This window comes from Salarias fasciatus, chromosome 23, assembly GCF_902148845.1.
Source record: "Salarias fasciatus chromosome 23, fSalaFa1.1, whole genome shotgun sequence".
In the NCBI taxonomy this organism is placed as follows: Eukaryota; Metazoa; Chordata; class Actinopteri; order Blenniiformes; family Blenniidae; genus Salarias; species Salarias fasciatus.
Window position 1 is genome coordinate 24,570,554 of NC_043766.1, and position 69,635 is coordinate 24,640,188.

General features: G+C 43.6%; 5 protein-coding genes and 1 long non-coding RNA gene across 12 annotated transcripts in view; 3 read left to right on the forward strand and 3 right to left on the reverse strand.

Annotated features, from left to right (window-relative positions):
• The window catches only part of LOC115382107 (dimethylaniline monooxygenase [N-oxide-forming] 5-like), a 6,395-nt gene extending 5,881 nt beyond the window's left edge, over positions 1 to 514 (forward strand). The window contains exon 10 of the mRNA XM_030083761.1: positions 1 to 514. This exon is cut by the window's left edge and continues 383 nt beyond it. Coding sequence (XP_029939621.1) covers positions 1 to 35 — 35 coding nt within the window. The 3' untranslated portion in view covers positions 36 to 514.
• A 4,456-nt stretch (positions 515 to 4,970) lies between these two features.
• Positions 4,971 to 40,609, forward strand: prrc2c (proline-rich coiled-coil 2C). 5 transcript variants are annotated; one of them, XM_030084077.1, is made up of 34 exons: positions 4,971 to 5,343; positions 18,643 to 18,812; positions 19,416 to 19,590; positions 21,060 to 21,169; positions 21,590 to 21,715; positions 21,810 to 22,108; positions 22,201 to 22,280; positions 22,614 to 22,750; positions 24,057 to 24,144; positions 24,777 to 24,963; positions 25,061 to 25,694; positions 25,805 to 25,977; positions 26,427 to 26,685; positions 26,777 to 26,987; positions 27,074 to 29,512; positions 31,160 to 31,323; positions 31,406 to 31,560; positions 31,931 to 32,384; positions 32,462 to 32,547; positions 32,632 to 32,826; positions 32,925 to 33,182; positions 33,322 to 33,414; positions 33,581 to 33,682; positions 33,770 to 33,941; positions 34,033 to 34,254; positions 34,587 to 34,708; positions 34,797 to 34,951; positions 36,398 to 36,629; positions 36,726 to 36,836; positions 36,913 to 37,107; positions 37,189 to 37,289; positions 38,204 to 38,306; positions 38,404 to 38,646; positions 38,737 to 40,609. In XM_030084077.1, the coding sequence occupies exons 2-34, from the start codon at positions 18,698 to 18,700 to the stop codon at positions 38,992 to 38,994; spliced, it is 8,454 nt and encodes a 2,817-aa protein (XP_029939937.1). In that variant the 5' UTR covers positions 4,971 to 5,343; positions 18,643 to 18,697; the 3' UTR covers positions 38,995 to 40,609. The 5 variants fall into 5 exon arrangements, with proteins under 5 accessions (XP_029939937.1, XP_029939932.1, XP_029939936.1 ...); XM_030084072.1 differs by having other exon boundaries at positions 38,180 to 38,306; positions 38,737 to 38,994; XM_030084076.1 differs by having other exon boundaries at positions 32,465 to 32,547; positions 38,180 to 38,306; positions 38,737 to 38,994.
• Positions 40,610 to 42,288: 1,679 nt separating this feature from the next.
• Positions 42,289 to 51,882, reverse strand: myoc (myocilin). The gene is made up of 5 exons (XM_030084078.1): positions 51,172 to 51,882; positions 47,634 to 47,699; positions 47,433 to 47,525; positions 43,543 to 43,754; positions 42,289 to 43,456 (listed from the first exon to the last, which is right to left on the reverse strand). The coding sequence occupies exons 1-5, from the start codon at positions 51,665 to 51,667 to the stop codon at positions 42,875 to 42,877; spliced, it is 1,449 nt and encodes a 482-aa protein (XP_029939938.1). The 5' UTR covers positions 51,668 to 51,882; the 3' UTR covers positions 42,289 to 42,874.
• On the reverse strand, positions 44,669 to 47,416 carry LOC115382341 (uncharacterized). The gene is made up of 2 exons (XR_003930526.1): positions 46,963 to 47,416; positions 44,669 to 46,616 (listed from the first exon to the last, which is right to left on the reverse strand). It is a non-coding gene; the product is annotated as an uncharacterized LOC115382341 (long non-coding RNA).
• A 3,575-nt stretch (positions 51,883 to 55,457) lies between the features above and the next one.
• Positions 55,458 to 65,364, reverse strand: vamp4 (vesicle-associated membrane protein 4). 3 transcript variants are annotated; one of them, XM_030083580.1, is made up of 9 exons: positions 65,137 to 65,364; positions 64,432 to 64,506; positions 63,360 to 63,461; positions 60,670 to 60,716; positions 59,946 to 59,996; positions 58,941 to 59,041; positions 57,252 to 57,331; positions 56,781 to 56,832; positions 55,458 to 56,693 (listed from the first exon to the last, which is right to left on the reverse strand). In XM_030083580.1, the coding sequence occupies exons 2-9, from the start codon at positions 64,432 to 64,434 to the stop codon at positions 56,668 to 56,670; spliced, it is 462 nt and encodes a 153-aa protein (XP_029939440.1). In that variant the 5' UTR covers positions 64,435 to 64,506; positions 65,137 to 65,364; the 3' UTR covers positions 55,458 to 56,667. The 3 variants fall into 3 exon arrangements, with proteins under 3 accessions (XP_029939440.1, XP_029939439.1, XP_029939441.1); XM_030083579.1 differs by having other exon boundaries at positions 64,432 to 64,582; positions 65,137 to 65,363; XM_030083581.1 differs by lacking the exon at positions 64,432 to 64,506.
• A 1,423-nt stretch (positions 65,365 to 66,787) lies between these two features.
• Positions 66,788 to 67,719, forward strand: rangrf (RAN guanine nucleotide release factor). The gene has a single exon (XM_030083178.1). The coding sequence runs from the start codon at positions 66,877 to 66,879 to the stop codon at positions 67,504 to 67,506; it is 630 nt and encodes a 209-aa protein (XP_029939038.1). The 5' UTR covers positions 66,788 to 66,876; the 3' UTR covers positions 67,507 to 67,719.
• Positions 67,720 to 69,635: the final 1,916 nt, after the last annotated feature.

The following is a 69,635-nucleotide window of genomic DNA, read 5'->3' on the forward strand; positions in this document are numbered from 1 at the left end:
TGGAAAACATTAAAGGGTATCTGCCTGCACAGTAAAGCCAGACCACCATCACCATAAACTTTAATGTTTAAATAAATGCACCTCTACATGAAAGAACATACTACAATGTTGTGATTGAAGTCAATTTGTGCTCATTCATTTGAGGAGGTACATTATCACTTTTTTTTTTTTTTTTTTTGCTGTTTCATTATATGATTGAGTCAAATGTTTTCAATGTTTAACAATGTTGTATTTTCTTCTATGCAAAAATATCGAGATGCATTTGTGATAATATTGCTTGATTTTTAAGTTTTTGAGTCATATGACATTTCAATAAAATCATGCTTTATTCAAGTTTTTTTTTTTTAATATTGTTGAAAATGTTTTCTATTTCAAGGTCTTTGTTATATTGGCAATATTCTTCTCAAACCATGTTTTTCTTTGAATGTGCTGGAAAAATGTAATTATGTTGTTGATAAATGTCACCTTTGTACCTGATTTTTGTTTCTTAATGTCTTACATCAATAAAAGTTTCTCTTTCATCCCACTCATGTTGTGGCATATTTTGATGCTTTTAGTATCGGAAGTGATCTGAAGTATGCCTCCATGCTGAAACGCAACAGATGAAATAAAACATTTAACTGAAACATTTTTTGAACCAGAAATGTGAAGAGAAACTAACATTGTTAGTTGCCAACAAAAAAAAATTTGTGAAAGCGGTGATCTCAGACAGTTGTTAAAAACACACTTTTACTGCAACTTTTTTAATACTGCACAAGTTCAAAACTTCGATTCAGCCTTCATTATGACCACAGCAGCACACAAAAGGTGAAAAAAGACATGGTCAATAACTGCCAGACGAGCACCACTCTGTTGACGTTTTGATAAATAACTTACAGAAAACATTGCCTCTTCTCATTTTCCTGTGGATTAGGAGGGAAGTTTTTTTTTTTTAAGTAAAACGGCACCCGTGATGAAAACTATGTGGGAAATTCACACAGACAACACTGCTGGCTTTTGCTCTGAACTGGTTATGATGAAGAACAGCTTTAAGTAGGTCACATAACTAGTGTTAACTGGCAACTGCTGTGTGTGTGTCTGTGTGTCTGTGAGGATTTCACTAGGTAATAGGTTAAAGTAGCGGGTTATTGGCCCGTGGGTGATCCAAGCATGACGCTGACTCTCTCCAAAAGGCTTAAGTGTTTGTCCTCGCAGTTTCTTGTTTAGCTGTCTACAACTCTATTGCAGTAAATCTCAGTTTTCTCATATGATAGAATAAAGACAGAAAATTTATAGATTGGTTTATTTGACTTTCATGGCTATAAGATTACTTCATGGCTTCACTTTTTTTTATTATAACAACCTTACAAAATCCGACTTGCCACCATAAAAGTGAAGCACATTATGATCAAAGTATGAAATGACCTATCTAAGGTTATCTCTGTTATCTTTTCTCATTATGAAACAGACTATGAGAGTTCCACTTTGTATAGTCAACAAGGATGACATTGTTGTTTCCCCCAGTGACCCAAATCAGCTGTTCCTGACCTTTGATCAGTTCATGTACACTACAGTCAAAAGTTTGGACACACCTTCTCATTCAATTTTTTTTTTTTTTTTTTTCAGGGCTGTTTGCATTTCACATTCCCGCCAAAGGCATAAACACTACGAATGGACACATATGTAATTATGTAGGAAACAAAAAAGTGTTAAATAAAGTCTGGTTAATATTTTAGACTGTTGTAAAATGTAAAATAGCTGCTGTTTTGGTTTGAGTGCTGCTTTACACAGCAGCATTCTCTACCGCAGTGAACTGGAGCAAAAAATGTGGACTGGCGCATTCAAGTATTGATTCTGTGATGAGATAGACACACAAATAACTTTGGGTTGATCTTTGTTTCTTTCAACTACCTATTACCTACCTACTACCTGTTAAAAGAGACTGGTTAAGGAAAAACTGGCTATAATTCTTACCATAATTACTTACAGGCGAAGACTAAGCAATATTGAAATTGTCTTTTAAGTATTCTAAGTAAAAATTATGAATTCCAAAGCACACAACTCACTAAGAAAACATGCATGTCAGGTTAATTGGTCACCCAAAATTGCCCCGAGGTGTGAATGTGAGTGTGAATGGTTGTCTGTCTGTAAGTGTCAGCCCTGCGACAGACTGGCGACCTGTCCAGGGTGTTCCCCGCCCTCGCCCACAGCAGTTGGGATTGGCTCCAGCCCCCCGCAACTCTGAAAAGGATGAAGTGGCTTAGAAAATGGATGGATGGATAGACAACTCACTAGAAGTCCCCAAATCTTTTTTTTTTTTTCACAACAAGGAACCAGGGTTTATTGTTAGGGCATTTAGCTCCAGCCATCTATCTTTACCAACCATATACAATTTAAAGTCGAGGGGCCTGAGGTCTATTGTTGCTGACACTGATGAGAGGTCACCAGTCCATCATCAGCCATCCGTTAAAATAAACAAAACAAAGGACAGATAGACACACTAGAAACATTTTCAAGAAGGGAAATTATACATATTTACAGTAATTCACAGTGGATTGTGTTGGACCGGCAGTGTTATACAATCTTATTGCAGAGGATAAGCCCTGTTGTTGCTCCTTCTTGGATGATTTTTGAAGCAGTCTGCAACTGAAGAAGCTGGTTAGAGCTCCACAGTGTGGTGGAGGGAGGGAAAGACATGGTCCATGATATATCTCAGCTTAGCTAAGATCCTCCTTTCATCCACACAGGTCTCCAGGGGTGTTGTGAGGACAGAGCTGCGCTTCCAGACCGGTCTGATCAGCCTGTCTCTTTGTATTCTGGAGAAGCACCACCAGCATGTAAGATAATAGATGCTACCGCTGTGTCAGAAAATGTCCTTAGTAGACTCCTGCAGACTTTGAAGGATCTCAGCTTCCTTGACAGTATGGAGTTGACTTTAACCCCTCTTATACAGGGCAGGTGAAGGTCTGTGGTGTCCTGTGGAAGTCTATCACCAGTTCCTTTGTCTTTCTACAATTGATCTGGAAATGGTCCTGGTTACATTAGTCGACAAATGAAGTGTTGGCTTCGCTATGCTCTCCATCGTTCCCCTCTGACACATGTCCAGCGATGGCTGCATCATCACAGAACTTCTCGAAGTGGTAGCAATCTGAGTTGTGGAGGAAGTCCACAAGAGGTGTGTAGAGGGAGAGCAGGAGAGGAAAGAGTACTGTGCCCTAAGGAACTTCTACAATGCAGACCACAACATCTGAGATGTAGCTGTGAGGCATCACATACCGAGGTCCGTTGGTGAGGCAGTCAATGCCCATTCATTCAAGGCACGGTCGACACCTGCTTTCTGTAGTTTCAGCTTAGCAGAGATGTCAGGATGGTGTTAAATGCACTGGAAAATTAAAAACAAACATAAAAAACCATGACCTTCAGTACATCCTGAGTTCTCTTGATGAGAGAATCTGTGGTACCCTGGGAAAACTGGGAAAAAAGAAGAGCATGTAAACTTCCTTTTGAGCAGTTTTCCCCAGACCCAAACTATAGTATTATTACTATGAGAAGAGAGTGTTAGCCACTCCACATAATGCCAGTTAAGCAGGTACATTGTAAGAACTTCTTTATATGAAGAAAATGATGTGAGATACTTCATATTTCATGAGGTTATGATTAAACATATAACTGATATATAATTCCCGTGTTAACTGATTCTGGCGAACGAAAAAGACACACTTTGCAGACAAGATTTGCAGTTCCTTTACACATCTGACTATGAAGTAATGTGCACTCAGTGGCTAATATCGCCATCTCGTGGAGGCTTCAGCCATTGTCTGGTGTTTATCTTGCAAACGCCACATGCAGTCGAGTATATATATATTTTTAAAATAATTTTTTTAACCTCAGTTTGGAACATTCTCTTACTGACGATTATTTGTCAGAACACATAAGTTCATATATCTAACATATGATTATTTCTTCGAGACAAACATTTTTGTCGCAATTTGATTGCCGCAAAACGTACATAATTTGGTATATACTTACTGGCGCACTACAGATTACGAGGTGCATACAGTTAAGAAATTAAGATATATATTATGTCAGAATCGGCAGGTAATACTCGCTCTAGGTATTAACATACTGCTCGGACGTGATTTCCCATAAATATGAGGAAATGAGACAACGATTACAGAATCAGAAAGAGGGAGAAAAAATAACTATTTAATTATTCTGATGTCGCTGACTGACATGTTGGAGACGCTTAGCGAGAAACGCCAAGGAGGGTGAAATGAATCGCACTTCAAAGTAGCCGCCTCTCACGAGCTACCGGTAGACCCCGGAACGAGATCGAGCCACGCGTGACACGGGAGCATTTGGGTTGCCAGGTTTAAATAGAGCGAGGTATGAATGTCATTCATGGGATGTCAAAGTATTCCCATCTGTATGCTGGGATTCCGTTTATGAGTGTTGGGAAATTCGCGAATTTGTTCAAAGAGTATTGTGAATATAACTTTGCACTTAGATGTCTGGAATTGTGATCCGTCATAGTCAAATGGATACTGCTGACTTTATTTCTGACAGGTTGTAATACACTCATTGATTAAAAAGATGTGCAGGTGTAATAACCCACAGAATGGTATGAGGAGCTGTGCCACACTCTGTAGACCACTGCTCCTCAGGCATTTATCATTTGTAAATGATACAAAAAAAGCCTCTTTGGGTCACATGTGGACTCTCAAAGTGAACCCACACTATTTAAAGTGACTATTTATCCATTAAAATGACACTGAATTCCTTTAGCCTGACACTTTTAAAAGTACATGTCATGTATTATTTTAGTCAAAACAGCAACATAAAGTCACCTGTATCAGATTAATTGAACATCATATTGAAGGGTTAAACCCCTGACCTAGCCAATTGGTTGTACCTGCACAGAGGTTTGAAAGGAGGATTGAATACTTAAATCTGGCAACCGTACTGTGCCATATTTAATTGTGAGACAGGCCGCGGCGCGAGCGGGGCCTCACTCCACTGGAGAACGGTCTGGTACGAGATAACGGGCGGGGAGCGTACGCGGAGCCACGAGACCACGGAGAACGGGTTCCCCCAAGTCACGACTCCAGAGGCGAGCAGAGACTAGCGGCCCGAGGCGACAGAGAGGACCTGAAGCTTGACGCCGTGCATGTGGAGAGCAGTTTGTTGGCAGCCAGCGAGTGAAGCAGCTAGCCGTCGTTAGCCGGACTGGGTTAGCAGGCTAGCTCGCTTTTGTAATCCGCCGGCCAGACACACGTCCGTGCACCGCGAAGCCAGGCCGACCCCGGACTTCCAGTGAGGCCGGACTACACCCGGGGAGGACAGAGCAGGCACCGGCGCTGGCAGGTGGGTCTGCTCGCCTTACGCGTAGAGAGTGAGAAGTTTTGACCGGTTGCTGTTGTGTTAGTGTTCACACCACGTTAGCTGGTTAGCACATTCTTGGTCACTGACGGGCTGGAAGTGGAGGCGATGGCGACTAAACGAAACTATGTTCCACGATGCACGCCGGCGGCCTGCTCCTCCGCGACACCACACTCCACGATGTGCATCACATGTCGCCTCACAGGCGACGCTACACCCGTGACATGTGTGTGCGTAACTTTTGCGGAGCAGGAGCGATATTTCAGCCCGGTCTGCTTGAGTTCCTGGCGGAGGCGGCCTCGACTCTCCTGCCGGTATGAGCCACCCAGCCCACCACTAGTTTGATTCATGAAGAAGGATTGCTTGCACACTCATCAGTGGCAGTGCTCTAACATTCCACTCGAAACTGCAGAAAGTCTTTTTTTTTTTACATTACTCTGCGATTTCTGTTCACCCCCACCCCCCCACCCCCGCCTCCCCAGCAAGCTTCCCCCCTCCCTCTTTGCGATCTGTTGCGTTTAGACGAGCACAGTGATCTAATTATTTTTTTTGCCACGGTTATCAATGCTCACAACAAAAGGGGGGTCCTGAAAAGCATTGTCAGTCTGGATGAGGACATTGAGGTTGTATGGAGAACTCAATATCATTCATTAAAAAGCATAAAAGATGGGTGGACATGGGTCGGAGGGGTAGTGTTTTCTGTCATGTGAAATTAGAGCCTTCATCACGTTAGTAAGGCGCCCCATTGATTCGAGTGGCTCCAGTTGATGGATAGGTTCTACTGTAGATGTCTGATCAGGCCTCAGCAATAGAGGGGAGTGTCCTCTGGATGGAGCAAACAGTGATTTTTGTGTGTGAATAGACAAAAAAAAAATCTGCTTTTAAAAATTCAGAATTGAGACAGAATTTTTTAGGAAATTGGCAAGCTAGCATCCTCTACATGTTTATGTATCCCACAAACAGTTATCCTTTGTGTGCAAACAGAAATAGAAGGACCCCGTTGCTCTTGAAGACCCTGCTCTAAACCACCATGCTTTCATCTATTTTTGCACATATGTTGTTCATTTTTATAAAAAAAAAAAAAAGAAAAAGAAAATCAGAGGCAACTCTCTGGACACAGACCCTAGTCAAAGTGGAGATTAGGCACTGTACTGCATAATATGTTATAACTGGGGCAGTGGTGAACTTGGGTTAAGGTTATGGTTGATTGGAAATCTGCAGGTTCAAATCTCACAGTGGACAGATCACCACCAACTGTCCCTGAGCAAGAGACTGACCCTCATAGATGGGCATGTGGAAAAGAGTACAGGAAAGGATTACTGGAATATGATTAGTTTTAGTTTTGTTATACACTCAAAGGAAGCTTATCTGTCTTATTTGACATAGAATTTTGTAGTCATGTATCTGGGGTAAAATTTTAAAGTGTGGGAAGCAGGATTGCCCAACTCTGGTCCTCAAGGGCCACTGTCCTGCATGTTTTAGATGTCCCGCTTGTGCACATCTCAGTCTATTGATAATGCTTAAATCAAGCTTGTGAGATTACCAGTAATAAGCCCTTTATTGCAATCAGGTCTGTTGCAACTAGGAGAGACCGAAAACATGCAGAACGCCGGCCCTCAAGGGCCGAGTTTGGACACCCCTGCTGATTAGTGACCACAATCCTTCCAAGCACAAACACTAAAAGCTAAAGACATGACAACCTCAGACTGCTTTTTGTACCTCGTAGTGGTACAGCCAAAGAGGACTGACATACTACATTACCCACAGTATAGGTTTTTTCGTTCCCCAAGGGTTTGCTGTGTAATTGTTCAAAGTAATGTAAGCCCGCTCTTTCAGCACCCATCATTCAGGCCATCGTCTCACTCTGGCTTCGCTGTAGTGTTGGAAAGGTTAGTCCCACATCTTGCTCTGAAGAAAATGCAGTGCATGAACTCTGAACTGGTTAAAAGTGGAGTTAAAATTGAACCAATACGAATAATTTTAATTTTGTATTGCTACAGCAGACTTCATTTTGACTTAAAAAAGACAAGTAACACCCCAACATGTACATCCCTGGCTCTATTGAACTTTAAAAATAACGGTTGTCATTTATTTAAAAATGATCAGTTTATGCAAAGTGGAAAGCTTTGTGCTCATTGTGGAAAGTGCCAAGTAAAAGTCTACCTTGTTCACCTCATGGTTAAATAAAGCAACTCCAATGAAGTTGAACATTTTATCAGTACTATGCAGTAGGGCTGCACGATTATGGCTAAAATGATAATCACTATTATTTTTGTCAATATAGTATTCACGATTATTCATTATGGTAGATAAAACATACCTTCTTTTTTTTACAAACAAGTCTTCAAATTGAAGACGTGCGTCTTCAGCACTTCAGCGAAGTCGGGCGTGCATGCGCACATAATCGAAGATGTTTTAATTCAAATCTGAACAACTATTTATGACCATTTCAATGTTGTCAACGATCGCTTTTCCTTAGTAACGAACATATAGAAGCACCAACTCTAAGTATTTACAAGTGTTTGACAAGACCTCTGTTCTGAAAAGAGCCGGATTATGACTTTGGAACCTGAACGCTTCACAGCTGAGTGACCGTCACCTGCTGCTTCCTGAGAGCAACACATGATCACTGAACACAAATATGAAGATAAAACAACAGAACAGTAAACAGCCACGCTAAACCCAGAAGTTAAACCTACCAGAACAATGATTCCCTCGTTCTCTCCAAGCTGCTACGCCGCTCAGATACTGAACTGTCCATCAATAACAACTTTACCCATTCTATCCGAGATGCTCAGCGTTTAAATCTTATTTCCACCATTACAGAAGTTGAGATTGCGTCCCATCGAGTGATGTTGAAGCACGAATGAATCGTTCAAAGCCAGCTAGTTCGTTGGTGGCTAACAGCTAAGCTAACAGCTGACTGAGACACTGCGGTGGCGTCCATCAGCAGGCTACTTTTACGGAGTGTCCCTGAAGGCAGCAGAAGCTACCCGGCTCAGGTTGTTCACTGACGCAGAGGGTTTCAAGGTGTTCCACAGGTAATGAAGGCAGTTCATTACCTGTGGAACACAGGTAGTTCTGCTGCTCGCCACATTGTACTGTCTCATAGTTTTTTCATTTGACACTGCCGCTGCTGCGGGGTTCGCTCGCTTGCTGTTTAGGCGGGGTAATGATGAGGCCCTAACCTCGGTCGCCCCCTGGTGATTGGCTGACTGTTGGATTTAGAAAGTGCTTGATTTGACACGCAACAGAGCCCGCTTTTTCAATTTTAAAATCGCGACGATCATCTAAATTTAATTGCAGCAGCCAAAATAGTGATCGTTATCAAAATTCGATTAATTGTGCAGCCCTACTATGCAGTAGAATCACATTGAATAACTAAGCTGACAGCCGTTATGTCATTAGGACAGCACGATCATCACAAAATGAACATATATTGCAAATGACTAAGCTGTAACAAATCATGTTCCTTTGGATTGTGCAGTCTTTACTCTACATACAAACATATTTTCAGTTAATTAGATGAAGCTTGAATGCCTGCCCACTGGGTGAGTGTGTAAGGTTTACAGAGCTCAGTGAGCATCATGACGAGCCGGCATCATACAGAAGAGACAGACGAGTAAGATAAATCTGGACAAAGATGAACTTCTGGCTACGTTTCAAAAGAATGCTCACCTTTGAACGAGTTCTTTACGCTATAGCAGCAGTAAAGCATTCTTATAGTTTGCAGTCACTGACAATAACTTCCAGAGAGTGACAAGTTCTATTGCAGTGCACAATAACATTATTGCACATCACCTGATATTATGCAGCTTTTTTAGGCAGACTGTTAAAATGATTAGACTGCCTCAGTGGATCATAAAAAGATCATAATTGCGCTTTTTTTTTGGGGGGGGGGGGGCTTGCAACTACAAGTTAAAGGGATGTTGAATGTATTTACAGACAGATAAGTCATTCTCATTTTTTTTAGAGCAGTGGTCGGTACATTGGCAGTAGTATAATAGTAATGACAGTGTTTCTTGTAAAGTTGTTGCATTAAAGGTTTCTGGGATGTATCACGATGAAATTCTGCATTGACAAAACAATAGAATATAACATAGTAATCTTATTTCTTCATTTTCCAGTAGTGGAACAATAAAGTTGTCAGGTTTGAAAAAAGAAAAAAGCTAGTTTTAAGTGACGTCACAGTGTTGGCAACGTCACAGCACTTTGTGATTCTATATCTATGAATGGTGCTATATAAGTAAAATTGACCTACTTATACAACTAATCAGATTAAATGCCAACCTGATTCAATTTGCACCATACAAACGGTTCAGTCTGATCACATTTGCACTTATCTGATTGAAATTTCAATGGGATTGGAGAGCATGGTGTAGTCTGAGTTTTGATCTGATCATAGGCCATGTTAACAGCCAGGCATTTCCTACAGTTGGAGCTTTGTGCACGTCTGTGAAGTCAGTTCACCTAAAGTCGCAAAAAAAAGTGCAAAAAAGCATCCTCTGCTCATTTCACCAAGAGAAGCTATCTTTGATGTTGCAGTTTCCAAAATGACGAAAAAAGACCACAGGCATAATGACCGGTTAATTCCATATTTGATATTACTGGCCTTCTTTTGTAAATCCAGTTGTGGGATTCTGTTCGCGTGTCATAGCGCAAAGCATTATGGTATTGATCCACCAAAGTTAATTGGGTCACTTCTTGGTACATAAACTGGCACAATATTCCAATAATTAAGTTTTCATGTAGGTGTCTGTAGTGGCTATGGCTCAGTTGGAAGGACAGTGGTTTTACAATCGTGGGGTTGTTGGTTCAATTCCCCATCTATATAATGAAGTGTCCTTGGGCAAGACACTGAACTGCTACTATTCGATGGATTGAGTACCTTACATGGCAGCTGCCTCCACTAGTGTGTTAACGTGAAAGTGACAATGCAGTGTAAAGCATTGTGGACTCTGTTGATGCAGTGTAAAAAAAAACGTTAACAGAGTTAACTAAATTTTAGACATTCTCAACAGTTACAAAATTGTATAACAGGTTACTTATATAATCGAAGTCAGCAGCATGCTGAATATGTAACTATGCACATTTTTTCCATGTTTAAATATGCTGTCAAAACATTTATAAACAGTACAATAGAGCGACCTATTTACTATCATATTTTCACATCCATTTGTTGCATGGTTTCTGTCAGTGAGAAGACTGGCACTGCATGGATTCAACCAGAGAACTGTAAGCAGGAGTGTATCTGAGGTTGACTCTGATGCTGTCATTTAAATGTTCATTGGTCAGTCTACTTCTGAACTTGGATTTCCTTACACTCATGTCTGAAAAGGCTGATTCACACAAATCTGTTGACCCAAATTAAGCTGCAATTTCTCAGTGCAGTCTGGTGAAGATTTTTGTAATTGTCTGGTTCAACTGAACTCCAGAAATGCTTTGCTCTGAAAAGGTTTACAGCACTGATCATATCAGTTACATTGTCTTTACCTTGCAAACTGCAGTTCAGTTGGTTTTCATTTTTTCAGTCACATCTACCAAGAAAGCCAGATCCAACTACCACTCAACATCACTTAGCTGTGTGGTATCCTCTCTGTTCATCAATCCTTGACATCATCAAGCAAGGAAAGAAAGCACTGGAGCAGGGCTGCACGATAAATCGTTCAAAAAAAACAAAACAAAAAACATTACGATCTCGATTCACATGTGCACGTGATTTCATTTCTACGCAGCGATTCTGAAGCATTTTATATTGTGAGCTGCACCACAAACAAATGTCAGATTTTTTTCAAGCGGCCCCAAACAGCACTGCCGCTGATTCCTCCCTCAACCAATGACAAAGTGTCTTCATGACACATGATTCTGTAGAGGAAGCCTGCCTGTTAAAAATGCGAATAAAGCCGGGGGAAGTCTACAGTATGGCGCGTTAAATTGATGGCAACGAAAAGCCAAGCAGTAGTGTCAAGAGTCATGCCCTCATCTGAACTGAACGTGTGCCCAAAAAAGGTTTACACCCAGCAGTGTGGAGTTATTTTGCCTTTAAACTAGGCGATGACAAACATCTGCTCTATATCCTCAAGATTGATACTCCACATCACATTTGGATGTTTTTAGTGTTGCTAAAGCTCATGAGAACAATAGACATTTGTGTGTGTGTGTGTGTGTGTGTGTGTGTGGGGGGGGGGGGGGGGGGGGTCATGCCAGACATTCCGATTTTTCCCAGAATCCTTCACCTCTAAGCTGTAGTATCTTACCTCTGCTCAGCCATCTGATTTAAGTGTGAAAGACGTCGGCACCGTATTCCTCCAGGAACAGCTTGAAGCTCTGGTGTTGCTTGGCCTTTGAAAGAATGTTGTTGATGATTTGAGCAACGGGTGGTATAACATGATCAAATCCCTGGAATTCTGTGCAAATAGCTTGTTGGTCTATGATACAGTGATAATTCAGGGTTTTAGGAAAGTCCGGTCTGCTTTACAGAAAGCGATAAATGACGTGAAATATTAATGCAAAATTACCAGATTGAGTTGTTTATGCGAAGATTGCTAAGACGGAACTACTTACTAAATATGGCGTCTGGGCGTATGATCTCAAAAGAAAATGTAGTTCCCAGTATTTGCTTCAGTGTCGTAACGCTACAATATTATTTGTTGGTGTTCCACAGCGTAGTGAATGTGCAGATTATAACGTGTCCACCAAAGTGTTTTGGCGTTGTTGGATTGTGTATTTGATGAGTTTAACGAGGGGAAGCAAAAATACCATTCACTTCCATTGTGTCCGTCCTGAAAACCTTCCCCGACTCGCCTCTGAATAAACAACAGCTCGCTCTCACAAAAAAGTAAGTATGCTGTTCGAAATGACTAAGGAATTGCTCTAAATGGGCCAATTTGCCAAAATGTTGAAGTATCCCTGTAAGGATTACGGGCCTCACCCACCAGCAATGCTACATGTTCACATGATTAAAGTGTTGGAGTATGATAAAAGTATTAACAGGGACCTGAAGCATATATGCAGATCACACAGTAATCTTGGTCCCTTGGTCTACAGGCTGCTTACAGTACATGCTAGGGCATTAACAGAAACGTCGACAAGTCGACTTTCGTTGCACAAGTCAGCGTAAATTTGGACGAGTCGAAAAGTCGTAGGCTGTTCTTTCTCTCACCTGATCACCCGACAGCGCGCAAGTCTCCATCCAGCGCGTGTGGATGCGTGCATCTTTCTCCATGAAAACATGCAGCGCAAACCCAAGAATGTGGGGGAAGATGACCCAGAGTAGGATTACAAAAACTGATTGTGATCTAAGGATATTACAACAATGATTATTTTTTATCCTTTACCTTTAGAGGCTGGTGAGTTCTATTTTCTTTATTTTTATGGCCAGCTGAAGTTAGTTTCTCATTGAGGCCTATTTGCGGTTCTGAAGTATTTAATTTCCATTTATTTCACGTTGAAAACTGTTTTCTAAGTAATGTTCTGTGAACCATGCAAGCAAGACCAGTATTGAATTATAATTCCGACAGCCACTGGGTTTTGATTACTTATTTATTTCATTGAGACAAGTTGCAGTTGAAGTTGGTTTCTGATTGGTGCCTATTTGCGGTTCTGAAGTATAATTTCCATTTATTTCACGTTAAAACTGTTGTCTAACCAATGTTCTGTGAACCATACAAGCAAGACCAATATTGAATTATAATTTTGGCAGCCATTGGTTTTTGATTATTTTGGTATTTATTTAATTAAGACAACACACTCTTTTTGTTTTTGTTTTTTTCAAAACATGATGCAGAGACTCACGGTGTGCGTCTTGGCTGCCGTGGCTTTAAATGTAAAAGAAAACTCACGGTGTTAGCCTTTGTTTTTTTCAGGTTAAAATGTACATGGCTACGTTGCAATGAACTTTAATACAAGTTGCTCATTGCTGGACAGCCGTGTGTCCATGTTGTCCCCCCTGTCAATGTGATGACGTCATCACGACTTGTCGACTCGACCTCGACTTTGACGGATAAGTCGACTTGAAAAAAACTGAAGTCGTTCATGTCCTAGTACATGCACTACACTACGCATACTGTAGCCTGTTGTAGGTATTGACGCAGAGGCTGTGCGGAGGTGGTTTATGGTAACACGTAGCCTTCACTCATTTCTGATTAGTGTATACGTGAGGATTTAAATACTTGTAGCGGTACTTGGTATTGGGAGCAACTGAAAGTACTTGTACTCATCCATTAAAGTGGTGTTGGTGCATCCCTTGTTTGAAATTTCATGAAATGTTTCGACTTTAATGTTAACGTTTCAATACTGTTCTCTCATTGAGTACACTGCACTGCATTGATGTAAAGCGTGTTACCTTTGAGAACCTTCCCCTTTTCACTTGATTTGAAAGGGGTTTTTGAGGAAGGTGTTGATTTTCAACGAAGTATCTTCTGATGATGCACATTTTATAAAAGCGGAAGGCATAACAGACAAATGTTAAAAGTGCAATAAATAGACATTTACTATCAAGTCATTAAAGTCATTCCCATTTTTCACTTGTCATTGAAAAAATATTCCTCTTAAACACTCTGTTGCCTCCATCAACAGTCTCAGTCATGTTTATTTTTTTTTTTTTCCAAAATGAGTAGTTCTGGGATGGAACAACTAGGTTACCAAACAAGCAACACAACATTCCCTATTTTATGACCGCAACGTTGGCCGTGTGCTGAGGGGGCTGTGTGAGTGTGGCGTTAGCCCCATGCGTGTGTCACTGGCCGTGTGTCGACTGTCTAAACAATGCTATGTGACGTACTATCACTTATTGCACCTTTAAAAATAAAGATGATGATCATGACTAATCAGAAAATCAGAAAAATGAGTAGTAACCAAAAAGATTGTTTACCAATTTGCTGTAAAGCATTCATGCCACACAAAACAAAGATGCTCTGCTGATATCTGAGATTCCACCTGCTATGTTCCCAAGTTTGGCATTCACTATCAATGTAGCTTTCTACTACAACTTTGCCTTTTTTAATCCACTGAACATGCGAGTCGGAGAGCATGTTGGGTTTGTTTTTTTGTCACATCATCTCACCCTGAAGATAACATTGTTCTCTTACTGATGGATGGACAACAGTCACACATTAGGTTAATGTTTAAGCTATTTTATAGAATGAGTATGTCCCACTGCGTTTGTTACTAAAAGAGGATACATGTCAGGTTGTTCTGAAAACAGTTTTTCTTTTCATGTGCTCCAGTGTCAAATTGCAGATGGATTAAAATCATCAGAACTGTCAGCTCCCCGACACACACACACACACTGAGGCACTGTTACACTGGTCCTTCGTTAATAATAAATGACCTCTGTGTGACTTAGGAAAGACACTGCAGCCCTGAACATGCTGCCTATCTTATCATTCGTGCTGCTCTCTTGTTCATTTTATGGCTTCCGTTTTTCTCTCTACTCATTCAACCGCCTTTGGTTTTCTCCAGGTTCCTGGAGCTCTGTTGCTTCTACCGTTCACTCTGCTTTCTGAAGCCGCTGTTTCACTACAATTGAAGTTTATATTTGTTGGCGCACATGGCCTCATCCCAATCAATTTTTTTCTCTACAGCTTACAGACATGGGAGATTTGTTAACAACTGAAGTGACTTGCTGCAATGTTTCCCACGTTTGTTTCAGGATTAAATGTTCAATAAAATATTTGAGTAGGAAGAGCTTGTGATTTTATCACTTTTTAAGCCTGTTTTTCTTCAATGATCAGTCTTAGCTATTTTCATGAAATGTTTGTCACATGCTTTGCACTAAAACACAAAAGGACAAATTTTAACCCCCTCAATGCCAAAAGTTTCAATGTGAGAGGCAACGTTGCTAAATAAGACAGGCCGTCACTCTAAATATCTCGCCTTCAATTCTGACAGTTTTGGATATATTTTCAGCTAAAGTTTTTTTAAAGGACCAAAAAAAACATCTTTAAAACTTGTTCTGTTTCAACAGGTCTGCAGCAAACTGAATGTGTGTGTGTGCTTGCATTTAAGATATCTGCACATCTCGCAGATACAGAATAAATAACTGAAAAATATTACATTATTACGTACACACAAATTTACTCTCAAAATTCAGGACACTGACAAAAAAAAAAACATTAATTTCTGTCTCTTTAAGCAAATATGTGGACTCCAAGTAGTCCTTGTATTCCATCGAAAAAAAAAATGCTAAAGTCAGTTTGCTTCCTTCAAAACTACATAACAAATAATTAATTCTACTCTATACTCAACATACCCCCTTCTTTATAATGTCGTCTTCCCATGGCACAGAAGCTTGAGGTGTTTGAAAGCATTTCCTGTGAAGCAGACTGTCCCACATGCTTTTACTCCTGGTAATTGAAATGCGTTAAATTTTAGGGGACAACAGAACTACTGAATCATTTTGGAGAGACTCCTGCAGGAGACTGTCACAGATTGCTGACTGGATGTGTAGGTGAGCATGACATACCTGCCAAGCAGGAGGAGCTCTCCTTCACTGCAGTGCTGAAATTAGATCAGCACGTGCTACACATGGATTGCAATTTATAGTTGTACATTCATTCATACAAATAGGCATGAGCTGTTAAATACACACTCCACCTCACAATCCTCATGCCAGTTACAAAATCGCAAATATTTGTATTTTGCACAGTTGGAGTTGAAGGAGGTTCTAAGTACAGTTTTAATGTGCGTTTTACTGAAGCAGGCTGTTCATCAACTGATCAAAAGTTTAAGATCACAACTCAAATAAAATAGAAAATCCCCTCAAAACTGAAATGTGTGAAAAAAGGACTCAAGAATGAGCAGCTCCACCATTCTTGTTGGTCACTTTAGACATTTGTTTTGACATGCTTGATTTGAGCATTTCCAAAATTCTGTTGGGTACATTGCTCAAGTGGTGAGGGAAAAAAATGGATCCTTTGCCATAAATCTATTTTTTCTTAGTTTAAACTGATTTATTGACAGTGCGACCACCAGCATTATAGCAAATGCTTCTAGTCACAACCTCCACCAGTGGATCTAACTTGATAGGTTTGTTGCCTCTATGTTAAGAGGAATATTGTATGTTTTTCACTGACAAATTGTTCCATTTAAAAAAATGCAGAGCATAAAGTAAAACTTCTAATATCTCCTGTGAAATTCTAGCTGACTGATTTGTTGGCTTTCATGACGAATGCTTATCAAGGTGAGATAATTACTTGGAATACATTCTACGGTAATAATATAGAGCTCTTGATCTGTAATATTGTTGCATAAAGCATTTAAATAAAGCATTAAAAAGATAAAGAAAAACATTTTACTCTTAATGAGGTTCCCAAAAGAATCATTTCATTGAACTAAACATTTTGTCGGACTCCATGCAGCAATTACTTGTTTTTCAAAGAAATATTATGCAAAGTAAACGTGTGTGTGTGTGTGTGTGTGTGTGTGTGTGTGTGTGTGTGTGTGTGTGTGTGTGTGTGTGTGTGTGTGTGTGTGTGTGTGTGTGTGTGTGTGTGTGTGTGTGTGTGTGTGTGTGTGTGTGTGTGTGTGTGTGTGTGTGTGTTATGTTTAAAGAATATTTTGTGCGATTTTCAATATCAGTAGTGGCTGTCCCATTGAGCTTTTTTCACTTGAAGTTTTATATATTACCTACCATGGAGTAGATGCATCAACAGAGTAGGTCCGTATGACCACGTCCTGCCTTCAGCTAGCCACTAGGCTAATGATAGCAGGCTACTATTTGTTACAGTGCATAACACACACTTTCATTCTTATTTGGATTAAAAGTTGTGAAGACACCAACATGTGCAGTGGTGGCACTGAAGGTGATGTTCGATTGTCTGCTGCTATTGAGGTGTTGGGTTTAGTGCTTCAGCCTCCAGCTTGTGGTCAGCAGACTCTAAGCTCTGCTCCAGGGTTCACAATGTCTTCACTTTCAGGTTTCAGCCCGGAAAGCAAACGAGACTCAGCTTGGTGCTTGAAGACAAAAAGTTGGATTTTCATTGATTCGTGTGCGGTCGTTCAAACAGCAAAAACACTTATAAAGTTTGAATCTTTTTCTTGAAATCTCAAAGTGACACAGTGTTCGGCAGTTAAAAAAATACACACTGAATCTTTCTCACCTTAGTGTGGAGTTATGCTGAGTGTGCAGGGCCTTGGTTTTTGGAACGCATGAAAAAATATTTCCAAAAATGTATTAGCACAAAATGCTGGTTCTGTTATGTTTTCTGAAGAGCTAGAAGCCAGGTATCAAGCCATATATGATTTTATATACCTATAATCTTTTGAAATGTTTTCTTTTCCTCCAAATATTACCTGTTTAACAACAAACTGTTTTGCAGTTTTATTCTTGATGAGGTCTTTTCATTAATATTCACATGTAATAGATCACATGTTTGCTCTCTTCTTAACACAAAATACTCATTTCATACCTCAATGACAGAGTTTGCTTGATTTACTATTGAGGTCAACTAAGGCCTGAATAATGGGTTGAAGAGTCAGCGAGACAGGACGTCACCTTGGATTAAAGCAGGGGTATTTTTTTCATGAATATGAACTTTGGAGTTACACAATACAAATGCTAGCTAACCCATTCATTTCTGTCTTGTCACTACGGACAGGAATTGGTTTGTGTACTTCTCATAACCATAATGTGTAGACTCTGGTTGTGGAGATCCCTGTTTCAGGTCTCTTGCTAGTGGAGTGTGTCTTATTCTTACTGCAATGAATGCCTCATTATTGGGCTTTCTCTGGAGGTGGTGGTGAAGTTGCCATCGGTTTCAGACATGTTGAAAAAGGATAAGATCTTTAACGTGTAGGACAAATAATGGAGACGCCTGCTTTATCGTTATGAGGAAATTTAAAGAATGCTTTTATTACCTATTTAAATAAATATATAATGGTGTTCTGGGAGAAATGTCAAATTACAGACAAATGTATCTCACATTTGTAACATGTACAATTAATTAATGTCACACACTGAAAATTGAAGGTTCCTCGGAAAAGAGAAAAGAAGCACGCATACTGCAGATCTACAGTTTAATAAAGAAATCTAAATTAATCCACTCAGTCTAGACATAAAGAGGGTTTAACAACAGTGATTGTCAGGAGTTCAATGCAGAGATGTTCAGATCTTTTTTTTTTCTTCTAAGTGCTTTGAGTAGAAAGAATCTGTGAACACCAGCGGTGGCCCGCTGGGTACATCACAGAGAGCTGGCATATCTGTTATAGTTCTGTATGAAAAGCCAATAATCTCTGCAGCTTTTGTGACGTTCTTGTTTTTCCCCTCTCACTGCTGTGCTACAGGAGGCTGGTTCTGGGGGCAAGGCCAAAGGACCAGACTCAATGAGTTTCCAGCGAAATGTCCGAGAAGTCAGGGCAGAGCACCAAGGCAAAGGATGGCAAAACAAAGTATGCGACCCTTAGCCTTTTCAACACCTACAAGGGCAAATCTCTGGAAACCCAGAAAACTGCAGGTAAGTCCCCACTGCTTCGAATGCAAAGGAAAATAACAGTGTTAAGTTTAAATTGCTCATTCATTCCATTGTCTGGAAGATATGAATTCTATATGAGTAGGTTACGACTCTCCATCCATTGTTTTTGTAGTCTTTCTGGATTTTCTTTGTATAGTCCTTTGTGATGTTCTCATGCCGTTTTTCATTGGCTGTGGGAAGCTTTTTGTCTTGAATTTTTGGAGTCTGCAACGTTAGCGGAACATGGATGCACAATGCACAGATACCTAACGGATCATGTTTTGGTCAGACTTTTCAACATTTTTAATTTTATTGTAATGCCAATAAGTCATCAAAAGAAGGTTTTAGCCAGAGTAAATATAAGAAGTAACATTTTGATTTGAAAGCTTAATTTTGAACATGTTTAAAAAAAAGTCAACAATCGAAGAAAAGAAATAAAACACATATTTATATAGATGATTTAAAACATGCATGTAGACAGAAATAGATTGACAGCTAAGAGTCTTCTACATACATCAAACAATAAATAGACCCTCAGAATACACAGATCTTCTGTTTAAAAGTAACAATAATTATGCTCTTGCACTGAAAATGTTTCCTCCACAGTTGCTGCTAGACATGGGCTCCAGAGTTTGGGAAAAGTTGCTGTTAGCCGGCGGATGCCCCCTCCGGCAAACCTGCCCAGCTTGAAAGCCGAGAACAAGGGAAACGACCCTAACGTCAATATCGTCCCCAAAGACGGTAGTGGATGGGCATCCCGAACTGAGGCGGGAGAAGAGAGGTAAATAAAACTATTAGGTTGCATCTCTTTCACTGTACAAGAGAAAGTAAGAAAACCATTTGAAATTCCCAACAAAAGATGGTCATGACATGTCATCTGTTCGAAGTCACAAGTACTGACTCCAAAGAAAAGCTAATGGGACAAACCTCTGGGGACGTCACTTTTTTTTTTTTTTCCCCAGAAGCAAAATGAATATTTAATGCTCGGGGGATTAATGGTACAAAAAAAATTGTGGCTCAGTTTGTAGGTTCTCCAGCAGTTTTAACCTGTAGCCTCTTCTCTTAGAAAACATTCCGGGAGGCCCGAGCTGTGAGCTTTACTAAATAGAAACTTCTTTAGCCTAGCCTTAACAATATAGACTGTGTAGAGACCCTCTCACTGCTTTACTTACGGTGCTCAAAAAAACAGTGGTAATCAATACTAAACAAATGTCTCGCCTCATTAACATGGTATCATAATGTGGGGATCTACTTTGTGTGCTAAAACTAACACTTGCAGTACTCACACATTGAAAGTACTGGCACCATTGTTGGTGGTGAAGAAGCTGAAATGAGTCATCACCTTCATCAGCTGACAGTCTTGCACCCTTCTGCCTTCCCGTGGCCAGCCAATCAGCAGTCTTCAGCTGGATCAGGCAACGCGTCCCACCTGCAATGCATCAATCAGTCAATTAACCAATCAGCCAGTCTCTCTCTCTCTCTCTCTCTCTCTCTCTCTCTCTCTCTCTCTCTCTCTCTCTCTCTCTCTCTCTCTCTCCCTCTCTCCCTCTCTCTCTCTCTCTCTCTCTCTCTCTCTCTCTCTCTCTCTCACACTCGAGAGGAGACAGCAGATCCTCATACTTATAACAAGGCAGAAAAAAAACATGCAGCTTCTTCCACCTCCTCTTCCTTCTTCAAAAAGTGGTTGACAACTAGGCTCCGTGGTGTTATGCTGCCACTGCCGGACTGGAGTGTGGAACAGGAATTGCAGCTTATGAGAGACGCCGAGGCATCTGTCTGAGAACCCAAGCATATCGGATACCTACACAGGGAGCTCACCTGTACACAGCCCTGTACTGATCCCAACGTCCTGTTCCAAAATGGCTCCGTACAAATTCACACCTATGTGATGCATGTGTTGAATAAAGACATGAATTACTGTATTGATGTGGATTGATATTAAGCACTTGTTTTGTCTGTACTTCTGAATTAGTCAAGTACAGAAGTAGATCAGATCACACTTGTTGGCCAGTTAAAAAAAAGAAAGAATAAATACTCTTTCTTGCTATGATATAAATGAATTTTTTTTTTAATTTATTTCAGAATTAAGGGTGTATTTTTAGTCTCTTGTTGCAAACTAACCTTTTCTTTTTAGAGCTTCAACAGCATGACTGTTTAAAGATGAATCTCCACAACTGTGAAAGAGGGAGGAGTTTTGCCTCTTTTTTGGATTAGCATTGTTTTTAATATTTTGAGTTTTATATGTCACAGTCAACAGGAGACACCCCCACCTCAGGCCAAACCAGCAGCACTTCAGCCACCAGAGCTTTCAGTCGGGGGCAGTCGTTCCTGGGCAAACAGCAAGCAGACACAGCTCGACGGTGAATACTTCAGTCATTTGCTCCCCTGACCTTCCACCTTCTCATACACACATCAGAAATTGCTTCTATTCCACACTCATCCTAAAGTTATTGGCAGGCTATGAACACCATTCAACTTGTCTCCTTTTCGTGTTCAAAGAAGTTTACACTCTTTGGCTAGTTTACATCATTGAAGTACGGTAGGATAAATATAATCATTCTGGTTGACTGCCCAGAGCATTGTAAAGTGTAATATTAAGTAAAAAGTGAACGCTTTTGTCATTGTTGTTGAGGTTGTGCGACACAAAATTACACATGCTTTGAAAGTTTTGAAAAATTTCCTCATGTGTTGCTTGAATGAAAGCTAAATGAACTTGGAGAGTCTGGGGTGAAACCTTTGGATGCACTTGTAAGTTATTTGTGTGTTTCTATTGTTTTTAGGATCTCCGCGCGTGAGCAGCCATTTTCACCAGGAGTTTCCCAGCTTGCAGGCTGCTGGTGAGGCGGAGAAAGGAGATGGTCAAGAGGAGGAGCCGTATGGACCGGGCCCCAGCCTCAGACCTCAAAGTATGTCCAGTCTCATGCACATAGTCATGATTTGTTGTCCACTTGTTAGTTTCCATTTTCCCATTACGTTCTCAATATTTCTCTGCACTGTTAGATGTTGGCAGTTGGCGCGAGGGCGGAGGCAGGAATTTGAACACTGCGCCCAGCCCCCTGGACATGGACAGTAGGGTTCTGGAGGACGGGAACACGGCCTTCGGTACCGCTACGCCACCTGGGGAAGCTGAAGAACCTGGCCGAAATGTAACCACTGATGGTCAGAGGGAGAAGAGGGATGGCAGGGAGAGGTTGCCCCCCTCTGGTCCTCCTCAACCGAAGGTTAATGGCGGGCAGCAACCTCCCACGGGGGTATCGCCCCACTTTGACCCTGCTTTCAGGAGCATGATGCCACCCTATGTGAGTCATAGACTGACACTCTGTCACAACTTGAGGAAGAAAATGTGTGTGTGTTTTCTGTAATGACTGTGTCGATTCTTTCTTCTTTCTAGATGTTCCATGCCTATCCCCAAATGTCTTTTGGCCCTGGGCAAGGGAACTTCAGATACCCAGTGCCACAAGAAGGAGCAAAGTGAGTTAAAGGAGAAAGCTGGAGAGGAAAACTAAATTAAAGGCTCTCCTATGATTTTTGTGCAGTTTTAATTCTTAATCTCAGTAGTCCAGGTCAAATTAGCAATGTTTTTACCAGTATTTCTCATTTTGAAAGCACATATCATGCAATCCACAGACGTGCTATTTTTCTTCTTGTAAAACAAGCACAATGTGCCTGACAGAACCTGAGAGCTGACAATTATCTATTAGGGAATAATATTTGACTGGGTGCATTGAAGTAGTGAATGCACTCTATAAATTAATGCAAGGCCCACAGTAAACATTTTTTTTTTCCTCCCTGTTTTGTGTTCAGGGGTCCTCGTTCATCGCGACCCCAGCAGGCACCTTCCCAAGCCTGGCTCCAAGACCCAGACAGACCATCGATCATCAGCGCAACTGAACTGAAGGAGCTGGACAACTTGGACACTGATGCCGATGAGGGCTGGGCAGGTCAGGAGCTTCAGTCTGTCTGAGTTTAACTAACTGAACCTGGAGGCGGGACTTAGTATTGTGAGTCCCTCCGCCTCGACGGCAGGAGCACCCAATCAGGAGCTGAGGGTCGTTATCTAGTTGAGCCACACCTGCAGTCAGTGGCCCAGCTGCATTTGATTGCTCTTTCTCCCAGTCTAGGGGAACTCTCTGCCAGGAGCTGCTTGTGGCTGGGGCCCTGAATGGTTTGTTTCTGGTTCTTTCTTGTGGTCTTCAGAGCACTTTTGTGGAAGAGCACTTTTGACAGCGATGCGACCATTGCTAATTTGGAACCAGGTTTTAATTAACGGGGGCTGGTCTGGGAACATTTGTGTCAGATTTTGTTTCTAGTTGAAAAGACATTGCGTTTGCTGCAGGTGTTCTCCATCCTACAGTTGAGGCTGCTGGAGAGATTTGTAAGTCTGTGTCTCTGCTGCTGCTGGTGAAGCTTCTGAGTAGCTCAACTTCAAGGCGCGAGAGGTTGCTGTTGTTATAGTTTGAGCTTAAGAGACTGGAGGAGTGCAGATTAACTCAGGGTTCTGCTGGTGTTGGGGGTCAGATTCCTGGGGGTTTGTCTGGTCCTGCACAATCATTTGTTGTGTCAATTAATCTGCCTTTGGCATGTGCAGTCACTTTGTCCATGTGTGGTGGAGAGGCAGAGTCCAACCCCGAACAGAGTGGCAGCGAGGACGATGGGTCCCCCGCTCTGGCTGTGCCTGAGTCTCTTCTGTCCGTTTCTCACATTGACCTGATAGCAGCGCAGCAAGCCAGTCCTTCCCTCGGTGCTTCGTTCGAGTCTGTGTCAGTTTATGCTCCATGCAGTACTTGTGGTTTCTCTGTATGTCAGAACATGCCACACATGTCAATTGACCAGGACGCCTTCTCAGGAAATTAAACCTCTGCGTGCTTTCCGGAAGCGGTTGTATGTGGCGGGGGAGAGAGCTAGGCGGAGCCTGGTCTCTTCCCAGGCCAACATGAAGTACTGGTGTGCTCGTAAGGCTGAGGCTCGTCAGCTCAGTCCTGGGGACCAGGGTTCTGGTGTTGTTGCCCCTGAAGACATCTCCGTTTGAAGTCAGGTTTCATGGTTCATTTCCAGGCTTAATTCATTAACCGGCTCCAGTGGTCTCTCTGGGTTTCTGTTCTGCAGGGCGCTTTTTGGGAAATAAATCTTTTTTTACCCATCACCACCACAAGGCTGTCTCTGTTTTGTTCCCACTTTGGAGCTAGGTTGTAACAATAAGCTTTTATGATTGGTTAGCTTGTTAATGCTTTGTGTTCTGCAATTCAGGAGCTCAGATGGAGGTGGATTACACCGAGAAGCTAAACTTCAGTGACGATGAGGAGAACCAAGCTGCTAAAGAAAAAGGAGAAAACTGGTGAGCAATAGGATGGTTTCATTGTATGTTTAACTTTTGTTTCGCACCACACCAGTGATTCTCTGTCTCCCATGTTAGTTTTAAATTATGCTCAACATTTCATTACTACACCTACTGGTAATCATGATGGTCATGTTGCCTCTGAATGGACCTGGTACACACATTTATCACCATAACTGCTAGGCATTCTGTAATATCTAGAGGATTCCAAAAACTACCAGAAATGAGAGAAATAGTACTTTGTGCCCGAATACTAGTCATTAATATGACTCCCAGGGCTATCCACTCTCAAACTAGGTTTCTAACACGTTATTGAATTACCATTCACAGTTCTGCAACCATAATCCAAATTATCTGTATTTCTTTAAAGTCAGAGGGTTAAAAATACAGCATAATTCTTCTGTTTTGGAGTTTTACACAAGAATTTTTGACATCAGTTTTCTCAATGTAAAAGATGAACTCCGTAAATCAGTTTCACCTTGAAGCTAAACAGCATTTCTAACATTGAAGCTAGAGATGGTTATCTTTATGTGAAAAGTATGGGAAAAATACCTGAAGAAGTTGCTCTTGGTGAGATTAGAATGAATGAATGAATACCTTGTTTGTTTTTTCACTCAATTGTTTTTTTCTAGGGAGTGGATGGGTAAAGTGGATCGCATAAGGTCCCGGACATCAGACACTCAGGAGGGTTGGAAGGAAGGATCGGAGGACCGTGGGGGCAATAAAACCTCTTGGGCAGACAGTGTGGATCCTAGAGCGCCATCACCGGGCAGCATGGCACAGCCATATAATAAATCAGCAGCTCCACAAGACTACCAGGTGAAGATGGATGCGTTTCACAACAATACTGTTGCTGGGTTGCTTTTGAGACTGAGTGGTTGTCTGTATTAATTTTATTTTTTTCATTTAACCCCAGGGTGGGAATCGTACAGTCGGTGGCGCTCCACCCCGGGGAGGCAAACCACAAACGCCTGGTGCGGATGAGGACTCTGATGCTTGGCGACAGAAGCGAAAGAAGCCTGAAGTGTCTGAAGCTGTGGAGCGAGCTAGACGCAGAAGAGAAGAAGAAGAGCGGCGAATGGAAGAACAACGGCTTGCTGCCTGCGCTGAAAAACTGAAACGTCTCAATGAGAAACACCGACAGGTGAACGAGGGCAAAACTTCCACTGCTCAGGCCACCGTCGACGAGGCTGGAGCCAACCTCGAGGAAGCCTCCCTGTTAGCTCCCGCGCCCGTTTCTAGCCCAGCACCTTCAGTACCAGTTACACAATCGCAAGCCCCAGTAATTCAAGCTCCTCCATCTGAGAGGGTGGATCGTGAACGGGACAGGATGGAGCGAGAGAGATTTGAACCGAGTGCCGAGGAAGAGGTTCACTTGCCACGTCAGCCCAGTCCGCCTGTCCAAAGACCTGTGACTGTAGCCGTAGCTCCAGAGACCCCCAGTGAGACGGAGCCCTCCTTGGCTGAGGTCAGTCCCATGATGGAGGAAAATCAGACTGAAAGAACATCAGTGCATATCCGGGATTATTTTCACATAGAAGACAATAGAGGTGAGACGAGTAGGTGTGTGTGTGTGTGCATGTGTTCATGTTGTAAATGAGTTTCACTTATGTCACACTGCCACTTTAACATCAATCCTGTGTCTGCGCCTGCCCTGCAGCAGATGAGCCACACTTGCCTCTGCCCCACATGGAAGCTGCCAGTGGCGAGGAGGTCCCTGTTGGATCCCCACAGCTGGAAGGAGAGGCAGCAGCTGCTATGCGTCCCTCTCTCATCTCAGGCTATTCCAAACAGTTTCAGAAGTCCTTGCCACCTCGTTTCCTTAGACAGCAGGTAAGGCTATTTGCGGTTTAATGTTGCAGACTAGATCTTTACAGATAGACCAGTAGTTGGATTACACCTGGAGATGTACGATATTGTTATTGACTTTCAGGAGCCAGTGGGAGAATTGTTTGGATAAAAACTGAACCCTTATCAGTCCTTCAACTAACATATTGATGTAGCAGTCACAGAAATTAACGACATGCCAGTGTCGCTCACAAAGCCTCATCCTTGCAAATTTTCAAATTTTCCCCCCTAAAAAGAAATCTGCAAGTGTTTGTTTTTATGCAGTTTTGTGTTGGAAATCACATCAAAGTTCAACAAATATCCTACTCTTTAGAGCAGTTGGATTAAAAAAAAAAATGGCTAAAATAAAGTTTTGACCATAAGCCAAAAAATAAAGTATAGTATATTTTCATACACACATATATTGATAGAGATTTTTTTTTCTTGTTCTGTAGGAGCAGATGAAGCAGCAACAATGGCAACAGCAGCAACAGCAGACCGGAGGCTCTGTGTCCCCATCAGGTGGAAGTGTGCCTGCGACCCAACAGCAGCAGCAGCAGCAACATCGATCTATGTATCAGCCCATGGGCCCTCACCACCAACACCTGGCCTCCATGGGCTTTGACCCCCGCTGGCTCATGATGCAGTCTTATATGGACCCCCGCATGATGTCAGGTCGCCCTCCTTTGGATATGCCAACTAACCTTCACCCAGGTAAGTAGATTTGCAGAAATTGGGAATGTGTGGTTATGTTTGTGGGATTTATAGTAATTAATGTGAAACGCTGCTGTTTTTAACTCTTCAGGGAGGATGCCTCCAAAGCAGATTGTGCGTAGAGAGCCCGGTGACAACTCCAGTTCAAGCTCTGACTCATTTGATCACTTGACCAGACCAATCCGTGACCATGGTTTACCTTCAGACTCCCGCATGGTATGGGGATCAGAACCATACCCGCAATCTGAGCCATTACCTTCTGTAACTCCTCCAAAGGGGCGAGATGACAACAAGGAGCAAAGGTAAACTTAACAGATTAACCAAAGAGCATGAGTCAATATCAGAAAGTTGAACTTTATAAACAACATAATTTATATTTTCTTTACAGATTGGACTCTGGTTTGGATATGGACAGGGGTCTTTCCTCCATTTACCCCCAGGATCACAGTGCATTGGACTCTCGCAAAAGTAACTTCTTCCGGGACCCTTCAGAGTCCATTTCACCATTTACTCCGGGTCCGGAGGATGCTTCAGGACCTCTAGAAAGAGTCCCTGTGGGCTCGGCCTTTGATCCTGAGGAGCCAGGTTTGCCAAGTGGAGAGGAGGTTGAAGCTCTTGGTCAAGCTATGCTCCAGAGGAGCGTCTCTCAAGGCTCCAGTCATTCCCTCAAGCTTGATGAGCCGAGGTTTGACGGTCTACCCCTCAGTACAAAGTCACTAGAGCTACAGGACAGCAGCGATGATAAGCCACAGAATGAGCTGTATTCCCAAGCTGCGGTCACGAGCAGCAGGGCCACACCTCCCGCTGATGGATTACACAAACAAGAGAAGCTTCCCCTGCCAGCTCCAAGCAAGCAGAAATCTGACTTGCGCTGGGGTGGGAGATCAGGGGCTGGACGAAGAGAAGGACCAGGGGGAGAGAGACCCATACGCAGGTCTGGGCCGATAAAGAAGCCTGTTCTGAGGGACATGAAAGAAGAACGGGAACAAAGAGAAGAGCGAGAAAGGCGTCGTGAGAGGGGGGAGCGAGAAAGAGGCGACAGGTCCAAAAAGGATCAGTCTTCCAAAGCCCCTTTTGCCGCCGCTGCTGTGTCCGAGAGCCCCAGACCTCAGGGAGAGGCAAAGAGAGAATCCACGGAGGAGACACCAGTTGCACATCAGAGGGCCAGAGACTCTCAGCCTTCATCGGGAGTGCCCACCTCTTCCTCTCAGGAGGAGAAAGTAGACAAACCATCCACCATTGACAAACATCCAGAACCCAAACTGCCCGTCAGGAAAGAGTCGACCCTTCCTCCACGTGCCTACCGACGAGAAGAGAGAGATCGAGAACGGGAGAGGGAGAGGGAAAAAGAAATGGACAAGGACAGAGACCGCGAGTGGCCCTCGGACTCGAATTTCAAAGGACGTGGTCGAGGGGAATATTACTCCAGAGGCCGGAGCTACCGGGGCACTTACAGTGGCAGAGGAAGGGGAAGTCGTGGGAGAAGTCGGGCAGAATACCCTTATAGAGAGCCTCGATCGCGCTCTGATTTACCCTCTTGTGGAGGTACTGCGGCCTTTCGCAACAGGGAGGAAAGCGAGACGCGCAGTGAAAGTTCAGACTTTGAAGTTATACCAAAACGCAGAAGGCGTCGTGGTTCAGACACGGACTCTGAAAGTGAAGGTGGGAGGGAGTCAGCCAGTGATACAGGACCCTCTGATCGCGAGCCTAGCACCAAACCTAGCCGTCCACTGCGGAGAGATCTCCCAGGAGAGGGCCGGTCAGGCCTCAACAAGCCCGGCTTCGGACCGCCTCACTTGGGGGACAAGGTTGGATCAAGAGGCGACGACGAAAGCCGACCGAAGCCTGGGTTCCTTCCTAAAGGTGAACCTTCTCGTCGAGGGAGAGGAGGATTGTACAGCAGACGAGGTGGGCCGAGGGAGCGCGGTGGCCCTCGCGCCACCCCTCTCAGACGGTCATCAGCCAGAGAGTCTTCGTCTCAGTGGCCTTCCAAACCCATGGAGACATTCAGGCCAGAGGACGCCGAATCCACACAAAGATATGACAATCCTCCCGGTGAAAGACGTCCACCAAAATCCGATGGCAAGAAATATGGAGATGGGGGACCACAGAGTAGCAGAGAGAGGCCCCGTCGATCCAGGCCCGCAAGACCCCCGAGGCAAGACAAACCTCCCCGTTTCAGGCGCTTGAAAGAGCGCGAGGCAGCAGTGTTGGCTAGTGGAGAGACTGCCCCAAGCCCCCCTGTTCCTTTGCCCTCTGTGCCTGCTGCTGCTGTCCCCAGCTCTGCCCCGGCCCCTGTTTCCCTCTCTCCAACTCTGTCCAGAGCTCCAGGAACCCCCCTAACTGTGCCTGCAGAAGTGCCAGCCACCGTACCTGCACCTGACCTGCCCTCTCCTTCAGAAGCGGCGCTGCCTGAGACCAGCAGCCCCACCATCGCAGCAGTCGGCACTAAATCCCCTGACCTGTCGAACCAGAACTCCTCAGATCAAGCCAACGAGGAATGGGAAACAGCCTCTGAAAGCAGCGACTTCAACGAAAGGCGAGAACGAGAAGAGAGGAAAGGTGCTCTGGAGGCTGCTAACGAAGCAGCCACAGCCTCTGCTCCAACACCTGCACCTCCTCAGGGCTCTTTGACCCCAAATAAAAGCCCACTTGATGGAGGAATGACTCCAAAACGTGAAGGAGCTCCTGCAGCCAAGAGGAGTTTCTCCAATCAGCGGCCAACAGAGAGACAAAACCGCAGAGGCAACAGCGGAGCCAAACCAGGCCGCAGCTACACGGGAGGCAAGGGCGAGAGGAGGGGAGGGGCTAAAGCAGGCCGCAAAGGGTGAGTGTGAAACAATCACTCTTTTGTCTGTCGAGCATTCACTCTGTCTGCTTATATTAACACTTTCACAAAGAAGTTGACTCTATGCAGTACAATGGCACAATGAAACTCTTGTCAAGTTACTATTGACCCTAATTAAGTGATGAACCTAATATCAGAACATCAGAGCAAATGTAGTATTTGTATAGGTTATTCTTTTTTTTTTTTTTTTGCTTGTGTGCTTTTCTCTTATTTTATTAGTTTCGTTTACTCGTCAAGAGAAGCTATTACAACGGGCAATTTATTAGACAAATTAATCTGTGTGCGGTTTTCTTACTGCATGCCGTTTGTTTTGACAAGAGCAGAGGTAGCCCCTCTTTCTGCAAGCTCCTTTTAAAGAGGACAACTAAAAAGATTGATTTACATTAATAAAAGAAAACACCAGCTCTATCACATCTGAACTGTGTACATCTGGCGTCACCTGCTCCGTGGCATTTCTGGTTTCAGATCGATTTTCAGGAGACAGACCACTCTGCTACAGATTTTAGAAACACTGCGTGACTTACCCGGACTGCTTTTGCCATTTAATGGTTGATAATCTACACTTGTAGTGGACAAAGTCTGCATGCCGAATATGAAATTTTGATGCTTGATTACGAGGCAATATGCCTAGAATTATTGGATCACATCATTGTCTTTCTGGTCAAACTCTCGTTGGTTGCTGTGATAGTTTTGTTGTGGGGCCTCATTTGGGCGGGGTCGAATTAAGCATCTCAGTTTAGGATGAAACAAGCAGTATTCTCCCATTCAAAGCAATTTTGATCGATAAATGAGTCAGTAAATAGAGTTGCATGAGTTTCCACATTGTTTTTTTTTTCTGGGTTTATTTGATCTTGTACTGTTTTGATATAGCCTAAAAATAACTTTAGCTTTTATGCGTGAGGTTATATGTTAAGGCAATACCAAAAAGGTTGATTACTTTGATATGTAAATTCTTGGTTGCATATTTTGCCTCCTCCACACTGCAGTCCCAACAGAAGCTTTCCATCGGGCCGAGCAACTCGCTGTCATCTGTTTCATGAATGATATTGTTCTCGCTACGGTTCTCAGCAGCTCTCCACATGGGAGTCTGTGGTATGATGTTGGGAGCACACCGGTAAAGTCAGTAAACGGTTGCTCTGAGAAATTTTCCATCTTGAAGGTTAAAAACCAGCAGAACAGCCCAGGCCTTCCCACTACCACCACTGGGTTTTTGAGAAGAGTCTTCATGTTCTTTGTGCTCCGCAGTGGTTTTCATCTTGGATCTCTGCCATGCAGGCCATTTTTGCTCTGTCTCTCTCTCTCATGGTAGAGTATTGAACACTGACCTGAACTGAGGCCAGTGAGGCCTGCTGTCCTTTGAATGTTGTTGTGGAGTCTTTTGTGACCTTAGATAAGTCGTCATTTTGCTCTTGGGGTCATTTTGGTGGTCGAAAAATCATTGTAGCACCATGTATTCTGGTTCATTGAAATACTAGAGCATTATTGCACCCAACCCATCAGCTCTGTCAGCCTGTGGTACTTGCAAAAAGTCTGTTCAGAAAAATTATGTTGCATTGATGCACGTTGATATCATTGTCCTCCCTCAAAAGTACCTGGACTAACTTTGTCTTTCTGTAAATGCAACAGACCTGGAGCCCAACAGAACTTGGAGGCAACCGCACCAGCAGCTGGAGGATCAGCTCAGAGGCCTCCAAAAGATCAGGCGGCACGTCGCAAGGATGACGCCAAGCAGGCCACCAAGAAGCCCAAAGAGAACGCTCTTTCTCAGTTTGATCTCAACAACTATGCCAGTCAGTAGACGTGTTCATCCACTTGTCTGTAAATGTACTCCAATTCGTAACGTAAAAATGAATGGTAAATTTGTTTCTGTAGGTGTGGTCATTATTGATGATCACCCAGAGGTCACCACCACAGAAGATCCACAGTCCAGTGCAAATGATGATGGCTTTACAGAGGTCGTCTCCCGAAAGCAGCAGAAACGCCTCCAGGATGAGGAGAAAAGGAAAAAAGAAGAGCAAACCACTCAGGTGAAGAGGGCTGTCTTTCATTGATATTCTCTCTAGATTAAGATACCTGGATTCTTTCTTTTTTTTTTTGTGACGTATCTGTAGAAATGTCAAATGTGTAATGGAGTGTTGTGGCCCTATTTTTTGAGTTGACTTCAATTTTCAATATCGGGCAATTATTCAAAGTTGTGGTACAGCTCATATTATAGGTATGGCATGACAGTGACTGCTGGCATTGGGGGTCATCAGATGACTTATTTATGGATGCAAAGCTTAATTACTCCTTGATCAGTTTAGAATTTTTGGATATTAAGAAGTTGTTTGTGATGAGTATGTTGACCAAATTCAGTCATCAGGTTCAGAATAACAAAAAAATTCTTCTCTCCCACAGAATTGGGGTAAAAAAGTTTCTGGCGAAAAAACAAGAGGAGGCGGGGGAAAACTGCCACCAAGATTTGCAAAAAAACAGTCATCGCAACAACAACAACAACAACAGCAGCAGCAGCAACAACAGCAGCAGCAGCAACAATCACCGCCGCAACAACAGGCTTCACAGCCTCAGCCTTCTGTAGCCTCCGCTCCACAGGCCCAGCAGCAGCAGCAGCAGCAGCAGCAGCCCGCCATTCCTGCTTCCCAGCATCCTCACCTTCCCCCCTCCCAGCCCGCTGCATCTCCTCAGACTCTGGAAGGAACAGTGGCCCCTCTGTCCTCCATTCCCCCTGCTACTGTCGACTTCAGCTCAAAGAGCCTCCCCCCTGCACCAGCGCAGACACACAACACTCTGGGTACAGAACTGTGGGAGAACAAGGTAGCGGGCTCCACCGTCCTTCCTGACGTCAAGAAGCGTAAGTGCAATTGTTCATTCCTTTTTTCTTCTTCTGTCGTGAAGCCAAGTTTAAAACGCATAATGCATATATTCCAGTAGGTCCTATCAGCCCGCCTCAGCCACCTTCCGTGAGTGCCTGGAACAAACCTCTTACCTCCTTTAGTGGCACTGTCTCCTCTGAGGTGGGTCGAATGTACATGTCACTTCCCATGAGGTTGTTTCCATGTGTTGCCTCCTGATAAACCATAAAAATAATTGCGTTGCAGGGTGTGAAGCCTGGAGCAGAGAGCAGCGTCGAGTTGGGAATAGAAAGTATTCAGTTTGGAGCTCCATCGTCTGCAGGCAGCACTGACAGCGATGGAGTTCCTGCTATGCTAGAAAGTGGCTCTGAAAACAAACTACCTGCTCCCAAAGAACAGAGACAGAAACAACCTCGAGCTGGCCCAATCAAAACACAGAAGGTAGGAAGTTGCTGTAACACAGATGCTTTTTATTCCAGTAAAAATGTAATGTGGCTTGTAAAAAGAAAAAGAAAAAAAAAAACGTATATTCTCTTCAGCTTCCTGAGATGGAACCTGTGGAAACAAAGGAGTATAAGCCCGGTCCCATTGGTAAAGAGCGCTCTTTGAAAAATCGTAAGGCCAAAGATGCACGTGGAGGCGAAGCGGAAGGAATAGAGAGTGGCGTACCTGGAGCCGTTGTCAACCGAGCTGCAGACTCAAGTCCTCCTACCAGTGACGCCACTGTACCTGAGCTGGGAGGCGACATCGAGGGCATGATCACCGTCCCGTCGGCGGAGTACAACAGCAACTCCAAGGTATTCCACGTGATGCCGTCGTGGCGAGGCTGCATGTTCTGGAGTTAAAAGTGATTAGGGGGCGGAGGTAGACTGATGTTTAAAGTTTTGAATCCTAAGGTATGTCAGGTTAACAACTATGATTGCGTTTGCTGTTCAGGAGTCTGTGACTGACTACACCACCCCCTCGTCCTCACTGGCTGATAGTGTTCCCTCAGGAGGGAATAAAATGGAAGAGAGCTTGGTAGCCAACGTAAGTGTGTATTTAATACATAATAATCATACTTTATTAATCCCTTGGGGAAATTCCAGTTTCTAAAAAAAAAAAAATAGTGTCTTGATGTATTCAGAAGAATAACACAACACAAGTGAGGTCTGCTGCACCTAACCAGAGACGGCTTTCTTTTATTGGGTTTAAGGTGGCGTTGCCTCACTCACTGCCTCTTCCTCGCCGAGAAACCCTGCAGCAGAGCACCAGTCTGAGCACCGTGTCGCCTGCCACCGTTGACCTAACACTAAAGGTACAGAGATGAGCAGCACAGTCCACTGACCAGTGAGGAAATAATCCTCAGAGGTGTTTCATAGGTTTACTTTTTCATCCTCCCCAGATGGAATCGGCTCGTAAGGCGTGGGAAAACTCCCCGAGTCTGGAGAAGAATTCCCCCGTCACATCCTCCTCATCCCCCATTACCTCTTGTGCTTCCTCGTACTCATCCTTCTCTTCAGCCTCGATGCCACAGATCCCTGTAGCTTCTGTCACCCCCAGCACCTCCCTGTCAGGTAGTATGCGCTAATTACTGCTCCCGCCACAACCATAGAGGATCAGACGCTGATTTCCTGTAATAACCTTTCAACTGTGACCAAACCGCAGGTTCTGGTACCTATACAACTTCATCCCTCAGCACCAAGACAACCACAGCGTCTGACCCGCCGAACATCTGCAAGGTGAAGCCTCAACAGCTGCAAGGCGGAGGCCTGTCGTCCTCCAGCAGTAGCAGCAGCAGCAGCAGCTTCTCTCAGCTCGGCTGTGTGCCTCCACTGCTCCCCCAGCAGCAGCAAACCCCGCAGGTGTACGTCTCCCAGTCTGCAGCAGGTGAGGGAAACATCAGAGCTGTGCAGATGCTTTGCTTTTGTTTTATACATTATACAGGTGCAATGAGGAAAAAGTTGAGAAGCACTAGAAATTGACACATTTTTTTCAGTGATTTAGTTACATTAGGTTATACTTGAGACTTAAACTAAACTTTCAAGCGTTTCTAAGCTAAAATTCTAAGAATCTTTGAAATATTTAGATTAAACTTCCAGCTTACTGTAATCTATTAAAGAGAAAATGAACTTCTCCGTTATTTTTTAATCCTTTTAAGATGCTGTCTGTTTCTATGATGTGTTGAGAATCCGTAAGGTTTCATATTGTGTATAATTTAGGTTCTGCAGCTCAGATTCCAGCCTTCTACATGGACACGAGCCACCTCTTCAGCACCCCGCACCCTCGTTTGGCTCCCCCCTCCCTCGCCCAGCAGCAAGGCTTCCAGCCCGGCCTCTCGCAGGTAGGTTGGACCATCACAGCTCAGAAACGCGTTGCAGATGTGTTTTCATGTTTTAAGTTTGAACGGTCTGTGTTGCCTCGCCTTACAGCCAACAGCAGTGCAGCAGATTCCCATCCCGATCTACGCTCCGCTGCAGGGCCAGCCTCAGCACCAACACACACACCAGGCGCAGCTCGGCCTGAGCACCGGGCCTCCGGTTTCACAGCCGCAGGACCTGTTCAGCTCCTCGCTGCAGCCCTACAGGTAACATTCACACGTGTGGTTCTCTGCTTCAGACACAGCTGCAACAAAGCATCACCAGAGATGTTGAGGTTTGCCGTCGTTCTGAAAATGATCGGTTATCAGTGAGATTATAGCAGTTAGAATTCTGTAAATGTTTTAATAGTTCTGACTTAACTCAACTTAGAACTACAATAAAGTGGGAATATTTATTTTTCCAATATTTCAATGTGAATAAACCATATTTTTCCACATTTCTGAAACAGAAACAACTATTTCAAGCCTTTTTTGTTTGATCTCCCACAGTTTTACTTGGCCCACGCTTTACAAGTGAATTTCATCTGGAGAGGATTCAAATTTCTTGAGCTGTGTCATTCCTTTTTGTTTTGACTGGAGTGAATACCTGATACAGTTTAAATTTAAAAAGGCTTCAGTCAATTTTGTTCACATCTTTTTGAGAAATAACTGGCAAAACAAACTTGTTGATGCGGTCATCTTTTATCTCATGAGGTCCATTTTACCGGCAGGTTGGCTCAGTCCCACACGGCGTAAGATTTAGGGTCACATGACTCTGGCCAGCCTCTGTTTTTCCCCCAAGAAATGACAATAAGATCCTTTGTTATTCAATCGGAGATTAGTGTAAACATCAGCCTCCAACATCTGTTGAGTTTATTTCTGTTGTGCTGTGAAGGTTCTTTTTGGTTTTGCTTATCACCGCCTGCTCATTTGTTGCTTATATGAAAATTGAGTCAGGATTCTTTTTAATGGTTGATATTGGTCAGTTCCCTCATCTGGGATTTCAGCAGCAAACTCTGGGACAACATTTAGAAAAAAAAACTATTAACCATATTATTGGTGATATGATATCCTTGTTTAATGAAGTTAAATATATCCCAAGTTCTGTTTATATTATTCTCAATTTCACATAATATATTTTAATATTGCTTTCTGCTAGCTTAATTTTTAACTTAATGAACAATTTGTACGGATTTCTTTTTGCCACAGCATTTATTATTCCTTTACTAAGCCACGTACTTCTCATATTTTTCTTCCTTATGCAACCTTCATCTGCCGAGCAGTGTGTATTATACAGAGAAATAAATATATCCAAGAAATTGCCGTTTGCGCTGTGTACATCTGTTTCTCAGTAGATGGCACTCCAGTCCTGCAGCATCAGACCATTGTTGATGGTGTTGATAGTATCCTCTTTTTTGTTTATATATAATACATAAAATAATTGAAAGTGTACAATTGAATAAGCAGCACCTGTCTAACTTTGATATTGTGCTTTTTTTCCTTTTTCATTAGAGGAAATCACTGTTTTGCTAACAGCTACAAACTGAAATGAGTTCACCAATTATTTCATTTAATTGTGACGGATTAAAAAGGTGGTTGTCCTTTATATCTCTGAGGTGTCACTGTTACTTTTCTAAAGCAGTACTTGCCCTGTCCTGTGCCACTCGTCCGTAGGTCTCAGCAAGCCTTCATGCAGAGCAGCCTGTCGCAGCCCTCCATGATGCTGTCCGGACCTTCACTGCACAGCTATCCTGGAGTGCAGGCGCCTGAACTGGGCAAGCCTCAGTCCAACCTGGCTTACCAGCAGCCATCATCCACCCAGCACATTCCCATTCTGTTTGAGCCACAGCTGAACCAGCCCTCCGGCATGGGAGGGTCGCAGCTCATTGATACACATCTGCTGCAGGTGAGCACACCGCACACTGCTCACATCCGACTAGGATCGCCATGAGCTTTCTTGTTTTGTTGTGGCGATTCAGTCTGACGTATTTCTTTGTTTCAGGCTCGACAAGGGATGAATCAGCATTCAAACATGTACTCAGGGCAGGTGCAGCAGCACGGGCAGAGCAGCTACTACAGCAACACCCAGTCACCCAGCTCTGCCATGCAGCAGGTAACGTGAACCTCTGATGCTGGTGAACCTGTGCAGCCTGTGGAAAACTGGTTCAACTCTGAGGTCTTGTCCCCAGGTGACCGTCCCTCTGCCCGGCTCCCAGTTGTCCCTGCCGAACTTCGGCTCGGGTGGAGGTCAGCCCTTATTGGCACTGCCTCCCACTCCGCCTCAGGCGCAGCCCCCCAACATCAGCCGACAGCCTCCGGTCTCCCAGCCATACCGAGGCATCATGGGCCCCAACCATAACATGATGCAACCTCCCACCAGCAAGGTACGGCCCTGGGTGTGCGTCAAGTCAACGGCTCGGCTTCTATTGAGTTCAGGAACTTATTTTCTGTCCGATTTGTCGCAGATGGATATGGACCTGAAACTGTTTGGCAGCGGGATGGATGTGAAGCCGGGGACGCCGCCCGTCAGTGCCAGGAGTACAACACCCACCTCCAGCCATTACAGGTAAACGTGGAGAAGCTTGTACTCTCTATAAGCAGCGCTGTAAGCTTTTATTTATGAGCTGTTGTTTCACAGAATAAAGTCAGTTGCATCAGAGGTGGAGAAGCAGTTCTTTATTACAATAATACATTTTATTTGGAAGCACTTTTCAGGTCACTCGAGGTCAATGTACAAAGAAACTCAATGAAATGCAGACAGGTTAAAAAGAGAGAGAGAACCTGTCCACTCTGGGTAAGGTGCATTTGGAGCCAACAAGAAGCGTTTGTTTTGTTGTTTAGTATTAGAAAGTTGGAGGTGAAACATGGTTTTTATTCCAGAAAGGCAGGAGGTGAGGAAGAGGGGTGGGAAAGTGGAATGGATAGAGCTGGGTGTCAACCACGAAGCAGTGGAAGGAGATACTGAATGGACTCTATGCACAACTTCACCACTTCCTGAACTTCAGGAGGCTCCTTGTTTCCTGTATTTCATGATAGGACGAGCTGATTAATCCAGGTGTGCCTGACTTCTGTAACCACAACAGTAATGGTCAGACACACCTGCATTAATCAGCTCATCCTATCATGAAAGGTAGGAAGCAACGGAGCCTCCTGAAGTTCAGGAAGTGGTTGAGTTGTGCATAGAACCCATTTACTAGGGGGATTAAAGTAGGTAATGAAAAGGAGGGTCCCCGTGACAGAGCCCTGGGACACACCGGTGGTGACTAGACCGGAGTCGGACGTGAACAGTTTGAGCTGGATGTACTAGTTAGAGTGTAACCAGCCGGAGCGGGATGTGACCGATGCTAGTGGAAGGAAGTCTTGTCAGCAACAAGTGGGACAGCAGGACGTCCTGCGTCGTCCCACAATGCACCACAGGACTTACAGCTTGAGTGTTTTCTTGCCCTCCCCCTGCAGGGCAAGCTCTACCTCTCCGAGCAGCCAGTCCAGTAAAATGAACAGCTTACTTTACCAGAAGCAGTTTCAGCCCAGCTCAGCCGGCATGAGAATGACGCAGCATTTCCCTGGCCAGTTCAACCCGCAGGTATGCCCCAGTAATGTAACCTCAGCAGCCTGAATGTTTTGGTGTTGCTCAAAGAATTATTTGACTGATTTTTTTTTTTCTTTTTACCCCCTTGTAGATTTTGTCTCAGCCCAGCATCGTATCTCCTCTGGTTCGACCTCCTCATGCTAACTCCTTTGTTGGAGGTGTGCAGCGTTCTGCAATGGGCCCTCCAATGTCGCCTAACGTGAGTGGTGGCCTCATGCCTCACCCCCGAGCCCAGCACCCGCAGCACAGCCAGCACCCTGCCCGAGGCCCCTCTGGCCCGCCGCTTGCACCCAGAGGCACGCAGGCAGCTCTGAAAGCCGAGCAGGACCTAAAGGTATGTTTTGTTGTGTCGTCTTGGTGAATCGGATCTTGGATTTTAGTGGGAGTGGTGACTAAATTTTCGTTTTCTCTTGGCTCCCTGCAGGCGAAACAGCGAGCTGAGGTGCTCCAGTCCACTCACAAGTTCTTCTCAGAGCAGCAGCAGCAGCAGATGAAGGCCCCACAAGTCAATAAAGCGTCTCGACTCGATCAAGTGGGGAAGCCCCCGCTCGACGCTTCTTCCCCAAACCATCAGCCCGGGGGCGATCGCCCGGATTCTGACAAAACCCCCGTGTCCACGGCCAAGCCCATACGGACTGGCCCCATAAAGCCGCAGGCCATCAAACCAGAGGAGGGCAAGTAATGAGCTCCTGACCCTCTCAGATGATGGAACGAAAGGATGGAAGAGGAAGAGAGAATCCAGCCCCATTCACTCAGCCACCACCTCATATCAACACTGGAGGACAGCGTGGGGGGGGGGGGGGGCGGATACGTTGGTTGGTGATCCAGATGGTAGTGGTCCTGACAGTAGGCACTGACGAGTGCAAACAAAAATCCTTTCTCTTCTTTCTTCCTGTCTTGTCCCACGGTTCGTGTGGACATTTGAGTTGGATTCTTCCGTCATATTTAGATGCTGATTAAAAATTGCTGCACAAGTTGTTCCATAGAAATCTACTTTGGAGGTAGATAAAGGGGAGTTCAAGAGAGTAAATAGAGATTTGCTGCTGAGTTTTGCCATTTTTTTTTTTTTTTATAGCCCTCTCATTTCTGTTCATTTCCCAAGTAGGATCGCACATATTATAGGAGAAGCCTGTTCTGTTCAAGCAAAGAAGGAATTAGGCTGGTTTTTGTAGTCAAAACACAATCTTAGTTGTCATTTAGCGAAGCACACTTTTTGTTGTCCGATCTCCTGTCATAACTAATCTAGAGATTTGTGCACATGCCCGCACATTCAACGGTTTTCTCACTGGGTTGCTGCACGGAGACCTGGGATCTGAAATTATTTTTTTTGTTTTTTGGGTTTTTTTTTCTTTTTTGTTTTTGTTCCACCACAATGGAAATGTGAAAAGTTGCAGCATTGATTAAATTCATGATTCGTCTGCCTGTGAGCCCTTGCTCCTGCCTTTTGCTCTCATCTCCTTGCCTGAGAAATAGACGCGTTGAGGTGTGTGTGTGTGTGTGGCGTGTGTCTGGTGTGTGCGCTCGTGGCATATGCATGAGAGGAAGTGTGGGGCGCGTTGCTGGACTCTTCTGTTCATTCAGCCAAAGGTTAAAGCAAGAGAAGAAGTCAGAGCATTTGAGACTACACAGATGATGTATGATCACTACTTCAAGCTGTATAGGCCTGTCACACACCCTTCCACTCCTCACACACCCATCCTATCCTGCCACACATACACACTTAACTACAAAGCACCCAGACCTGCTGCTATTGTCGGATTTCAGTGCCCTTAGGTAATGGATATATCGGGGTAGGAATTGAAGCGGCGAGTTGGATTGTTGCAACGATAGAAAAAAAACTCGTGTGTCGACCGTCACAGCGAAGAGCAACAGCGCAGGGAACAAAGAAGAAGAAAAAGTCAAATGAGAAGCCTCAAGTTCGATGCATTAGGGCAGGAGGACACTGTTTTTGTCGTTAACAATGAGAGCAATCAATGCTGTTTTGTCTCTGCCTCACCTCCGCTGGCTGTCTCACCCCACAGCGCTCTCATCCTGGAGTTGTGCTGACGAGGATCCTTCTGAATTGTATAGTAGTATGCACCGTGAGGTGGTGAGGGGCCCCTCCTCACATCGACCCTGCTGTGGAGAAAGGATGAATGGGGTGGGTGGGGGGGGCGCAATGACGTTTTTCTTTTTTGTTTTTTTTTGTTGTACTTGTACAGGGGTTTCATCGCTGTATTAAAATATGTACGGTCTTATTTACATTCACTTGGTTTGGTTACAGAAACTAATAAAAAATAATATACTGTTGAGACGCTTTCTTGTGTGCTCAGTTTTTCGTTTGTCTCCCACGTTTGACCGCTAGGTGTCGCCACACCACAACTTCAGTTTTGAGTCCCAACTTCTACAGTGGCTCTGTCCATTCAAAATGTGGCTTTATCATTGTTTAAAAAAAAAAAAAAAAAGTTGATTACATTGTTAGTTTCACATATTTGGATTTGCGAGTCTGTTTCTCGTCTGAGTTAATTTAGAAAATAGTTTCAATGAGAAATCTGTCGTTCCTACCTGCTTAATTCATCCCTGTGCAGGCAGACAGTCCACAGAGCCGACTGTCACAACTGTGGACGATTAGACACCAGAACCCTCTAACTCTGCATGAGACGAAGTGGTGTAGGTGATGGGTGGATGGAGGTTGTTTAACAGAGCCACAGGTTTGGCCACAGTCAAACTTCACTCTCATGACAGAGATCCCTTTGTAGATTTGTGTCAATGCATCCTTCAGACATTGCCCAGAACTAATCTGTTTAGTAAAAACATTTAACTGAGTGTGGCAGGGCAGTGGATTTTTTATTCGGATGTGCAGACAAAGCCACCTGGAGAATTACGCCCGAGAAAAAAGTTTGGTCCAGAGAAAAAAAGATAATACAAGTCTGTTTTCACAAATAAAAATTGCCAGTGTCGCATTTGTTTCTTATTTGCAAGTCAAAATGCTTTAGTTTGTGAATGATGTTTTGTATTTGCAAACCACACAGTTTGCAAATCATTGGGTTTTGGCATGATTTTTAATTACAGCAATGTATGTATTGGGTACAGAATAAACATTTATTAATGAAACCTGGAACAAGAATCAGATCTAAATTAATGGGTTATGTGTATTGTGACATCTGGATCTCGTAGTTATGAGATTAGGTGTGTGAAGTTGTTTCTTCAGTGAATACAGTGCAGTGTTCCGTACGCTGCGGCCTGATGCTGAGCAAGCCGCTGCAGCAGGAGGAGGTGTAGGGCAGGTGTGGTGTGAGCCTGCAGGTAAATACACACTATCCTCTCAAGGCACCACCCAGCAGCCACACCATCAGCTGTGTGGGAGACAGCAGGGAAGACAGAGCAGAGCTCATCCTGCTCCATCAGTTTGAGGACGACACTGCTCCAGAGGTTGAGGTGGTCTTGAATCAACAGTTTGTTTGTATTTTTGGTTATATTTTGTGCCACTGAGTTCTGTTTCCCTGAAGAGAAACTATGTTGGTTTACTCCCCACCTCAGGATGTTTGATGGTCTAAAACTATTCATCTTGCTTCAAACTTTAATTCTTGAGTTTTTCACCATAAAACATGCATTCAGCTTAATTATGGCCGATGCTTCTATGAATTAGAATTCCACATCTATGTCAGCTGCCCCTCCTTTTTTTTTTCTTTCTTTAATGGATTCATCACCTTTTCAGCTCAACACTTTGTCATTTATTCTCATACTCTGTGAGCTTACCTGTGTGTTCGCCGCAGACAGAATGTATTGCCCATGTCCCCAATGAATTTTCAAACATATCTAATTTACTGTTTTTAAATGAATATTACACATTCACTTAAACTTAGTTCTGTGATACTGATGAATTTAATGCTAACTCAAGCAGAGTTAAAATGTAAAAGGTTAGGATGCCCCTTAAAGTCCCTCTGTAAAAAATTAGACCTGAATAAAAAGTGCTTGAAATAATCACACGTGCTCATATTTTTGGATAAAGTTTATTTCATGACGATTTTGAACAATATGTCACTATGCTGACTACAATGTACAACAACATGCAATATTCAACACATGCTAAGTGAGAGTGCAGTTGTGTTTGATAACAGGTGAGACATTGTAGGGCGCGTGGCACCACGGGATCTAGTGCGGGTTGGAAACTGTTTGCGTTGATTATCCCACTTCACTAGTAAAATTGAACTAAGCTTCATCCTTCAGACCTCAACTACATACAGCTCAACAAAGAAAAATATTAAAAATCTTACATCTGGATTAAAGGCGGTACAAAAATAATTCCTCTAAAAACATTTTTGTGGACCATGCCACAGCAAAAAGCCCTTCCACTGAAAAAACAAACAAACAAACAAACAAACAAAAAAAAGCAGACCTGCTGGGTACACTGTTCCTCAAACGTCTTTTTTCACTTTGGACTTTGGTATTTAGGCTGTTCTACTCATGAATACTGACAGCGTTGGCTTTCTGGCTACTGCTGCCTTTGCTCTGAAGCGGTGAGTCTCTGAAGCAGGAACAGGTGAGCAAACGTCACTTTTCAACAGTCACGCGTGTCGGCCTCAGGCGGCCTGCTGGCGACCCAGCCGGAGGTCGTAGGACACTATGTGGAAGTTGTCCCAGGCGAACAGCTTCCGCTGGGCTGGGCTGTAGTCCACCATGCTGTTGTAGCCGTACTTGTTTTTGAAGGGGATGGCGACGGTCTTGCCCTGGCTGGTTTCAGTGTCGTACATGTAGTTGATGAGGGTGTCGCGGGACGCGTAGCTGGCCACGGTGTACAGCTTGCCGCAGATGATGAAGGAGTTGGCCACGGAGTTCTTCCTCACGTTGGTCTCCCAGCTCTTCTTCACCTGCAGACTGTGAGGATCCAGCTGAGAAATCACAATCGCCCCTTTGGCCTTGCTGGTGGAGTAGACCGCCCAGAGACCCCTCTCGTCAACAGACAGGTCGATGTCCGTGTAGCCGCCCCAGGAGTAGGGGAACTGGCCGTGGAAGCCGGCGTGGGGAAGGTCACGCCGGGCGGCGATGCTCTCAGATGAGAGGTCGTAGCGGATGAGGGTGCGGCTGCGGCGTCTCTGGTAGTACAGGGACCCTCGATACAGAGTGGCTCCGGTACTCTCTACCAGCTCGGGCAGCAGCAGGACCTGCGGAAACAAACGCCAAACGAGAATCAGAAATGACCCCAAATCTTTTTCCACCCATCTCCATAAATGAACATCACGGCACCGACCTTGGATGGAAAGCCTTTAGAGAGCTGCTCCATGTCGTCATATCCAAACAGCTGCCTGACCTCAGTGCCAACGGTGTCGATGCGCCACACCATACTGGGCCCGTAAGGGGAAACGGCCTCGGGGTCCTGCATCCAAACACCGTATTTACCTGCAATGTTGTCAGCCCTCCTGTGAGTGACTGGATCGCCAACTGAAACCAGCTGCCCGCAGCCTGGAAGCAGAAAGGAGCGGAAACAAGAGAGGGAGCATGAGGAGGTGATGCAGGCCTCTCCTGCAGGGAGGGGGGCACAGCGGCAGGACCGCCCCGGAGTTATGGGAGATTTCTTGTTCATGCAAAATTCTTTAAATTTAAAAAAAAAATATTTATTACATTAAACTCTGTAAAAAGGGGAAAAAAGGAGGACAAAGCTAATAACGATCTTATCAAAATACACATTTTCAAAGCTTTCTTGAAAGAGCAATACTCCAGTGCAAAATCGTAACTGTTCTGAAGACATGTTCAGTAACAACCACAGCTACAGACTATCAGATCAAATCTGTACAGCAGAAAAGGCTCCAAAGCCAGTAAAACAGGCCTGGAAACCCTGACACAGGAAGTGTGTTCAGATCAATCTAATGTCTGAGACATTTTTCATGTGATCTCTCTCTGTCTCTCTCTCACTCATACACACACACACACTGCATTCTTTTAATAACCCGAACGCTGGTTGGGGTTGTCTGAGGTTGACCAAACACAGTTTGAAACCCATAATGAAGCTCATCATTCCTTCCTGCCTGACATCTTTATGGGACGACCTGAGGTAACCTTTAACCTCCTGTGCTCCAGCATGTAATAAGAGATGGGAAGACTGCTATAAAATGATTAAAATGTGGAATTACAATGAGCCCCTCCAAACTATTTATGTTGCACTTGCGATCAGTGATTAGCTAACTTAGCATGCAACCTCGCCAGAATCGATCGCTTTTAACATATTGATAACATATCGGCTGAAGCAAAGGAGCACTTTCACTTTACAGTTTATACAAAAATAAGTATCGGTATTCCTTAGCTAGGCCATTTACTGATAGATTTGCTCAACAACTGATTTATTTTTATTTTAAAGTTGGGACTACAATCCAAAACGGTTTAAACTGATGCCTTAGTTTTGTTCTTCTTCTTTTTTTTTTTTTTTGCAGGACCCACAAGGTGCCGTCATTGTGAGTAATTTCGCCTTAAAGCAGCAGCGAACATGCATGGATTCAGTCCATACTTAGAGGCCTTTCTAGCAGTGCTTTCCCTGTTCTCCCTTTGGTTGGGGTTATTCTCCACAGGTTTTTCAACTTCCATTCATAATCTAAAAACACTGAGGTAACCGGTGATTCTGAAGTTCTAATAAGAGTAAATGTTTCTAATAAATCTATGTCTTCATCCCAGGGTCAGCTGGGTTCAGCTTCAGTGCCCCACAACCCTGAGAAGGACAAATAGATGTAGAACACGAAAGAATGAACTTCTTTATGGAATATTCAGAGTGCATTATTCATCATGTTATTTGTTTCACTCATACAGATCAGTACTTACATCTATGTGGAACATTTGAAATTACAATTTTCCTAATACAAAGAAACAATAAAGAAAAAGACACCCTGGCAGTTAAAATTTGGTAATTCTGATTATATTCAAACAGGTAATAACAGATATGATCTGACTGATTTAAATACTGATCTGCATTTGTTATTGTCTGTTTGAGTGTCTGCTTGAGGACCGTTTTAGAAATGCAAACTGGTAAAGACAGAAATTTCAATACATACAGTTGGAGGGAAAGCCTCTTCTAAAATAAATTTTGCAAATATTACTGATATCTTTGTTTTTGTGATATTCTGATGAGAAAACAGTGCAATACACTTGTTGAGATCATCATGTTGCTTTTAGTTTTTGCTGTACAGGAACTTTCACCCCAAACTAACCATAAACTGTTTGGGTTTTTTTTCTCTTAAACTGTTTAAAGGGACAAGTGACAGAGTAAGCTGTGAAGGGCTTTCCACATGTAAAGGACTGGATGGGTGATGAAGAGGTAACCGGAGAGCGCATCAAAGGCGGCGTGAGGCCATCATTTCCTCCGCAGACGCAGACAGCGGGTCTGGAGATGCTGCATGACATCTCTGTTAACTTCAGCTTTGAGTCACCACCACCAGAGCGGCAGCAGCTGTGCTACAACTCATCCCTGGCCAGGAACCCTCTGCTTCTCGTTCAGGGAAGACGATGAGACCGGTTGTATATTTACCACTCCCAAAAATACACCCCCCGCTTTAAGGTCCAGGACCTGGCTTTAGATTTAGGGTTAGATAAGAATATGTCATGAAAATACACCCAGTACTGTGTAGCTTCTCCGCGGTGCAGTCTCATCTGAGATTGAATGACTGCACATGTTACCTGCATGTGTGTTTCCACCACCTGCCACAGCGAGGGACCCTGCGGCGTGAGCTATGATGTGGTTTCAGGAAAGTCACCCAGAGAAGGTTAAACGGTTAGAGTGACACCCTCATTACAGGTGCCTTCCTTCTTCATTCAGAGGACATGAAACTCAGGAGGTCCCTCATGCTTCAGGATTGGCATGACTGTGGTATTCTCGCCCCAGATGCCCCAGTATTAATAGTCGTATTTGCTTTGAGGCTGTCAGCGGGGGGAGTCGGAGTGTCATGTTTGCTGGGTCAGATGGATGGGGAAGTGAGAGTGGTTAAAGCTGCAAAGGCTGCAAATCAGAGGAATTTACTGATGCTGTTGTAGCTTTTCAATATATAGTGTTTTATGCATTTGTGCATATGTTATGATTCATAGTCTTAAAACTATGTATAAAGGAAAAGTTATCAAATTGCAATTTTTTTGCACAGTACAGAGACCGGAACCAATATATCAATGACGCAGCAGAGAAAGCTGTCGCATCGACACAGTGTTTTTAAAATCAAAGCCTAATTATAAGGGTGCTTTTTTAAAAACATGCATGTTGAAGAGTGGGATGAGATTTGTTTGCAAAACTAAACAAAAGCTTGTGTTGAAATCTAAACAGGTTGCTTTGTTGCCTAAGCCCGTCATAACCTATATGAAAATGTTAATTAATAAAAGTGTTTCCTTTTGCTGTGCCCTATTTAGATTGTCGGCTTGTTGTCATAGCTCGACTTAGTTAGGTTCTATTTAATTTTCATACAGCGGTGAGGTAGTGGTGGGCAAAATAAGCTTCGGCTTCAGCCCTAAACCTTTTCGGCCAAATGATATGTGTATACATGTGTATGTGCGTTCAAGTGTATGTATGTATGTGCACATAAATATGTCTGTGTATGTCTATGTATGTAAGTGTATATCTATATGTATGCATACATAACTTATGACATGTATTCTTTATGGCTGAAATAAAATTAATTATCTATCTAATTATCTATCTAACCTGCAGGCAGGTTTTGTTCTTGTTCCTCCTGGTCTCTCCCCCTTGTCTTGTAATTCCTGCTGGACTTTGATTCTCTTTTCGTCGTGTCGATCCTGATGTGTTTCCTTCCAGCTGCCTGCGTTTAATTCCCACCAGGGGCCTCTGTGTGAGAAATTTGTGTGTTTTGTAAAGGTGTTGACAGTTGGAGGAAGTTGCTTTAATTGTTTCCAGAAGAGGGATGAGGGCGCCCTCTAGAGTCCAAAACGAAGATGACAGTGTCAATGAGGAACCGCTGATGTGACCCCGGCTGTTGAACTAGGAGCATAAATATCTCACTGAAAGCATGAGGCATCAACTAAAATGAAGCACTTTAAACTTGTTTCAATGACCAATCAGAAACACAAAGCAGTCGAACATCTGACACATGTTAGCAATGTTGAAATGAAGAGGCCAACATGGAAATAACCACTTTTCAAGCTAGTGGCAGAGACCTGTGCTGTCCTCGTTGCCATCAGGGGCAGGTACCTCCGTCACCTCAGCCTTCAGCTCCTGGAAGCCTGGAGATCCGTACTGCCAGGCTGAATCTGACCGCAGAAACAGAAAAGGAGGTGGTGTGAGGTCAACAAGTTACCTAAAGCCAAAGTTATATACATATTTAAATTAAAAAAAAAAAAAAAAAACACTCATCTCACCTCTCAGACTGCTGCTGTCTTCCTGCCTGTTGGGCCTGGACATCAGGTGAGACATGGGGTTGGATCCTAAGGACAAACACATATTATGTGCATGTCAGTTTAGGGACGTCTGCTTCACACTTTACAATCAGTCGGCGAGAGTGGAAGAAACGTGTCTGTGGCACCACTGACAGTAGGGAATGTGACAGCAGGAAACAAACACACCCCAATTGGATTCCCAGCTGCTCTGGAGACAGCCAGTCGGTAGATTGACCAGCTATAACACACACACACACACACACACACACACACACACACACACACACACACACATATGTGCACACACACACACACTCGACACCCCATCCGGTGCCCTATCCACCCCTTCACTACAACTGTCAACATCCTGAAAACTTCAAACCAGGCACTTTGCTATTAGATACTCAGTCAAATTATTGTCAAACATCACTTCTGTTATGTTTTCTTCCTATTCCTCCACCTCCAGTCTTTTTTTTTTTTTCTGTCTGCGAAACCACCATTGTTCATGGAATCATTACTTTGTGTAGACAACAACAAACAATGTGTTTATACTACATTCTCATCTGAGACTTGAAAATACAAACACACAAAAACAGAGAAAATCGCCTTCTAAACATGTCTTCATGACATTCGGCTGTGTTTGCCCGTCTGTGCCCATGATTGACGGCGATCGTGCATGAGCAGCGCTCTGTTGTTGAGAGCTCCTAATGAGCCCTAATGAGGCAGAAAAACATGAAACGCTAACATCTGGACGCTGATGTTGATCCTGGGTGCTGATGAAGAGGAGCATGAGGTCAGTAACGGGGCAGATGATGAACAACAGGAATGTGGCTCTGAGTGTGTTCTAAACAGAAAAAATATTTTCCTGTAAGATAAATGGCTCAGTTTAGCCATTGGGCTGTTCCCACAGGGCACACTCATTCATCATCATCATCACAGGTAAACAGCCACATGCTACTGTCTTCTCCCTCTGTGTGTGTTTGTGTGTGCGCATTTATACCATATGTGCCCTCATATCCTGCCTCTTTGTTTGGGGTCTCACTGAGCAGAATACCATAGAACTCATCAATTTCCCAGAGATCCACAGGTAACAAAATTCAGCACAGCTGTCCTGTCGTTGCTTCAGGCCTACTCCATTCAGTTGTGTGCATTTGGATATTTTCTTTTCCTGCTTTGTCCTGCGTGCATAACTGTACTTTGTTGAATATAAAGAACCCAGAGATCTCCTATTAATGACTGCACACCCAGAAAATAAAAAGAAGATTTTTTTTTAATGTAATTTCTGTAAATCTTAAAGGTCATACTGGTTTATACCCCCTATATATTGACAAAACTATCTGCACACTACTCATTTTTGCACCTTGTATTGCTTTACTTTTAGATTTGATTTTCTGTTGCATACTATTAGAATATTCATGCTTTTGGCGTCATTATGAACCTCCTTAACATCAACACTGATTTCAGACTGAATACATGGAGCAATTCAAGCGTGTTGAATTAAGATTTTTCCCAAGGAGAAAAATAATAATAAAGAGGAGGAACTGACTTTACAGAGAAAACATTTGAGGGATATCTAATGACAGCAAACAAACTGCATCGCACATACAGAAAACAATGAATTTAACTAGAATACTCAAATGTTTTGGTTTTTTGACTATATCTTAGCATCTATACTTTTTTTACTTGAGGAATGCCTGACCACTTCTAATAATCCCAACCAGCCTTGTGTACTAGATGAGCGGTCAAATGTCTTCGAAGTCCATTTCACCGGATTCAACTGGTCTGAGATAAACAAATGAAAATATGCTTCAATATAGAGTTTGATAAATGCCTGACCCTGTCTTTATTATCCACTGAAGAATTAATTTTTGAGAATTTGAAAAAACAGACCTTTTTTAATTTATGGTTTTCATAATAACTCTACCTTTAATCAAAACTCCAAGGTTAAACCTAAATACACCACCTCTACCTTTTCGCTGTTATTTTAAGTCTTGTTCTTGGCAGCAGTCAGGTGCTCCATGACAAATACTTCGGTCATTTTTAGCAGGCATGCTGGTGCTTTGTGTTGTCGCCGCCATTGTCAATTTTATGAGGATATCTATTTTTAAAAGGCATAATATAACATTATCGTCACAGAACAGCTCATATATTTTTAGTGCTGACTGTTACTAAAAGTCAAAACTATTCCTTGGACTGTAAACGGTAAAAAAACCCATCCATATTCTTTTGTGTAAACTTGCCAAAATTGTTTGACTTTTATCTTCCCTCTCTCCTCTCCTGCCTTTCTTCGTCTGATGATGATCTATTCGGCATGTGCCTGTCACCCCGAGGGGCCCTGGCCATGTATTTCAGTCTGCAGGTGCAAACATGAAGAGCTCAGCAGATAAGCTGCAAGTATGCAGGAGATAGAGTATATAAGCTGTCCTGATGCAGAGGGAGCGGGGTTGTCTGGCTGGAATTGGTAAAAAAAGGATTTACTGCTCCTGGCAAACTCAGTTTTTGGAATTGCTGATGCTGGGAGCCAAGAGTGTAAACAAAGCAACAGTTAGGACTGAGGAAAGAAAAAAGGGGGATGGTGGCCAGCGGTAGACAGAAGGTGAAAGGACGAGCAGGAAGGTCAATTAGATGAATGTTTGGCCACGGCAAACACACAGAATACCAGAGGTTAACTTTACCGGCTCCAAGATAACTCTGAAGCTGTGAGCCCTCTAACCTCAGGAAGTATAGTGTTCTTGGCCCCAGACCTCTGTCCGACCACCAGCCCCGACCCATCAAAAGCCACGAGTTGAGACCCGAACACCTAAGCACAGCCTGCAGAGCGTGCATCACATTTCAGCCCCACCGCCTCCCCCTTCCAACCAAGCTATTCGCACACTTCTCGCCATGCTGAGGGAAACACCGGTCATAAAGAGAGCAGGATCTGCCCATGAATACTCAACTGATACCTTCTGGCTCGCTTCCATCAACTATAAATGCAGGTCAGGAAGCAGAGGATTGGGGGTGTAGCAGGGCAACCTGAGCTGAGTGTCACTGCAGTCTACTGGGGCAACCAAAACATTTACCACACAAAAACACACACTCACAAACAGGTGTGGATCATTAAAACATGCAACACCTTTTTCTCTCTGGGAGTTTTTCTTTGAGATGGTCTGTGCACACACACACACACACAGTCTGGAGGGAACCCCAGCTGCTGTATATACCATAAACACACGTGTGCAGGACTGCCATGAAGAATTCCCTGGCAGTCTGTGTGGCTCTGTATGTCAATGATATTTCATATGCTAATGCTATCAAGCTGACATCATTCTTCAATTTATTTCCAGTCAGTCAAAGCGCTTTTGCAGGCAGTTAGAATTGTGTGCATATAAAATATGGAAAGGGATTTATTTTATAAAACAATAATATGCTCTTTTTTTAAAAAAGAAAAGTATTGCAATTGTTTTTTTTTTTTAATGTGCTATTATGATTTAAATACATCTGTATCGACAGACTGGAAAGTGTGCAGTGCATCTCTCACCAGCAGCCGGTCTCACTGAGCCCCTGTCCAGAGCGAGGTTAGGTTGCACCATGGGGGTCTGGGGAGGACACGGTCTGTTCCTCAGTCTCTCCGTCTCCCTCCTCATCTCTTCCATCCGGCGCTGAAGCCCTTCCAGCTCCCTTTCCAGGCGCTCCTTCTCTCCACGCAGCAGGTTCCTCTCCCCCATGGCCTGGTTCAGCGCCTCCTGCAGATCAGGCTGCGCTCTGTTCGGGGAGCCCTGGGGCCTCGCCGGTTGTAGAGTGTCTCCTCCGCTGAGCCGAGCCACCAGGACCTCCAGCAGGCTGAGTCTGGCCTTCAGGCCCTCTACCTCGGGACCTCCAGTTTGTGGGCAGCTGGCCTCCACTGGGCTTGGTACGGTGAAGGTGTACTGGCATCGCCCGCTTCGGTCATTCCCCCTCCAGAGAGCAGCTCGATCCTGTTGTGCATCACCTTGCAGCAGAAGACCAAGCACACACAAAGACAGGAGGAAGATCATGTTCGACTCTGTCCCACCACACTGTTTACTTTTTTATCTGTCCAGTCTGGTCTAGAATTTGTGGCTGTGTTCTTTAAATCCCCCAGATTCAGGTGTGCTGTCTCTTCTCCTGTCTGCTGTCAGGTGTCTCTTCTTTTCTTGCTGCTGTCAGTGTTGCTTCTCTCCTCCCCTCTCTTGTTTTCTCCTCTGCTAACAGGTCTGCAACACTGAGGCACTCACCAGCAGCTCACAGATATTTATACAATCTGGACGGGACAGAAGGAGGGAGGTAAAAAAAAAAAAGAGAAGAGGGGAGGTTAAAGGGAGGGAGGGGGATCAGAGGCAGGAGGTTGGACAGGCAGGATGAAGCTCATGAGGGAGAAAGTTAGAGGATGCTGGATGTTTTTGGAACAAAAACATTTACATTTCCCTCTAGTCTGATTTTGAGTCTACAATTTCCGTTTTTAAGATTTATGAATCGACTGCCTTGATATTTCTTGCATGCAGATACATGTGATCTTTGAAATCGTGCAGACACACTACTGGGAAGGGATTTGACTCGGGCTTGGGTACAGCGTGGCAGGGAAATCCGGTCCTTGATGGATACCTCCTCAGGAGCCAGTGTCCCCTTCCCTAACGAGGAGGGGTGGGGGCACAATGTGACGCAAGCAGCCAATCAAAACGGGCTTTACGAAGGGTTGAGGTTACAAGTCATTTGGAGACTGGACACCTGACGCCGACCCTGACGTATACTGTGTCCCCACCACTGAGCCCGGGTTTGTGCAGTCTCATGCAGCCGTGCCGAGGGCTCCACCTATTCCCTGCAGTCTAATACTTTTATTTTTACATATGTATCACAACATGAGTCGGATGACTGAGCTGACTTCTCATCATTTGCCGCCTGGGTGGATTTGTTGCTGTCTGTTGTCCCTCCTGTTCGGTTAAAAACAGCATCGGCCACATGATGAACGGCAGACTGAGAGGCTTCACGCAGGATGAAAGCTCCGAGAGGCACCTGCAACAGAGCCAAGCAGGTGTGCAGACAAACACGCCGTCCAACTCCAACAGCACTAAACTTTACGAGCTCTCATCTTACCCACAAATCGCGCCTCTTTTTTTCTGTTCCTTGCATCTCTGCTGGCTTCTCTTCCACACTTCTTATCCTCACATCTCCTTACATGTGTGTATGTGTGAGTCTATCAATCTCTGCAGACCTGCGAGGCCACCCCGAGCCCTCAAACATCTTCTCCACAGATGCAAGCGGGTAACAGAGCTGTAAGCCGGAGAAAATGCTGAACTATGCAGACCAGTGAAAACACACCTCGACTTTCAGGTGGACGTCGCTCTCCCACTGCTGGCAGCACTTGTTTACAGGCAGCTGGCGACACTTGAGACACTTGCTTTGATTAATGTGGCATTCCTGTGATTGGTCGGACAGGTGGATGAATGAATGAATCAGTGAAGGCAGAAGTAATGAGTAGCTTTCAGACATCTGCACTTCACTCTGATGTTTGACATTCTGGCCGTCTTTTATTTTTACTACTAACATTTTTTTATGCAAATTCCAGTGCCTTTTTTTTCCATTTTCAATCCAGATTTTCAAAGCACATTGAATTCTAGATACCATTTTAGTCCACATGAGTAGCAGTGACAAGGATTTTCACATTGCTGTGTGCTTCCTCGGCATAAACATAGAATACCACAAAAATAGAAGACACAATAGCACATGGATGATAGGATTAACCAGCATCTGTCAGATTTCATCCATAACAGAGGACAACAGAGAAACAAATGCAACCAACAGACCGCAGTCACCTGAAAATCTAAGACATGTTGGAAGCTGTGATATTTTAACCCTTACATTTTAAAACACAGCAGATTTTAGTGAGTAGAGTAGGTTGTCTACCAATTAGAGGGTTATCAGATTTAATTGCCCATCTAGCCTTGTCCATGTGGACTTGAGTTAGACACTGAACTCCGACTTACTTGGCATGACAACTGCTTCTCCAGAGTTTGTGCATGACTGTGTGAACAGGCCAATCACGTGAAGCACGATGAGACCGCCTAAGTAAATGTCCTTTATTTACATCGCACATTCTCAGTGCTTCAGCGGCCTCAATGTGCTCCATGCCGTTCACATTCACCCATTCATACTCAGGCTCACACACAAGCAACACGTCTGCCATACAAGGTGCTTGACCTCCGCTGGGAGCAATTGGGGGTTCAGTGTATTGCTCTAGTCGGTGGTCCTGGACACAAGCACCTATTGGACAACGTTAAAAACAGCTGTTCTTGCGTGTTTCTGCAGTTTCAGCTTCTATTTTCCGCATGGTTTTCCTCTGGTCACCCTGGTGAGTCTCATTGCCCTGATGTTGCATCGGCCACTGGACTTAACAATATGCTTGGTAGAACTAAAGGTCAGTTTACTTTAACTTTCACCAGCTTTTCACACAGGTGTCTGTGCATCCACTTGAGTGAGAAGGAGCATCTGTTTTTTTTAAAAAGGGCTGGTTTTCAAACTTTTGGCACATCTTCTAACAGGACTCCAAAAAAAAAAAGGTTGTGAAGCACTGTAAAGGTATCACACTGACATTTTATACAGTTAAGATATTTCAATAATTCAAATAACCAAGGAGAAATGGGCTGAAAGGTAGGACATGTGGCAAAACTACACATAGACATATGGGGATAGTAAAAAAAAAAAAAGAAGAAGTACAAAAGCAACAACCTTCACATAAAGGATGAATGAGATTTTTCAAAAATAATTTTTAATGGGAAGGCTCAAGTATTCAACACAGATGCCATGGACTTTTTCGAGTTTTACCCCCCAACAGCCAACACTTCCATCTCTAACCAGATCAGTCTTCACCAGACTGGGCGGTGTAATGAGGGGGTGACGAATACTGGTTGGCACTTTGTTCCCTTTGGTCTCCTGTGGGTTTAATTCACTTTTATGTGACTCACATAACCGTCGCTATGTCCGGAATCTGAAGTCATCCAGCGAGAGGACCAAAACATCCTCTGCTGCCAATGTGGGTGTGTCTGAGCACTCAGAGAGGATAAAAATGTCTCATACATTCAAATACAGTTCAATGGAGCGCTATCACCCTATATACTGTATAGATTCGGAGGGAACAACCCTGAATGAAGTGGCAGATTTCTAACTCTGACAAAACTTGATTACTTTTTGCTCAACAGCGTATTCAAGTTACAACTGTAGTCAACACAAAATCACATCCAAGTTTCAAACAAATGTAAATAACCTGACTTGTCTTGGTGAAATTTCACCCATCACCCCTCCTGTGAGCCGATGGTACTAACTAAAAGGCCATCTGCTGTATATCAAGGAAACAATTGGTCCCTATGGACCAGTTTAAAGTCTGACTCCCAGGGAGGGGCGGGCCGAGCTGTCAGGGTGAGTTTGTGTCCTCTGCCGTAGAAAGATGGGAACGCCATGTCTGTCAGAACAATAATAGCTCACAGGTTCTGGTCCCTCATACTTTAGTGCCATCCTGGGACTCCACTCTGTCAGTAAAGTAACACACCAGTCAAAACAGCCCAGTGATGAGGGGAAACTTATAAAAACAAAACATAAAAAAAAAAAAAAAATCCAGACCAGGACTTTATGAGCTCCGAAAGGATGGTTGTGTGTTAAAATGTTGAAGAGTGATGCAACCAATTGCTGTTTTTTTCTTCCCCTTTTCACCTTTTTTCCGTCTCCAGCCTCTCTTATGATCAGTCCCTCTGTGTTGACTGCGGCCCTCCACCCAGCGCTAAGACAGTGAGCTGGTTTGAACCAGAAAATACCAGACAAGTACCCTTTGAAATCATTTTATTTCAGAGCCAAAAAAAAAAAAGAAGATCAGTATTTACAGCTGAAATAAATTACATCAAAAATAACAAATTAACAATGTAGATTGAATCTAGACACAACTTACACCTATGTTTGTTTCACAGCTCAGGCTCTAACCAAAGGTGGCAAACCGTCCCTTTCAAATGCACCATCACAAAGAGATAAACCGCCCTTCAGTAGCAACACCAGTATTATTGAAAAGCTTCACATAGTTGAGATAAAAACCCAAATATACCGAAAGAAAGACAGAAGCAGTCATAAATCAAACATCTGCAGAGTGAAAGACGGTGCAGTAGGAAAGTAGGGCAACCGTGACCAAACTGACCCAGAGCTCGACACCACTGAGCAGGAAGTTCAGAGGTACAGCGTGGTGCGGAGACGTTCATAAACCAGTGTTTTGGGGTCTGACATTGTTAACCTGACTCTGCACAACAAGCTGGGGTGATGTATGAATGGAGAATGATGGTTAAAAGCAGGACATTGACAAAACACCTCTCTAGTTCCCTTTTTCCGATCATCCGTCGTGAGCAGGAAACAGAACCGAAGAGTGAAATCAGTTTTCTGTCAAAGCTCTTCTTTGATGGAAAGGAGGAGAAAAAAAAACACTGGATGAGACAGATGAGGCTCAGATGTTTTGATTCATGAAGTGTTCCTTTTAGAACATTCTCAAAGTGGGCTCACAGGTGGAAATCAGAGGTTCATCTGCTGGACGGTGCGGCCTCCTTATACGAGACCCCTGCAGCAGATTCACATTACCTATAAATACTACGAGAGGAAGTTTGTGAAGATTCCCTGCCTTTACAGTCTACCTATGTGATGCAGTGTGAAGGACCAAAAGCCAGAGCCCGGCACGTGATATGTATCATGGAATGGATCAATCCTTCACATCAGCTAGCAAACATCTTCCTCCTATCTGCAGTGAGACACCTCCCTCCACTCTTTCCCCCTTCATTTCCAGCCAGGGATGAAAGTGAGCCTTAGCACTGATCTCACATCAGATGTATGTGGGAAAAACAATGATAAGATCTGAACTGAGAGGGGTGAGAACAGGCCAGATACAAGAAGCTGCTGGCACTGAAGAGGGGAGTGGGAAGCTGGCTGGCGCCCCCTAGCTGGATCGAAGGACAGTGTGCAAAGGAAGGTTCTCCCCCGTCCACCTCATCAGTCACTAGTGGTACCGAATAATCACTGGAACTGGAAATGAGAAAGAAGCAACATAGTAAGAGAAGAGTCGAGCACACTCACTGTGATATTAAACTGTGTTTGTGCTCCAACACTCACTGATGATGATGAGCAGGAGAGCAACAACTATCAATGCAATAATCATCTTCATCTGTGGAAAAAATGACACACATTAGCCATTAGCATCTTTTTTTCCGTCCAAAACAACTTTCACAACAGTCAGTGTCACTGCGTGCTTTTGACTGGGCACATTACAAAGTTTTGTGACACTGGAGAATGATGACCGGTGGTCCTACCGAAGTCCTGAGGACATTGGTAATGACCTCGAGTGAAATTTAAAGCTCTATTACACTGTTTTAAAATTTTGTAGAAACTATAAACAATCAGAATTACACTTATAGTACAGATGTCACGTCCTGTCAGCAAGACGGAGTAGGAATAAAAAGGTTAAAACTCATCCCTCATGACATACATCTCTGATGCTACACAGGCGGATACACAGATCTTACAAATACTTTTAATACTTGAATGCACAGACACATAAACACAACGATCAAAGAGACACCCCACCTTCATGTCTCTCCACCACATCCTCCTGTGCAGCTGTTTGGCTCGGCTACTGAAGGCGGATGCATTGTCCGATAGACTCTCTGCAGCGTCACATGTTCGTGGCAAAAGGAAGAGAAATAAACACAAGGAGAACACTTAATGAAAGACACATGACATCCAATATTTAAGCAAGTCTTGCTCCATGTTTGATCAGGTGACTCCAGTCACCTCACACTATCATGACTAATTATCGTGCACTACTAATTATGCAAGGCTGACCTGATGTGAGATCACGTGTTTTTTTTTTTTGTTTTTTTTTGTCCAAAACAAGAAATGTTGAACCAAAATCAGAACACATTTCCTCCAGCTTCCTATCTCATGTCCCTTGTCTTGACATCCCACTCCAAACAGCTCGCCCACGTTGCTGTCTCCCTTCCTGTTTCTTGGATACTGTTGTTAACTTGATGTTTACGCATGCTAACAGGAAGGTTATGGCTCCCTAGCGTGCGGCCCTGTGCTCGTCCAAGCCCCCCCATCTCTCTTTAGAGTCTTTGTGCCTGTTGTTTCTATCTTCCATGTGCCTGTTTACGACCTGTGGCTGCTACAAAGTGAAGGGAACAGGCACGGCTTTTTAGGAGGACGCTTGTTAATCTTGCGGAATTCACCAGCAGGTCACCTACACATTGGCCAGAGACCGAGCGTGAGTCACAGGATATACCATTCACACACAAAACAGCTCCTTGGGACAGCAGGCGCAGTACAAGTGAACAGCAGCAGCCATTCAAACACCACACAGAACAAAATACATTCCAGATGTGCATCACTGTCTCTCTCGACATGATGGAGAGGAGAGGCTCTGCAACATGTGCCTGAATGACATGGGGATGTTGAATACATGTGAACGGTTCAGCTGCACGTCTTCATCAACCAAGGAGGATGAAAGCTGCGAGGGTCTCGTTAAAAGCCCCAGATGCATGTGAAGTTATGCAACAGATGGAGGTTTCACACATTTGTGAGTCAGAGGGTGGGACTTCTTGAAAGCTTTCAGGCACACACCTGGTAAAACAATACAGCTGGACCCGTCTTTAACACAAAGTCTGAGTCTATTCACATGCATGACTTGATGAGAGATTGTAATCTACGCCCATTCCTGTATCTTTCCAACTTGCATATTTCTACAAAGTTTCAAAGGAACCATTTTATTTAGTGAAGCTGTAAAAACTAAACTGTAAAAATAGCGCCTCTTCAGTCGGCAGCAACACTTCATCTGCCAGAAATAAAAGAAAAAAACGACTTTTGCAGGAAAAGTTGGACACAGATTTTGGAATTTGTGAAAATGTTGAACTCTTCTGTTACAAAAAAAAAAAAATCATGTTCAAATTGCGTGACACCCGAATCTTCAAGAACTGAATGCATAGTTGCAGTGCCTTTCATGTTGAGGGCATTTCTAACTTTCCAAAGCAAAGTAACTTGTTTGTATGTGCAGAGTGATTCATCCTCATTAGCAAATGTTTTCCTTCCACGCTGACACATGTGCCATTCAGTTTTGTTTCAATACAAACAAATCCTGCAAATGACCCTATATATAGAACCAATCTGAAAAGCCTCCTTCCCACGAAGCTCATTCAGTATGACTTTGGAAGTAAACACAGCACACATGCGCCGCACACGTGAAAGCTTGAAGACAGAAGCTGTCCTTGCGCGCCTCACCTGACTTGTCCTGCAGGTCGTCGAGACGCTCGCCTCTCTCGATCACCTTGGAGATGTTCTCTTGCATCACATCGATCACCTCATCGACCTGCGACTGCACCCTGAGGCATGAGACACGGACTCAGAAAAACTGATCTCATTCTTGGTACATCTCCGTGAAAAGTTGTGTAAAGCTGGCAGGCAATAAAACGATTGAAAGATGAAGTTGAAACTCTTTCTGGCCTGCATGAATCTGCTCGCTATCCACAGACATTCAAATCTCTGCTTTAGTCATGGTTCTCATAGCCGAATATGGCATTACCATCCAGATTACCTTTGATTTATTTTGAATGTAGAGTAATACCTCTTGGAAGGCAGCAGGATGAGGACATTGGCAACAAGGTTTGAAAAGCTTTTCAGTATGGTTCAACAATGAATTTCTTCCTTTAACAAGAGTCTGTTCTCCAGCACCATCAAATCGATTAGTTTCAGGCTGCAGGAAATGATGAATCTTGGCCTTCGGCTTGATCGCACGCTAAAGGTAGTAAGTATATAAAAGGGTTCGCTAGAGCAGGGCGAAATCGAAAAAACGATGAAGCATGAGCTGCCACTGGAGCATGTAAACAATGCCACACAGGACACTGAACATTTTTGGAATCTCCAATGACAACATGGAGTTCAAATGTGCTCACTACAATGGCAAGCTGTAAGGAAGGTAGGTAGGTAGCGCAGAGAAACAAGTGTGGGTGCCAGACTCTCTCAACAATGACCTCCTCTGTTCTCTGGGTTCCTTCTGACTGAAGGTTAATATGGAAACAGGCTGCAGAAGGGCCCAGACATCCTAGGAAAGTTACACAATAACTTGCACATGATAGGTCTTTCTTACACAATGTGCTAACAACCAGAGGTTTCTGGTAAACACACCACCGAGCTACAGTTATATAACACCAGTACCAAAACTTGGGCTGGAGTTACAAGTCTGACCACTTGGCTTTTAGTTTTAAGGAGGAATGTGTTTGTACTTACTGCTTAATTTTATCATTCTGAGGTCCAAATCGGGGTCCTGTGGGTCCTCTCCTTAAAAACAGGCACAGTAGTGTTAGTATGAGTGTTTTTTTTCTTTTAAGGTTTATGACAGTCCATACAAATGGTGATAGCAACAATTCTCACTCATGTAGAATTTATCATCATGATTTAGGAAACCAGAAGGACCTTATGCAACTCCAGTTGACTGTGATGAATGAAAATACATGCAGGAGAATTAAGTAGTGTTAATCAGACGTAAGGATGCTTGATGCACGTCAAGTCTTGTTTGGATACTATATGGGATAATGTGTCAGCATAAATGTAAATAACTTAGTCCAGATCACAAAGATAAATACAAACATAAAATCATAAAAGAACATTTGCAATTTTCACGTTTAGCCAGACAGAAAGCCAGTAACTGTAATTTTCTCTAATTGTCGCAACTCTGCTGGCATTATCCAGATGAATACAGAGTCTAATGGATGAAACACTGGTCTAAACATCAAGGAAAAAAAATTACCTTCACAAAATACTCTTAATGCTTTGTGATCCAACCAGTGTAATTACCTGTCTCTGCTTCTATAATTGTAAACATAAAATCCTTCTCTGGACTATAATATTGTCTGCAGGGCATTGCCTGTTGCCCAGTGTAAACTGAGGTAGAGGAGATGAACTAATGTTCCGTGGGCTCAGTGCATGCAAAGAATGTATAAAAAAAACTCACAAAAAGAAATCTTCTTCTTCATCAGAGTCTTCCTCCAAGAGGTTTCTCTGTAAAAGAGGGGAAGCTCAGAGGTCAGTGATACCTGATAACGAGATAATGTTTGCATTTCTAGTACCTACTGGACATCACAGGTTGTTTCTGGTTAGGCCTGATTTTATTCACGGTGTCAACAGCATCTTCTCAGTTTTCTCACTGTTTCTGTTCCTGAGGAGTCTAAAAAACATCTCACTCTGACAACTCGGCTCCCGAGAATTCAAATTAATGCTGAACAGATTCATATAAAACAACTGAGTTACATCAGTTCAATCAGAAACAATGTCCTGATCAAAATCATATCCACCACACCGACAACTTTTACCAGAACGAGAAGCACAATGTGTGAGAAGCTACTGAGGAAGAATTACTGCAAACTGCTACAGTGCATTATGAGTCCTTCATTACGGCAGATGGCTTGTAATCACTGCCACTGTGAGGGAGAGGCCTTTGCTTGATATTACACAATGACAAAAGGGGGCACTGTGCTGCAGTGCGTATAATTTTAAGAGCAGCGTTACTTACATCTAAGTGTCAGTAGTTTGGGTAAACTCTTGAGTTTATAATTGGCTTCACCTGTCGCTACAAAAAACCGAGACAACCTGTGGATGCCCTGTGATGCTGACCCCAAGCCAGACAGTGTGGTGCCAATGTAGACATTTTATTTTCGACAATGTCATCTGCAGAAAACCTGGAAGGATGGTGGCCATATGATCGTAAAGGGCTTTGTAGTTAGAGGCAGTAACCCTCTCCTTCTGTACAACCTCTGACTTTCTTTCCACTACAACAGGAGATACAGGGGAAGCTGTTAGCAATTATGAGAGGACAGGGGGGTAATGCATCAAGGGGAAGTGCATGAAAGGTGGAAACTAGCATTTAGTTATGCAAGTACTCCCATAAGCTTAGCTTTGATCCCGGTTCAGCACGACATCAAGCAAGATTACACAGAGGAAACAGAAGGTTGAGAATCAGAGGTAAGGATGGGGGAGGTAGAGTTGGGTGGGCCATGAATATGTCTGATGAAAACCAGACATTTGGCCATCACATTTTCTGGAGATCGCCTCTTTTACACCCCTTTGTTCTTTCCAATTGTTTGTGTTGGTTTTTTCCATTATTGTAAGTCTGACAAATTAAAAATCTGCATCCTGTCCTATCACAACATCTGTTTTCAACTACTACAGATGATTGAGGATGCTCTGTGTTAGCCAAGCTTTAAACAAGCAAACTGCACTGAATGTCTGTTATGCATCAGCTCCAGTCATTAACCTAACATTATACTGACAGTCTCACCCTCCTTCAGCGTCACAATTTACTTTCTAAATACTGCGGCATATCATATCAAAAGGAAGCTGTGCAACATTATCTAGAGCAGCTATACTAAAGTGTCATGTTACATTTTATTAATCCTGTTAAGAAAATTCATGTTTTTCCCCAACATTAAGCCACCTTTCTCTAGAAAGCAGTGGGCAGCCACATTATGGTGCTTCAGGGAGCTCATGGGGGTCAAAAGTCTCACTCAGGGAGCCTCAATGGTGACCTGTCAGGTGTGGGATTCAAACCTGCGAACTTGCGATTCCATGTCTGATTGTCTAGCCTTTAGGTCACCACTGAATCCACATAATTTTGAAATTAAATAATATAAACTATACTATCCCTCCAAAAGACAGAAATCATGCTTGAGAAAAAAAGTAGTGCCAACCAACTGGAGATCAGAAAAAATATCTGCATTTTTAAGACATTCCCACAGTGGCAGCTATTATAAAACTTCCTCTTCTGCAAGCAGCAATGAGAGCAGATCCCCTGCTTTGGGTCACATACGGAAGAGAGCCTGTGCTGCACCCCTTGTCCATGACAAGCAGTGAAAGTAAAAAAAGAAAAAAGGAAAAAGGAAAGATCAAGAAAAAAAAAAACACGCTGGTTGCTCAGTATTGCTTGATAGGAAATATAACATTGCTGTAGCAGAGTCTCAAAATCATTTTGTTCTGGGGGAAATTATTGTACACCCAACATGATAAGTCAGCTATTGTTCGTCTGTAAGCACTCACGGCTTTGTAGCATCAGCATGGAGCAGATTTGCAGCCAATCAGCAGTCTTTACTCAGTTGCTTTACACCAATGTGTCCATGATCTGTCGTGACTGAGCGTCTCATGGTGCAAGCTGACCATTCAGCCAATCATGTTAATTGCCCTGAGACAAGTCTCAACCTGAACAATAGTTTGATGAGCAGAAAACATACTCACTCAATGATCGTATCGTATCGTTCAGCATTTTGGAAATCACAGATTGTACAAAGATCCAAATTATCATTCAGATATAATAGCTGTAAACCTATAAGAAACTGAAATAATCCAAGCCAATATTCAAAGGTGCTACTAATGTAAAGCCGCATGCTTCTATCAAATGCAGGACTAAGAAACATCCTTGAATTCAGTAGGAGCCATTAGACATTTCAAACTGTTTCACATGAAGAGAATAGGCTGAATTTTTATGGGAAGATATTTCAGTTCTCCTGACACATAAATAAACGGCCAGTCCCTTGATTGACACTTTTATGGAAATGTACTTTTCATCAGTTTCTTGACGTACAACAATTGCCGATTTTCGTTAACAGTCGCAAAGTAAATGTGAGCCTTCCTTCATCTCATGCTGCGTCTTACCCTCTCGCTGCGAATGGATCCCGTAACCTCATCGTCATTGAGGTGTCGCTTGAACTTAGGGGGCATGTTTTCTTCAGGCTGCTCCTCCTGGTCTGGCTCCCTCTGTGGGAGAAAACAAGAGGCTTATCAGCATGTCTGAGTTGCTGTGGAAGAATTAAAATCCTGTGAGGCGCCTGCTGTGATCCACAACTCTTTTTAATTATAACACTTAACACCAAGTTCCATTTAAGTACTGTCAGAAAGGGTGAGCTGTCAGAGCAGCACAGACAATTTAAAAAAAAACTGCCTGAAGCAGCAAAGTGGACAAAAAGTTAGCAGAGTGAGATCTAAACCCTAAACACACTTGATTTTTAATTCCTATCACAACATGTACGCCTTCAAAACACACAATGCATCCAAGTACACTGAGTCTATCTCTCTCTGGCTGACACACAAATTAACATGTAGTATTTTGATTGAAAGGAAGACACAGTAGAAAAACAGCCACATATAAACTGTATATCATATATGTCATGTCCATAGTTTATCACAAGCAAAATAATCATTGCAATACTACCTAAATACTACCTAATACCATTAAATATTTAGTGACTGCCTTTACCACAACCAAAACTGTTAATGTCAGTAGGCCTTTGGCGCCAACTTTTCTAAGACCATGGTGTTGTTGTCCCATTACCTGCCTGCTGCCTTCAAAAACTATTTAGGTCTTGCCATTGAAGATAAACCATGACACACTGAGACACTTTTTAAACTGTATCCATTCCGAACACTTGTGGTGGGGCAGGTTTTGATTCTAATAAATAGAGGATAAAAGGAAATGTCATTACTGCTCTTGAAGCCAGTGAGCAAAATCGTCACAGGGCATATGTGGGAAGCATGCTGCTTTTCCAATCACACATCCTGGACTTTGCATTTGGGTGCAACAGAAAGCAGTATGGTGCTTCCATAAAGAACCTGAGCTAAACAACATGTGGGCCTGCGTTTACATTAGTCAAGAGGAAATCATAAGAGGACTTCATCCAAATACACACACACACGCACACCTCTCCCAAAGCAACAATACAACATGTACCATTGAATCCAGGTGGGTCCGATTGTGGATTTTGTCAGGGTCCCTTTTTTGGCACAGCAGTGGAAAATAAAGGGCCTTTCAGTGGCCACAAGAAGAGAGGAGAGGAGGAGGGAGCTTTCCAAGAGACAGAGGAGAGATGCAGGAGGCAGATCTGAAGTAGTGAGAGTCGGAGGAAAAAGAGGAAAAGCCATGTCTCACGTGTTAGAGATACAAAAGTAAGAAAAAAAGATTATTTTTGTAAAGGTGAAATCCACTTAAAAGGCTAAGTTATATGCAAGCCGTGATTTGTTTTTTCGATTGAGAAGGGCAGTGTGGTGTTAATGACGACGACCACATCACATCACCGGTGACTGTCAGTGACTGCAACCAAAAACACAGTTCATCCAGAAAAATACGAAAGTTGCACTCCTTTAGGATTTTACTTTAGATACTACTAATATCAGGAGTATTTTTACACCTTCAGGACTCAAAGGTAGCTTTGTGTCACATCCGATGACAACTTAAATCTCAACAAAAACATATAAAAAGTCTTATACGCGACAAATAAGTGACAGATTTATAGTCACTGCCTTGGAAAAAATAGGGATGCAAGAAAATTCGAGATCGTTTTGTTATTTCTTGGTTCATTTAGGTCGCACGGGCCGATTAGCTAAGCCGGCTAACAGAAGCTAAAGATGCTAACGTCACCGGGGCTTCCGCCGTTACCTCCCAGATCCGGACGACCGAAGCCGGTCAGCTCCTTGACACACAGCGGGACCGAGCCAGAGGTTTTAGATGCTAGAAGCGGCTCCACGGCGTGTCTTCTGATTTAATTTCAAAGGCTTCCTGGGTGGTGAGACACGGTGGTCATCGTGGATGACAGCCAGGCTCCAGTCTACTCTCCGTCCGCTCTCAGCTGACCAGGAAAGCAACACAAACAGCCGGAGGAGGAGCGGCAGCGGCACGCGCCGGAGCAGACAGCCATCCGGAGGAAGGGGGGGGGCGTTAATTATTCATTTTATATATATATATATATATATATATATATATATATATATATATATATATATATATATATATATATATATATATATATATATATATATACATACATACACATATTTTATATGTGTGTACACACACATTATTGCCACTACTATATTCATCTTCAGATTATGCAGAGCTACAGGATACCACCAGAGTTCAACAGTCTAACAGCTCTGCAGCATCCTGCCCAGGGAAGGGGATGAAAAGTGAGTGTGTGAGTGTGATGGGTACAGCCCTTCAAGATGGAGTGTCCTTTTCCTGTATCTGCAGCCTTCAACACAATCTGCAGAGCTTTCCGTGACATGATCCAAGAGCAGAGAACACTCTCCCCAGACACTGCTCGGGACTGAGCTTCCATGTCCAGTGCACCTCAGCTTTCTGAGGAAGTAGAGGTGCTGATATGTCTCCCTGACCAGGGAAGAATTGTTTCAGCTGTTCCAGGTGAGGTCCTCTGTGACATGTACGACCAGGTACCTGTGGATGGAGACCACGCCCACAGCTGCTCCTCCCGTGTGCAGTAGAGGGAGGGGTGGAGGTCAAAAACATATATCAAAAAATACACATTACACTCATACTTCTGTGCAAATGTTTCTGTATTATTGCGCAAACAAACAAACAAACAAACAAAAAACAAACAAACAAGTAAGTGCTATATGACATGTATATGTGCATTTAATATAATTTACTTATATTATTTCTGTAACCCAGTGTATCTTCTGTGTATCTTCATCACACAGTCATTGGAATACAATGGGAATAAAAAGTATACATCATGTCCTGGAAGTTGTTGTGGAACTTTGTGAGACAGAGCCAAAAATGAGGAGTCACGGTTTCATCACCCACAGGAAGGTTTATTTAGAGTTTGCAGAGAATACAAACACAAGTCAGCTGACTGAGGTCAAGGCAGCAGGTCTGAGCTAAACTCTACTTAACTTTGTCATTTGTGGTCTTTACTCAGCATATGTTGTAAAGCAACGACCCCCATGGTGCCTGGTATCTGAAGACATCAACTGTTAAGTTTATTGCCTCATTAATTCATCTAATAATGTCAGAGCAATTTGACCATTCTGACGGTGGTGACAGTTTCAAAATAACCTGAATATAACCTGACTAAATATATAGTCCTTGAGTGTTACACTAAATCTTTTTTTTTTTTTTTTTTTTTTTTTTGCGTTTTCTAGAAATCTCAAAACTGTGAACTTATTCATTTTAGTCAGGCCATCAGTGACAGTTTCTATTCCTCACCTGCAGGTGGCAGCAGTGCACCTGGAAGCGCTCAACAAGTATTTTAATTCCGGTGCACGTCGAAGAAAAGCACGTTTCATAGAAGCTGTTCCGGGCCGGGTGGATTCGTTTCTCGGCGTAAGCGCAACGTCGGCCCTCTCTGGCAGCACACACGTTGAAAAGTAGCCTCCGTACATGCCGTTGCCTTCTGAAACCAGCCAAGGATCGTACGCGTACGGAGAGATGCTAAGTGCTGCCGGCCGCACGGGCCAGCCGCGGCCTCTGTTTGGAGGCGCCCTGTCTGCCGTCCTCCCCCACAGCGCCACCGACGTGAGCGAGCTGAGAGAAATACCGGACAACCAGGAGGTGTTCGCCAACGCTCACACGGACCAGAGTATGATCGTGGAGCTGGTGGAGTACCAGAAGGAGGTGGCAGACCACGAGGCTGCCAGGTACCACTTTGAGGATATCGCCGCCAGTAACAAAGCGCTGGAGCAGGGTACGTCTGAGGTGAGCAGCGTCGTGGCCCTGCAGAAACAAGACCTGCTACTGTCGGAGTGCAGTTCCGCCTGGATGCTGACTGGGACGCAGCGTGTCTCCAAATTCAACGAGGAGGCGCGGAACGAGGTGGCCCTCCACCTGGGCTTGTTTCGCCTGCCGCAGTTTTCCACGGACATCCTGGTATCTTTTAATGACCCGCAGGACATCAACCCCAAGAGCAGCAGTGCTTCAGCCATGGGCCCTGAAGAGCAGCTGTGGACAGTGCAGGACTTCCAGCTGTTGTTGCAGACTCTGAGACTCCACAACCCTGGCCTGTTTGTATAAAGTTTTAATCGGAGACTGAGGCTTGATAAGCTCGCATTTTGATGCATCCGGCATTCTCTCCTCTGCCATCCTAGGCTACGTTCACATTGCAGGCTGAAGTGACCCAAATCCGATTTTTTTTGCCCCTATGCGACCTGTATCGGATCTTTTCATGACAGTCTGAACGACACATCCGATTTTTTCAAATGCGACCCAGGCCACTTGGATATGTGGTCCTAAATCCGATACGTGTCTGATCTTTTGCCATGCGACTTCAGTCTGAACGGCCAGGTCGCATTTATCCGACCTGCACGTCACGATATGGGGCGCCGAAGACGTGTGTCTTACCGTGATGTTAAAAAAAAGGCACTCGCAGACGTACATTAAGGTAGTTCTTGTCATCCGAAAATTATTAGAGCTCCGTATCATTAAAGCCTCTCACATCACTGTCCCACCTCTCCTGGCTGCGTTTCTCTGTTGCTGCCACTGCCCCACAAAACGCCATGGCCAAAAACTTGGCTCTCTTCCTTCTCATTCGCTAAATTCTGCAGCACCAGGACAATGGAGAGAACAATAATAATATCCACATGCGCGCGGTCTCTCTCTCTCTCTCTCTCTCTCTCTCTCTCTCGGCTGATTAGAAACGCTGCGCTCAAATGATGACTCAATATTCAATTGTAAGAATAGTGTTTGATCAGTTCTTAAATAAATCATCGACGCTTGAAAAGCTTCAGATTCTGTATGTTTGTGGGTTCCGCAAACACTGAAGCGCGCTGCTGCGTGACGTCGTTATGTCCTCTTCTGCGCATGCGGGACACTTTCGGGTGGTATTCCGTTCAGACGGGAGATCACATACAAGTCGCATTTTATTGTAAATATGAACGAACTCGCAAAAAAATCGGATTTCACAAAAAAATCCGAATTGACCATTAAGCCCTGCAGTGTGAACGTAGCCCTAGAGAAGCTCAGTCCTACAGAGAGTCAGGAAAAGATTTGATGCTATAACTGTTGGAAACTTTTTAATACTGACTTTACTGTTTAGCACTTTAGCACTGTGTTAACCGTGGTGAATGAAAGCAGAATTGAATTGATTGTATTTTTGTACCATGGACCACTGATGTCCAAATACTCACTTCTACAAATCAACACCCTAAAGTCTGTTTCCTGTGTATATGAATCATAATGAAAAAAACAGCTACAAGCTCTATTAAATGTTTAATTCCAGTGACAACTTTCTCATTGGTGTATTTATCTTTTGCAAAATTATTTCAAATTCCCTCTAAGGTTAATTGGTAACTCTAAATTGCCCCTAGGTTTGACTGTGAGAAAAAAATGGTTGGTTGTCCATAAGTGTTGACCCTGTGACAGACTGGCAACCTGTCCAGGGTGGACCCACCCTTGCCCACAGTAGCTGGGATTGGCTCCCCGAATCCTGAAGAAGATCCTGATACCTGGCAGATTCCTGGGTACTGCACTCTGGCAGCTCACTGTTCCTAGTATTTGTCAGTTGAGATTAACACTGAATAAATACTGAAAAATAATTTTGCCTAGGAGAACAATAAAGCATGTGTTCCTTTCGAAATTATTCACTATTGAGATCATTGATTAGTAATGGTATTTAAACACAAATATCCCTAAAACACATTTTCTTGTTCCAGTACCTGAAAATAGTTTCCCAGATATTTTTAATTGTGATCAAATGGGTTTACAATTGAATTTTGTTTATTCTCAACTGCCAAGCCCTTCCACAAATCAACCCCACACAACGAAATACAAAGATTGCTTTCAGATGTATAAACAGTATTTATTTTTCTCAGTAATTACACTGCGTATTAGTGTAATCAATCAAGATGCCAGATGACAGTCCCTGGAGTACTCAATTGGATGAACATCTTCGGAAATGTGCGTTGAATCAAGTAAATACTTGAGAACCAAGAATGCAGAAAGAAGTCATTTCCACTTCAACCAATCTGGGCCTGAATGCGTGTGTCACATCTTCAGAGCATCAGGGAAGTGTTAGAGGTGTATGCATAGTTCCTACTCAGACATACAGCTCCAGTCACTGCAGTCAACTCCCATCTTGTGTTTTAGTTAACACACTCCCACATAAGAGACTAGGGCTGCACGATATTGGAAAAAACTGACATTGC

What these genes read in the sequence shown, in the direction of transcription:
- prrc2c (XM_030084072.1), top strand. Translation starts at nt 18,698, where the DNA reads ATGTCCGAGAAGTCAGGGCAGAGCACCAAGGCAAAGGATGGCAAAACA. An exon ending in TGCCGATGAGGGCTGGGCAG is followed by an intron (nt 22,751 to 24,056) that starts GTCAGGAGCTTC and finishes TCTGCAATTCAG; the next exon opens with GAGCTCAGATGGAGGTGGAT. An exon ending in GCTAAAGCAGGCCGCAAAGG is followed by an intron (nt 29,513 to 31,159) that starts GTGAGTGTGAAA and finishes TAAATGCAACAG; the next exon opens with ACCTGGAGCCCAACAGAACT.
- myoc (XM_030084078.1), bottom strand. Translation starts at nt 51,667, where the DNA reads ATGATCTTCCTCCTGTCTTTGTGTGTGCTTGGTCTTCTGCTGCAAGGT. An exon ending in TGGCAACGAGGACAGCACAG is followed by an intron (nt 43,755 to 47,432) that starts GTCTCTGCCACT and finishes TTCTGCTTCCAG; the next exon opens with GCTGCGGGCAGCTGGTTTCA. An exon ending in CTAAAGGCTTTCCATCCAAG is followed by an intron (nt 43,457 to 43,542) that starts GTCGGTGCCGTG and finishes TTGTTTCCGCAG; the next exon opens with GTCCTGCTGCTGCCCGAGCT.
- vamp4 (XM_030083580.1), bottom strand. An exon ending in CGACCTGCAGGACAAGTCAG is followed by an intron (nt 57,332 to 58,940) that starts GTGAGGCGCGCA and finishes GTGACGCTGCAG; the next exon opens with AGAGTCTATCGGACAATGCA. An exon ending in TCTCCTGCTCATCATCATCA is followed by an intron (nt 56,694 to 56,780) that starts GTGAGTGTTGGA and finishes TCTCATTTCCAG; the next exon opens with TTCCAGTGATTATTCGGTAC.
- rangrf (XM_030083178.1), top strand. Translation starts at nt 66,877, where the DNA reads ATGCCGTTGCCTTCTGAAACCAGCCAAGGATCGTACGCGTACGGAGAG.